The 71,358-nt window shown below is 46.8% G+C and overlaps 4 protein-coding genes across 5 annotated transcripts; 3 read left to right on the top strand and 1 right to left on the bottom strand.

The window, feature by feature from the left end:
- Positions 1-1,572: 1,572 nt before the first annotated feature.
- Positions 1,573-9,070, bottom strand: LOC136356614 (uncharacterized). The gene is made up of 3 exons (XM_066310861.1): positions 8,240-9,070; positions 2,056-2,196; positions 1,573-1,620 (listed from the first exon to the last, which is right to left on the bottom strand). The coding sequence occupies exons 1-3, from the start codon at positions 9,068-9,070 to the stop codon at positions 1,573-1,575; spliced, it is 1,020 nt and encodes a 339-aa protein (XP_066166958.1).
- An 8,925-nt stretch (positions 9,071-17,995) lies between these two features.
- On the top strand, positions 17,996-21,546 carry LOC136356615 (uncharacterized). Its single transcript, XM_066310862.1, has 3 exons — positions 17,996-19,433; positions 19,986-20,095; positions 21,366-21,546. Exons 1-2 carry the CDS (start codon positions 17,996-17,998, stop codon positions 19,991-19,993), a joined length of 1,446 nt encoding a protein of 481 aa, XP_066166959.1. The 3' UTR covers positions 19,994-20,095; positions 21,366-21,546.
- A 3,636-nt stretch (positions 21,547-25,182) lies between these two features.
- On the top strand, positions 25,183-28,733 carry LOC136356616 (uncharacterized). Its single transcript, XM_066310863.1, has 3 exons — positions 25,183-26,620; positions 27,173-27,282; positions 28,553-28,733. Exons 1-2 carry the CDS (start codon positions 25,183-25,185, stop codon positions 27,178-27,180), a joined length of 1,446 nt encoding a protein of 481 aa, XP_066166960.1. The 3' UTR covers positions 27,181-27,282; positions 28,553-28,733.
- An 18,932-nt stretch (positions 28,734-47,665) lies between these two features.
- On the top strand, positions 47,666-58,789 carry LOC4338238 (probable LRR receptor-like serine/threonine-protein kinase At1g56140). Of its 2 annotated transcripts, none has more exons than XM_015785348.3 (24): positions 47,666-47,880; positions 48,205-48,391; positions 53,424-53,495; positions 53,682-53,753; positions 53,837-53,908; positions 54,236-54,307; positions 54,415-54,486; positions 54,571-54,642; positions 54,917-54,988; positions 55,086-55,157; positions 55,236-55,310; positions 55,415-55,486; positions 55,573-55,638; positions 55,733-55,798; positions 55,872-55,916; positions 56,011-56,075; positions 56,160-56,539; positions 56,608-56,806; positions 56,877-57,035; positions 57,118-57,236; positions 57,371-57,581; positions 57,720-57,951; positions 58,034-58,184; positions 58,275-58,789. In XM_015785348.3, exons 1-24 carry the CDS (start codon positions 47,754-47,756, stop codon positions 58,635-58,637), a joined length of 3,093 nt encoding a protein of 1,030 aa, XP_015640834.1. In that variant the 5' UTR covers positions 47,666-47,753; the 3' UTR covers positions 58,638-58,789. The 2 variants fall into 2 exon arrangements, with proteins under 2 accessions (XP_015640834.1, XP_066166585.1); XM_066310488.1 differs by having other exon boundaries at positions 58,389-58,789.
- Positions 58,790-71,358: the final 12,569 nt, after the last annotated feature.

Below are 71,358 nucleotides of genomic sequence, written 5' to 3' on the forward strand. Positions count from 1 at the left end.
CTGCCGAAACCATGCAACCAGTGAAGGATCAAGCCCGAGACGTCAAGTTCGTTGGGGCGAAGCCCCCACGGCAAAGACTATGAAGCGAAGACGGCGAAAGGCGGAGAATCGCGCTGGTACCTCGCAAGGATAAAGACATCTTGGGCAAAGACTATAAGGCGAAGAGTATATGATGAAGGAGGGTGACTTTGCCATAGCAAGTTCGGCTTCGGGGAGGCCCATGAGGCCTCTCAAGCCCGGTGGCCAGTGGGCCAACATCCGCCAAACGGCCCGTCAGAAGCCCATATATCTCAATTACACTGTATACCCATGTAGATGTCCCTTTCATAAGGGTAACTATGTAAATTCCCCTGTATAACCTAAACCCTAGTAGTGAGGACTTGTAATGGGGATATAAATAGCCCCATAGTACCATGTAATGGGGGGATTGAAAATTCTCAATTTAATACACTTTACTGTTTTCCAACCACTGTTGAGTAACCACGTCTTTCGACATATGCGGTTGTCGTTTCGACAACAAAATGCATTCTTTCATTTCTATTTTCAGGCTTATCAGTTAGGGCCCTTGCAAAATTGTACAGGAAGCTCAACAGAGCAAGACCATTCAATGAGTATTTTTATAAGCAGTAATCAAATTCTAGTTGTTGCTTTACTATACTATGCTCTCACGTTTTGGGATAAAAAAAAATTCATGCCATTAATTGTTAGTGCATTTAGGGCTGATGAAGAATCACCTAGAAACAAACACGTACGGGTCCCATACTCCCATATGTGTTACCGTTTCCAGTAATGGCAAAGATTCAGCATTTGGGACTTCTTAAAACATTTTTCACCGTGCTGTTATATATTAAACTATACGAATTTCTAAAGTAACTGAAGGCATGTGGTTTCACGAAACTGTACTGAGGAAAACGGCTCGATTAAACTCGAGGCGTTCTATCCTTGTTGTGGGTTCTTCATAGGTTTACCTCCAAAGATAATAATAAAGTTTTTTCAAAAGTGTTAATTATTAAAGCATCCAAACATAACGTAATACAATTTGTGAAAAATTATAAGCGAAAAGAAATTAAATACAAATCTAATTTCCAAGTTCCTAAATATAAAAAAATATTACAATATGAACGCATATGATTAAAAATAAAAAATGTTATAGTGATTTGGTGATTAAATAAAAATATAGTTTCCATAGATGAAATACTAACTAAATAGAATCACATAAATAATATTTTTATTGGGAAAATAAATCAAATAATACTTGGAAGGAAAAGTTAAAATAACTTCCAATATGATAAATATTATTGACATACAAGTGCCAAATTTATTAATTTCTCAACAGCATAGGTTAAGTGGTAAATTGATAGATCAAATTACAAACTATAAAATAAATATTACTCCCTCCATCCCATAATATAATGGATTTCGGAGGGATGTAACATATTCTAGTAGGATGTGTCATATCCCTTTAAAATTCCTAATATTTTTGGATGGAGGGTGTATCCTTTAAAGAATGAACAGATATATTTTCAATGAGATGTAGTTTTGAGGGAGATTTGAATTCAATAATTCACATGGTCAAATTGCCCAAATGCCCTTGGCCTTCCCCTTTTCTTTCTTTGGGACCTGAAATGAAATTACAACCGGACACTGTTGATCAAATGAGAGCCGCTTGACCGATAATACTGTTGGGGAATACGTTCATTTATAGTCCATGTATAGTCTGTTTCTGAACTCATAAAACAGTGTCAACCTTTATCCCAAGGTAGTACGGCTCCAGTTTCGTCCGACGTGGCGCTTTGGCTCTGGTCACCTGTGCCGAGTCAACGCTGGACCTACATGGGACCCACCTATCAACAACCAAGTCTCCTCGCCCACTCCCTTCTCAGCAGCGGTGCTGGCAGCGTGCCCACGAGTCGCGCGTGCCCCAAGGCATATGGCGAGCGGCGGCGACATTGCGGTGGCTACCGGCATCCGATGGATGGTGGGAAGAGAGGGTCGCGGCGGTCCGCCACCAGAGGCGGCTTGCGCAGGATGATGACGGAGTTGATGATTGATCACCTCGTCCTCCGGGTGGTGCACGCCAAAGCCGTCGTGCCAGATCTCCACCGGGTAGAGGAAGATGCGGGCACCCTGCGTGCTCCGCACCAATATGGTGACACCTGGCGCCATGTGCCTCCTAAGGTGCTCCACCATGTGTGCCTTCTCTTCAGTAGCGACACCGACAGGGAGCCCATGTCACGCCCAGAAATTCACGAACCAGAATTTCTAAGCTGAATGTGCATTAAATCCCTGTTCAGGACTGTCACGCCCAGAAATTCACGAACCAGAATTTCTAAGCTGAATGTGCATTAAACCCCTGTCCAGGACCAGCCAGGGTACACAAACGACAATTGTTGACATACAGATCCACGTCTTACAAAAATATAAAAGATTACAAATGCAGCGGAAAAAGATAAAAGCGAGCTAAGCCTGAAGACTTGACTCCTGCAGCGGGCGACTCCATTCCACAGGCATCCTTGACGGCAGCGACGAAACCAACCTCTTCGAGACATCTTCAACTGAGAAGGACTTCAACTCTGGTGTGGGGGAAAAGAGAGCAAGACTGAGTACTACCCACTGTACTCAGCAAGTCATACCGGAAGAGGAGGTATGATGCAAGATATATCCAAGGGAGGCTAAAGGTTCTTTTGCATAAAGCCGGCATTTCAAGCAGCAGTTGAAAGCAGTAAAACAGTTGTAGTAATTAAGCAATATTAACCAATCTCTGTCCAACGTTACACCACGTTGCAACAGGCCCAAACCACCACCTGAACTCACCAGTTCATTAAGCTTAACTAGGGGTGAAACTAATCACGGTGAATCTGGTCGACCGCCCATAACCGCGGGCACGGCTATTCGAATAGTTTTACTCTGATCAGAGGTGTACAACTGTACCCACAAGACACAGCCCCACGACACGTTCCCGTGCGCCGACATGCCACCACGACATACCGGAAAGAGGCCGTGACAGGACCCTTCGCATAACCCCCTCTAACCGATCGCACCACACCTTAGGGTTCGCCCCCGTCCCCAGCAGGCAACGGGCAGCCCCCTTTCGTGCCGCGGTGAATCCGGAAGCCGATCAACCGGACACCCCGGCCGACCCAACTCCATCACGCCCACCCTCGCCTGGGTACGTCGGCTAGAGAAAAGCTACACTACAAGCCCAGCCGTTGCCCACGCTGGCTTGTGGTAAGTACGATAAGTTCTTCCAGGGCATCCCGCGAACCGGTCCTTAATCGCCATGGGCACGTCTAGCAAAACCATGCACCCACAGCCCACCATGTAATGTACTTTAATTAACCAACACCATTACGGTGGCACTAAATCAAAGCTATTGCCAATAATCAAAGTCTATGCTTTAATGTGATCCCCTTTTGTGCACTAGTTGAACTAAGCATGGCTAAGCATCTCCTAAACCAACATCTAGTCATTTTAATACCCAAGTTATCAATGGCGTAAGGGAAACAACATAAAGCTGAGTAATAGGACCCGTCCCACATGATATTGTAAAACAATGCAATATTTAATAGAAATGCGGGACATTTGTAAATTGGGTACAATATGATCAATTGCAATGTATGACTTGCCTTGCTCTCGCACTGATGAGGCCACAGCAACGTCTTCGAGAAACTACGGATCGACGAAACGGCCGAAATCTACGCGACAAACAAAGCACACAAGCAAAACATGCTATAAGACTACTGAAACAGAGAACAAAACCATTTTTAATGGATTCTACACATTTTTATGAATTTACTGAGACTTGAATGGACTTAATCGGAGCTCGGATGAATTAGTTATGATTTTTAGAAGATTCTCTGTGTTTTTACTATTAAAGAAAAAGCCTTAATCGATTTATTGCGCAATATTGCCCCAGGGCTGACGTCAGCAAGGGGTGGGGCGGCGCCGACATGCGGGACCCACGGGTCAGTGACTCAAAGAGAGAGAGAGGCGGCTGGCAAGCGGGGCCCACCGGGCAGTGACACAAGGGGGAGAAGGATGGGGCGGCGGCGCCACGTGGCGGCCGGATCGACGGCCCCGATCTACCCAAGGGTAGATCGGACGGCGGCGGCGGCGGCAGCCCCCGGGCTCGGATCGGCATCAAAGCCGATCGGCCGACCCGGGCTAGCGGCGGCGGCGCGTGCGCGTCACGTCGCCGGCGACGGCATCCGGCGGCGGAGGCGACGCGAAAGCGGCGGCAGCGGACGGCGGCAACGACCCAAAGCGACGGCGAGCGCGGGCGGCGGCGACGCACGGGGAAGCGGGGAAGGAGGGGAGAGGAGGTGCCTCACCGAGGGTGGCCGGCGCGGAGGAAGATGATGGCGAACGGCGACGGCAAGCCACGGGAGGCGACGGCGACCGGCGGACGAGCTCCGGCGTGCCCTAAGGAAGGAGAAGAGAGGGGTTAGAGAGAGGGAGATAGACCACGGCGACCGGAATCCATGGCCGAAGGCGGCGGTAGAGGTTAAACCCACCGGAGCGCGAGGAGACGGGTGTTCCGGCGGCGAACCTCGACGGGGAAGGGGCGGCCGAGGTAGATCTTGACCCCGCGAACCCGACGGCGACGACGGCGCGGCGCGGCGGCGACCCTAGCGGCGGCTAGCGGCGGCCGAAGTAGCAAAAACGGCGGCGGCGGGTGGTTGCACGGCGCGGGAGCGATGGGGAGCACGGGAGAGTGCGGCGAAATGGGGAAAAAGCGAGAGAGGACGACGGCGATGCTTAAAAAGGGGGAGAGAGAGCCGGACGTGGCCGGGAACGGCGGGATTCGCCGGCCGACGCGGGGGAGTGGGGAGGAGAGAGAGGCGGGATTCGAATTTCGAATCCCGGCCATCTCGGGCGCGGGCGCAAGTGGGAGAGAGAGGGGAAAGGGCGCGGGAGACGCGGCGCACGCACGGGCGTGGACGACGTGGGCCGAGGAAGGCGGAGACGTGGGCGTGGCGTCGGTTGCGGTGGCGGCGGCGCGAGCGGGATCGGCGGGAGGAGGGAGACGGGACCGACAGGTGGGCCCCACCTGTCGGCGACCCCGGGAGGAGGGAGGCGGGCGGCCGGCTGTCGGGCTGGGCCTCGGCCTGCGGCCGGCCCAGCAAGGAGGAGGGGGAGGAAAGAGAGGGGAAATGGGCCGACGGCCCATTTAACCAAAATGAGGAAAAAGAGGGAAAAAGAAAAAGAAAAAGGAAAAAGGATTTTCCCTGGAATAAAAATTGCACTTGCTCAATTTTAATTGGTTAAAATTATTTCTAGAGCTCTGAAAATTCCACTAAAAATCCTGTTAATGAATTTCGACATGTAGAATTCAAGAAAAATTCCACATGTCAATTCCGATTATTATTTGCATTATTTTCTTAGGGTTTTCTCCTGATTTCACCTGCATTTTCTTGGGGTCATATGCAAATTACAATTTGGCTTGGGAGGAAAACTTCGGGGTGTGACAAACCTACCCCCCTTAAACGGAATCTCGGCCCCGAGATTCGGAGGAGCTGGTGAAGAGGTGCGGATGGGCGGCTTTCAACTCATCTTCCCTTTCCCAGGTTGCTTCCTCTTCCGAATGATGACTCCACTGAACTCGGCAAAACCTGGTGACCTTGTTTCTGGTTCTCCTTTCGCTGGTGTCAAGTATGCGAACCGGCTTCTCCACATAGGTCAGGTCCTCCTGGATATCGATGTGTTCCGAATCAGCCTGTTCCTCAGGTACCCTTAAGCACTTCTTTAGTTGGGAAACGTGGAACACGTCATGGATGCCGATCATGTTGGATGGAAGTTCTAGCTGATAAGCAACTTCTCCCCTTCGTTCCAAAATTTTGTATGGTCCCACGAAGCGTGGTGCCAGCTTGCCTTTCGTCTGAAAACGGTGTACTCCTCGGAGCGGAGTGACACGAAGGTACACATAATCCCCTGCTTCGAAAGTAAGCTCTCTTCGGCGGTTATCAGCATAACTCTTCTGCCGAGACTGGGCAATTCTTAGCCTTTCTCTGATGGTTCTGACTTTCTCCTCTGCTTCAGTTAATACTTCCGTCCCAAACAATTGGCGTTCTCCAGTTTGATCCCAGAAGAGCGGAGTGCGGCATTTCCGTCCGTACAACGCTTCAAACGGTGCCATTTGCAAACTGGCTTGATAACTGTTGTTGTAAGAGAATTCCGCATAAGGCAGACTTTTATCCCATGCTCCACCAAAATCGAGCGCACACGCTCGCAGCATATCTTCCAAGATCTGATTGACCCTTTCGGTCTGACCATCAGTTTGCGGATGATAAGCCGTGCTGAAATTCAAACGAGTCCCCAATTCTTCTTGCAGTTTCTGCCAAAATTTTGAAGTGAACTGACTCCCCCGATCAGATACTATCTTCTTAGGTACCCCATGCAGACACATGATCCTTGCTAAGTACAGCTCTGCCAACCTTTTCCCCGTATAGGTAGTGTGTACTGGAATGAAATGAGCAACTTTGGTGAGTCGATCCACGACCACCCAGATTGAATCGTGCCCCGACGATGTCCTGGGCAAACCTGTTATGAAATCCATTCCGATTTCTTCCCATTTCCATTCCGGGATCTGAAGGGGTTGTAGCAGTCCTGCGGGCCTCTGATGTTCTGCTTTGACTCGCTGACAAACATCGCAGAGTGCGACGAATTCGGCTATCTCTCTTCTCATGCTGACCCACCAGAATTTCTCTTTGAGGTCCTGGTACATTTTAGTACTGCCGGGATGAATTGAATACTGAGTTTGATGAGCTTCTGTTAGTATGAGATCCTTCAGTTCTTTGTCGTCAGGCACACACAATCTCTCTCCCAACCAGATTGTGCCATGCTCATCCTCATGGAAATCTCGAGCTTTTCCAACCCTCATATTCTTTTTCAGCTCAGCTATTTCAGGATCATTTACTTGAGCTGCTCTGACTTGATCCACGAGTGTAGGCCGTGCCTCTAGGGCAGCTACGAACCCGTGTTCCACGATGCCCAAATTTAGGTGCTCAAGATCTTGCTGCAATTTGTCACACATGCCTTCGGTACATACTGCATTGCAATAGCTCTTTCTGCTCAGAGCATCTGCTACCACATTTGCTTTGCCTGGATGATAGTGTATCCCCATGTCATAATCTTTAATCAACTCCAGCCATCTTCGTTGCCGGAGATTTAAGTCGGGCTGGGTGAAGATGTACTTCAGGCTCTTATGATCAGTGTAAACTTCACAGCGGTTGCCAATAAGATAGTGCCGCCAGATTTTCAGAGCATGAACCACTGCTGCCAACTCAAGGTCATGAGTGGGATAATTGGTCTCATGTGGACGCAACTGTCGCGAAGCATATGCGACCACTCTGCCTTCTTGCATCAACACACATCCCAATCCTTGGCGAGATGCATCACAGTATACCTGGAAGTCTTTTGTCTGATCTGGCAGAATTAGAACTGGTGCAGAGACTAACTTCTTCTTGAGTTCTTCAAAACTTTGGTTGCACTCAGCCGACCACTTGAATTTTTCATCTTTCTTTAGCAACTGTGTCATGGGCCTGGCAATCTTGGAGAAATTTTCGATGAACCGACGGTAATAGCCCGCAAGTCCAAGAAAACTCCGGATTTGAGAAACTGTCTTTGGTGGGGTCCACTTGGTAACTGATTCCACATTTGATGGATCCACTGCCACGCCTTGAGCAGAAATGACGTGACCCAGAAATTTGACCTCCGATAACCAGAAGTCACACTTGCTAAACTTGGCATATAACTGGTGCTCCTTCAATTTCTCGAGTACCAGACGAAGATGTTGCTCATGTTGTTTTTCAGACTTGGAATAGATAAGTATGTCGTCAATGAACACCACGACAAACTTGTCAAGAAACTCCATAAACACTTTGTTCATCAAGTTCATGAAGAAAGCCGGTGCATTGGTGAGTCCAAAGGACATAACCGTGCACTCAAACAACCCATACCGAGTGGTGAAGGCTGTCTTGGGAATATCCTCTTCCCGAATTCTCAACTGGTGATAGCCTGATCGCAGGTCTATCTTGGAGAACACCTTAGCTCCTTTTAGCTGATCAAACAGGTCATCAATTCTTGGCAACGGATATTTGTTCTTGATTGTGACCTCATTAAGGGCCCGATAATCAACGCACATCCTCTTAGTCTTGTCTTTCTTCTCCACAAAGATAACCGGAGCACCCCAAGGTGAAGTACTCGGTCGGATGTACCCTTTCTGCAGCTGTTCGTCAACCTGCTTCTTGACCTCTGCTAGCTCATTAGCTGCCATTCTGTACGGCCTCTTGTAAATTGGAGCAGTCCCGGGTGCCAAATCGATCCGGAACTCGATTTCTCTCTTCGGTGGCATTGTAGTGAGGTCTTCTGGGAACACCTCAGGATACTCTTGTACTATAGGAATATCCTCCAACTTCCTGGGACTTTTCTCCACTGTTTCTGTCTGACCCTCAATAGCAGCCTGATTCAGACTCGCTACGGACTTCTGCGACACTGGAGAACGGAAGGTGATCTTCTCCCCTTTGTCGTTGGTTAGGGTGATGGTGCGGCTTGCGCAGTCAATCACTCCCTTGTTTCTGGTCAACCAATCCATTCCGAGAATGACATCTAGGTCTTTAGATTCGAGAAGGATGAGGTTGGATAGAAACGGGGATCTTTTGATCTCTATAGTCACCGAGGGGCAGTAGTGTGCTGTCCTCATATCATTTCCAGGGGTATGAACCTGCATCGGTATTTTAAGTTCCACTACCGATAATCCATGCATCCCAGCAAATCTTTTGGAAATGAAAGAATGCGAGGCACCTGAATCAAAGAGAACTGTTGCTGGATATGAGTTCACTGGAAACGTGCCCAACACGACCTCTGGTGCTGCCTGTGCTTCCTCTGCAGACACATGATTGGCGCGGGCCTGGATGAACCTGGGTCTAGTGCGATTCAGCTTCGGACACTTACCAGCAAAGTGGCCGTGCTTGCCACAGTTGAAGCAGGGTCCTGGCTTTCCTACAGCCCCCTTCTTGGGTTGTTCTGACTGAACTGACACAGCTGGCGGATCTGACTGAGCTGGTGCCATTAGTGGGGGTGGAGTCGAGTTGTGGTTGTGCTGCTTACTGTTGTTGTGACTGCCACCGTTGTAGTCGTTGTTGAAGTTACTCGGGTGATAGGGACGGTGCTGACAGACGATCAGGGTGGAAGGCCCACCTAGCTGTCCCGTCATGAAGCGAGGCTTCTGATTGTTCCCCTGAGGAAAGCTGATCTGAGCTGCCTTTCTTTTTCGGTCCATTTTGTTGCGTTGCTCTTCCTGGCGGATAGCCTTGTCCACAAGCTTCTCAAAGTCCTCATAGACTCCGGAGATTAGCTGGTTGGTCAATTCATCGTCGAGCCCAAACAAAAACTTCTCCTGCTTCTCAGCATCGGTGCGCACGTCCTCAGGAGCGTAGCGCGCGAGGCGGTTGAACTCGTGCAGGTACTCTGTAACCGTTCTGGTTCCTTGTTGCAATGCACGGAACTCTCTCTTCTGTTGTGCCATAATCCCTTCAGGAATCTGTGCCTTCCTGAAGCTTTGACAAAACTCTGCCCAAGTAACCTCCGTTGCATCTAGACGGGTCGCCACGTAGTTATCCCACCAGGCAGAAGCGGGACCTTGCAACTGGTGTGTAGCAAAAGCAACTTTCTCTCGGTCGTTGCATTGCAATAGGTTCAGCTTCTTCTCAATAGCACGGAGCCAGTCATTGGCCTCCATTGGGTTGGTGGTGCTTGAGAAAGTGGGTGGCTGGATACGAAGAAAGTCTAACAGTTTGGACACGTGTGATGGTGGAGGACCAAACTGCTGGTTCTGTTGCGCCTGCTGCAACATCTGATGGTAATGTTGCTGCATCTGTTGCATCATCATTGTCATCATTTGAGTGACTGTTGGGTTTTCGGGCGGTGGAGATGATCTGCTGCCAGATGCACCACTGACATGAGCTCCATCGGTCTGCTCTTCGCTGCCACTGGCGTCGTTGGAGTCACGGGGATCATTCCTTGTCTTCATCATCTGGACGAGGATAGGTAGAAATAAGAGAAAGGAAGAAAACAGATGGCTTGGAAGCTAATCTTTCTTATAAAATTAAGTGCCATTATCTTAATCTTGATTAAAACACTGAAAAAAGAGGCACGCAACTCCTAATAAAAGCAGCCATACCACTGACACATGATATCGACCGCCGACTAACCCACAAGCAACAAACCTAAGCACAGAAACTAGCAAGCAAACAAAACTAAGAAGACGATAAAGCTATGGGTGGCGACTCTGAAGCTTGGAGCGGCGCTTGCGATCGAACAACAGGTCTGACATCTAAGGTAGGCAAGGGATAGGAATCAACGCATGCTCAAAACCAAATTAAATGAAGCCACAAATGACTCAAACAACTAGCCAAGCATGATGATTTTTATGCATAGAACATTTTTTTTTTATGAACCCGGATAAAGATACCCATGCAACAAACTAATCAATGAATCAATGCACAAAATAGATGCATAGCTATAATGATACGCATAAAATCTCCCCATCGTACCTAGACACGACTTAGCGCATATCACCTAATAAATTCCCGACTCACTATCAAATAAATTCCGGATAAAATTTTTCTAAAACCCTAGACCGAGCAAATTTTAAGGATCCGACCCGAATGAACGACCAAGATTTTTCCCACAAACCAAAGAGGCAAAACCCCAAATTTTTCCCGAAACAAATCCAAGTGCAAAAAGCATATGCAGATGAAAAGGTTTAAGAGAGCTCTTAGGTTTTCCAGTTGGCTTGTCCTACGGTCAAGGTCGGCTCTGATACCAACTTGTCACGCCCAGAAATTCACGAACCAGAATTTCTAAGCTGAATGTGCATTAAACCCCTGTCCAGGACCAGCCAGGGTACACAAACGACAATTGTTGACATACAGATCCACGTCTTACAAAAATATAAAAGATTACAAATGCAGCGGAAAAAGATAAAAGCGAGCTAAGCCTGAAGACTTGACTCCTGCAGCGGGCGACTCCATTCCACAGGCATCCTTGACGGCAGCGACGAAACCAACCTCTTCGAGACATCTTCAACTGAGAAGGACTTCAACTCTGGTGTGGGGGAAAAGAGAGCAAGACTGAGTACTACCCACTGTACTCAGCAAGTCATACCGGAAGAGGAGGTATGATGCAAGATATATCCAAGGGAGGCTAAAGGTTCTTTTGCATAAAGCCGGCATTTCAAGCAGCAGTTGAAAGCAGTAAAACAGTTGTAGTAATTAAGCAATATTAACCAATCTCTGTCCAACGTTACACCACGTTGCAACAGGCCCAAACCACCACCTGAACTCACCAGTTCATTAAGCTTAACTAGGGGTGAAACTAATCACGGTGAATCTGGTCGACCGCCCATAACCGCGGGCACGGCTATTCGAATAGTTTTACTCTGATCAGAGGTGTACAACTGTACCCACAAGACACAGCCCCACGACACGTTCCCGTGCGCCGACATGCCACCACGACATACCGGAAAGAGGCCGTGACAGGACCCTTCGCATAACCCCCTCTAACCGATCGCACCACACCTTAGGGTTCGCCCCCGTCCCCAGCAGGCAACGGGCAGCCCCCCTTTCGTGCCGCGGTGAATCCGGAAGCCGATCAACCGGACACCCCGGCCGACCCAACTCCATCACGCCCACCCTCGCCTGGGTACGTCGGCTAGAGAAAAGCTACACTACAAGCCCAGCCGTTGCCCACGCTGGCTTGTGGTAAGTACGATAAGTTCTTCCAGGGCATCCCGCGAACCGGTCCTTAATCGCCATGGGCACGTCTAGCAAAACCATGCACCCACAGCCCACCATGTAATGTACTTTAATTAACCAACACCATTACGGTGGCACTAAATCAAAGCTATTGCCAATAATCAAAGTCTATGCTTTAATGTGATCCCCTTTTGTGCACTAGTTGAACTAAGCATGGCTAAGCATCTCCTAAACCAACATCTAGTCATTTTAATACCCAAGTTATCAATGGCGTAAGGGAAACAACATAAAGCTGAGTAATAGGACCCGTCCCACATGATATTGTAAAACAATGCAATATTTAATAGAAATGCGGGACATTTGTAAATTGGGTACAATATGATCAATTGCAATGTATGACTTGCCTTGCTCTCGCACTGATGAGGCCACAGCAACGTCTTCGAGAAACTACGGATCGACGAAACGGCCGAAATCTACGCGACAAACAAAGCACACAAGCAAAACATGCTATAAGACTACTGAAACAGAGAACAAAACCATTTTTAATGGATTCTACACATTTTTATGAATTTACTGAGACTTGAATGGACTTAATCGGAGCTCGGATGAATTAGTTATGATTTTTAGAAGATTCTCTGTGTTTTTACTATTAAAGAAAAAGCCTTAATCGATTTATTGCGCAATATTGCCCCAGGGCTGACGTCAGCAAGGGGTGGGGCGGCGCCGACATGCGGGACCCACGGGTCAGTGACTCAAAGAGAGAGAGAGGCGGCTGGCAAGCGGGGCCCACCGGGCAGTGACACAAGGGGGAGAAGGATGGGGCGGCGGCGCCACGTGGCGGCCGGATCGACGGCCCCGATCTACCCAAGGGTAGATCGGACGGCGGCGGCGGCGGCAGCCCCCGGGCTCGGATCGGCATCAAAGCCGATCGGCCGACCCGGGCTAGCGGCGGCGGCGCGTGCGCGTCACGTCGCCGGCGACGGCATCCGGCGGCGGAGGCGACGCGAAAGCGGCGGCAGCGGACGGCGGCAACGACCCAAAGCGACGGCGAGCGCGGGCGGCGGCGACGCACGGGGAAGCGGGGAAGGAGGGGAGAGGAGGTGCCTCACCGAGGGTGGCCGGCGCGGAGGAAGATGATGGCGAACGGCGACGGCAAGCCACGGGAGGCGACGGCGACCGGCGGACGAGCTCCGGCGTGCCCTAAGGAAGGAGAAGAGAGGGGTTAGAGAGAGGGAGATAGACCACGGCGACCGGAATCCATGGCCGAAGGCGGCGGTAGAGGTTAAACCCACCGGAGCGCGAGGAGACGGGTGTTCCGGCGGCGAACCTCGACGGGGAAGGGGCGGCCGAGGTAGATCTTGACCCCGCGAACCCGACGGCGACGACGGCGCGGCGCGGCGGCGACCCTAGCGGCGGCTAGCGGCGGCCGAAGTAGCAAAAACGGCGGCGGCGGGTGGTTGCACGGCGCGGGAGCGATGGGGAGCACGGGAGAGTGCGGCGAAATGGGGAAAAAGCGAGAGAGGACGACGGCGATGCTTAAAAAGGGGGAGAGAGAGCCGGACGTGGCCGGGAACGGCGGGATTCGCCGGCCGACGCGGGGGAGTGGGGAGGAGAGAGAGGCGGGATTCGAATTTCGAATCCCGGCCATCTCGGGCGCGGGCGCAAGTGGGAGAGAGAGGGGAAAGGGCGCGGGAGACGCGGCGCACGCACGGGCGTGGACGACGTGGGCCGAGGAAGGCGGAGACGTGGGCGCGGCGTCGGTTGCGGTGGCGGCGGCGCGAGCGGGATCGGCGGGAGGAGGGAGACGGGACCGACAGGTGGGCCCCACCTGTCGGCGACCCCGGGAGGAGGGAGGCGGGCGGCCGGCTGTCGGGCTGGGCCTCGGCCTGCGGCCGGCCCAGCAAGGAGGAGGGGGAGGAAAGAGAGGGGAAATGGGCCGACGGCCCATTTAACCAAAATGAGGAAAAAGAGGGAAAAAGAAAAAGAAAAAGGAAAAAGGATTTTCCCTGGAATAAAAATTGCACTTGCTCAATTTTAATTGGTTAAAATTATTTCTAGAGCTCTGAAAATTCCACTAAAAATCCTGTTAATGAATTTCGACATGTAGAATTCAAGAAAAATTCCACATGTCAATTCCGATTATTATTTGCATTATTTTCTTAGGGTTTTCTCCTGATTTCACCTGCATTTTCTTGGGGTCATATGCAAATTACAATTTGGCTTGGGAGGAAAACTTCGGGGTGTGACAAGGACCAGCCAGGGTACACAAACGATAATTGTTGACATACAGATCCACGTCTTACAAAAATATAAAAGATTACAAATGCAGCGGAAAAGATAAAACGAACTAAACTTGGATTCTTGACTTCTGCAGCGGGCGACTCCACTCCACAGGCAATCCTTGACGGCATCGACGAAACCAACTTCAACAGAACAGCTCCCACTAGGAAGATCTTCAGCTCTGGTGTGGGGGAAAAGAAAGCAAGACTGAGTACTACCCACTGTACTCAGCAAGTCATACCGGATGAGAATGTATGATGCAGGATATAACCAAAGGAGGCTATGGGTTCATTTGCACAAAGCTAGCATTTAAAAGCAGCAGTTGAAAGCAGTAAAACAATTGTAGTAATTAAGCAATATTAACCAATCACTGTCCAACGCTATACCACGTTGCAACAGGCCCAACCAACCACCTGAACTACACCAGTTCATTAAGCTAAACTAGGGGTGAGACTAATCACGGTGAATCTGGTTGATCGCCCATAACCGCGGGCACGGCTATTCGAATAGTTTTTCTCTGGCCAGAGGTGTACAACTGTACCCACAAGACACGATTCCACACATGTCGCCATGCCCCAAAGTATCACCATGATACTGCAAAGGGGGAAATCGTGTCAAGACCCTCCGCATAACTCTCTCCTAACCATCCACACCACGCAAAGGTTTCACCCCCACCCCAACAGGCAATGGGCGGTCCCTCTTACGCCGCGGTGAATCCGGCAGCTGGACAACCAGACACCCCGGCCGACCCAACTCCATCACGCCCACCCTCGCCACCGGTGCCTAGGAAAGGGTCGAGCTATACTTCAGATCAAGCAGTTATCCACTCCCGCTTGTGGTAAGCACGGTAAGTCTCCTAGGGTTTCCTGTGAACCAGTCCTTAACTGCCATGGGTGCGACCAGCTAAACCATGCACCCACAGCCCACCATTCAGTGTATTTTAATTAACTAACACCATTACGGTGGCACCAATCCAAAGCTATGCTAATAGTCAAAGTCTATGTAATAATGTGATCCCCATTTGTGTAATAGTTGAACTAGGCATGGCTGAGCATTTCCTAAACCAACATCTAATCATTTTGATACCCAAATTATTAATGGCATAGGGTAAACAATAAATGGCTGAGTGGTAGGACCCATCCCACATGACATTGTAAAAGAATGCAACATTTGATAGAAATGCGGGATATTTGTAAATTGGGTACAATATGATCAATTATAATGCATGACTTGCCTTGCTCTCGCACTGATGAGACCTCAGCAAGGTCTTCGAGAAACCGCGGGTCGACGAAACGACCGAAATCTACGCGACAAACAAAGCACACAAGCAAAACATGCTATAAGACTACTGAAACATGAAACAAAACCATTTTTAATGGATTCTAGGGATTTGTATGAATTTACTGAGACTTGAATGGACTTAAACGGAGCTCGGATGAATTACTTATGAATTTTAGAAGATAAACTGTGTTTTTACTAATAAAGAAAAGTCCTTATTCGATTTATTGCGCAATAAATCCCCAGGGCGGACGTCACCCAAGGGGGGGGTTGCAGCGCCGACATGTGGGACCCACGGGCAGTGGCTCAAGGGGAGGGGAGAGGCACCGGTCCACTGTGGACCGGGACCACGCGGGTGGTCCACCGCTGGTCCACGGGACCAACTGTCCGGATCGGCCGGGAGGCCGATCGGATGGCGCGGGCGGCGGCGCGCGCATGCGCAGTCACCGGCGGTGACCGGCGGCGCGGGGAGACAGCGGCGACCGGCGCGAAGGCGGCGGCTGCGGCCGAAGACGACGGCGCACGCGCGGAGGGCGGCGGCGCTCGCGAGAGAGAGGAAAGGAAGGAGGAGAGGGGTTTCCTCACCGAGGCGATGACGACGACCGGCGCGGGAAGAGACGAGCGGCGGCGGCGCTTCCAACAACGGCGGACGGGGTCGGGCACAACCTGGGAAAGGCGATGACCAGGTTAGGAGGAGGGGAGGATGACCACGGCGACTAGAGCGGCCGGCCGGAGTTGGGCGGAAATGGAGAGCTCACCGGCGTGCGATGGAAACGGCGCTTCGGCGACGTTTGGCGGCAAGCGAGCGGCGGCCGAGGTAGCTCTAGCTGCGGCGGCGGTTGCGCGGCGCGGCGGCGAGCCTAGCAGCGACGGCGTGCGGCCGAAGGTCGGCAGCGGGCGGCGGAGGTCGGTGTGACGGCGCGGGCGTGGTAGGGGGCGCGGGAGAGGACGGCGAATGGGGGAAACGAGAGAGAGAGCTCGGGGAAGTGATTTTATGGGCTCGGGAGGGGCGGAAACGGCTGGGGTGGCCCCCTATTTGGCCAGCAACGTGGGGGTGGAGAGAGAGAGAGAGGAGGGGGATTCAAATTCGAATCCCGGCCTCTAAACGGGCGCGCGCGAGAGCGGGAGAGGTGGAGGAGGTGGGCGGCGACGTGGGCTCAAGGCACGGGAGAGACGCGGGAGGCGGGGAAGGTGGGCGGCGTGGGGAGCGGCGGTTGGCGCCGGGGCATGGGCGGCTGGAGGTAGGGGACGACCTGATAGGTGGGCCCCACCTATCAGCATCCCAGAGAGGAGAGAAGGCGGCTTGGGCTGGCCCAGCAAGAGGGAGGGCGCGGGAGAGAGATAGGTCGTCAAGAGAAAAAGGAAGGGAAAGAAAGAAGAAAAAGGAAAAGGATTTCCTGGGATTAAATATTGCGGTTAATGAATTTTAATTGGTTAAAATTATTTATAGGGCTCTGAAAATTCCACTAAAAATCCTGTTAATGCATTAGGGCATGGGGAACTCAAGAAAAATTCCACCACACTATTTCCGATTATTAATTGCATTTATTAATTAGGGATTCAACTCTAGGTTAATTAAACTATTTCTTCGGGCAATTTATTTAACCATTTTTTTTGAAGGCAAGAAAAAGGGGAAACTTCAGGGCGTGACAAGAAGCCTTCCATGAGGTGAGCTTGAGCGCTTGAGGCATCCGGCTGGCGACGGGGACAAAAGCGGCAGGTCGCCGGCATTCGGTGGGCGGTGGCCAATGCTGAGGGTAACTCAAGGTTTCCATAGCCCACCACCCTCTTGCCTCACCTTCCTCGGCTCCGGCCTACTCCGACTCAGCTCCCTCTTCCTCACCGCGCGCCATCTCCTTGCCGCCAACAGCTACGCCAGTCACCTCGTCTGCGTCGATGATCCTGTCCTCGTTGCCCACCGAATGAGGATGGCTTGGCACACGTGGCTCGTGGGCTAGCTGCTAGCGTGTCACGTCCTGATAAATTCATCCCGAAAATAAAAATCATCTTCTAAAAGGAATAATAGAATTAATTAAAATTCGAAAAGAAATTGGCAAACACTAAAATACGTACAAGAAAAATTCGAATGTGGCCCGGAGAATTTTTGTTAAATTCTCCTTGGTCTAAAATGAGCCCTCAAATTTTACTTGAATTTTCAGAGCACCGGAAATATTTATTAAGCCACAACAACAATTATCGAAGTTTATTAAAAAAGAAAATCTAAAAATAAGTCTCCCTCTCCTCCCTCTCTTTCTCTCCCTCTCCTTCTCTCCCTCCTCTTGGGCCTCCTCCCCTCTCGGCCCAGCTCCATTTCCCCCCCTCTCTCTCCCGGGCTTTTTTTTCCCCCCCCCCTCCTTCCTCCCGGCCTCCCTCGGCCCAAGCCGCTTCCCCTCCTCTCCTCCTGGGCCGGTCGCCCGGCCCAACCCTAGCCGCGCCCCCGCCCCGTGCCGCGCACGTGCGCGCGCGTGCGCGCGCTGACGCCGCCGCCCGACCGCGTGGGGCCCACGCGCCAGCGTCGTCTTCCTCCTCCCGCGCCGGCCGTCCTCCTCTCTCCCTCCCGAGCGAGCCCTAGCGCCATTCCTCCTCTAAATCCGCTCTATTCAAGCCGGCTCTTACCAAATTGATTGGGGGCAATTAATCCCCATTGATTCCTCTTCGATTTCCCCCGTTTTTCCCCTTGAATGGTGCTTTCAATCCTCGGGAACGGACGCGCCAAGTCCGGCCACCAACCATTGCCGCCGGCCGTGGTTCCCGCCGCCGTTCCCGCTCCTCCCGTGGCCGGCTCCCTCCCCCATCATATAAAATGCAACCCCCTCCGTGCGTTCTCTCGTTTTAGCCCCTTCCCGAGCTCCCCCACGGCCGCAGCACCTCTCCCCGCCGTCCTCCTCTCTCTCCCGTGCCGCCGGCCGCCTCCAGCCGCCTCTCCCGCCTCGCCCGAGCGCCGTCCGGTCGCGTCGTCGCCTCCTACAGCATCGCCGCCACCTCCTCCACGCCGGCCTGCCCTCCGTTTCGCGAGGAGACCCCCGGAACTACGTTCCCGCCGTCGCCCTCCCCTTTCCCTCGCGCCGGCCACCTCCAGCCGCCTTCCTCTCCTCGCCCGAACGCCGCCCGGCCGCGCCGTCTTCTCCCTCGGCCTCGCAGCTGCCCCCTCTCCCTCGGTCAGCCCTCCGTTTCGCGGGGAAATCACCGGAGACGCGCCCTCGCCGGCGTCCAGTGGCGTCGCCACCACTTCTCCGCCTCCGGCCGCCTCTGCCACGTCCCCGGAGCGCCGGCCGACGTCGCCACCACCTTCCTCGGCTCCACGACGCCGCTCTCATCCCCGGCATCACCTCCGCCTCGCCCGAACTTCGCCGGAACACCGTCGCCCGCGCCGGTTTCTCCTTCCTCCTCGGCGGCATCTCCTCCGGCTGCCCCGGTCGCCGCGCCAGAGCGTCGGCCGACGTCGCCGTCTCCTCCCTCGGCGTCGCCGCATCGCCCTCCACCCCGGCCTGCCCTCGGTTTCGCCGGAACGTCGCCGCGAACCTCTCCGTCCGCCTCACCGGAGTTGTTCGGCCGCCCGTCCCTCCTCGCCGTGCATCGGTCGGCCACCTCCACCACCATCTTCGGCATCGCAGCGGCAAGGTCGTCCTCGGCATCGTTTCCCCTCCATCCAAACCCCTCCGCGGTCCATCATCGTCGTCTCCGATCGTTCTCGTCGTCGACGTCCCGTTCATCCTCGCTCGGCTCGTCGTCTCGCGGCGCCGCCTCCGTCATCGTCATCGCTGCGGCGTGTTCCGCGTCGTCCCCGTCTCTGTGCAGCCACTGCCGGCTGCCCTCGTCGCCCCCTCGCCGGTCCCGGTCGTCGTCGTCGTCGTCGTCCTCTCGTCGTTCCCGGTCGTCGTGGCGTTCGCCCCTCCGTCAAGCCGTTCCCGTTCGTCGTCCTCGCTTCGTCAAGGTCGCTGCAGCCCCCGTCATCGTCTTCGTCCTCGCCTCCGCGTCGTCAAGCCTCGTGCCGGCCGCGTCTCGCCTTCGTCCAAGGATCGCCGCCGAAGCCGTCCCCTCGCCGTTCGTCTCCGTTGTGCCCGTCTGTCTCCGCCGCGCCCGTTCGTCGTTGTCGTTCCCGCGCCTCGTCGCGTGGTGGTAAGGATCCGTCCTCTCGCTTCCCCGCCCTCGTCCTTTCGGTGTCGCCCCGTACCCGTTGTGCGGTCGTCGACCCCGGTACCCGTGTACCGGTGTCGGTAGTCGTTCACGTGTGCGGGTGGTGACCGTGTAGTGTCCGTGTTAGTGTGCCCGCTCGGTAGCCGCGTGGTTTCCACGTGTGCAACCCGTGTGGTGTCTAGTGGAGTCCGTTTGTCGGCCACTCGCCTCGGTTGACACACGGGGTCCGCTTCCGTCGACCCGTGGACCGTCTCTGTGTACCCGGTCTACCGTGGTCCTTTAGGTTGACATGTGGGGTCCGCATGTCAACGGCGCAGCCTTCCTGTCTTTTCCAGGCTAGCGCTTACACCTGTTTTATAGTTGCAAAGCTTAATTATAATAATCCGCAAATCTCCATATAACAGCATTAAACTTCGGATGATCATATCTTGGTCATACGAACTCTGAATCGACCCGTTCAAAGTCTCCTAATGTTTGCTATAACCTAAAGAACCCTGTGCTTTCTTTTTATGTATTGTTATTGCTTCTTTATAGGCTTGTAGCTTTGCTTGTGTGCTTCGCGTAGCTTTCGTCGTTCCGGAGGTTCCCGAAGCGTGGTTCGTGGTCGTCGCCGAAGGTTCGGAAGGCCGTTCTCTCTGAGCAAGGCAAGTCACATCATCCTTGAGCATATTGAATCCCAGTTTATAAAATTATTTTGATTTAAATTAATGCATTATCGCTTTATTTAAATTCCCGCGTTATCACTGTTTTATTTAGCCAAGCCTATTTACCTTTGTTATGACATTATTATTGCTATTGTTATTATTATTACCTTGTTCACCCTAGATTAAACAAAACCTCAACTAGTGGGTACTCTATTCATGGTTCCACTAGTATAAATTTAGGTAGATGCTTCGCTGAATAATTAGGCAACATTAGGTGGTTTTATAACTTTAGACTTTGGGAGTTCTCATATCATTTGGACACTATGGAATTGTTGAATTATGGTGGAATTGGACACACACCTCTCTTCCTCTTTCAAAACCCCTAAAACCTGTTTTCGGTGGGGTTTGGGTGCATGCCAGTTGTGGGAAGTAGCACCCCGGCCACTATAAGGACTAAAGCTCGGGCCTCTGTTGCAAAGCACTACCGTACTTCCACATGTCTAATGGGTAAGGCTTAGTTTGTGGCTCAGTCTAGTCATAAACAAAAGTACACGGATTGGAGATGGATGAAGTCGGGGGTCGATGGACATTCTCCAGGACAAATGAAGGCTACACGAGCTGCGGCCCGGTAGTCGAGATGTCATACGGCGGAGGGTTGGTGCCCAATGCTAGGGGCTCAGTTCTGCCTGCCTGTCCCGGGTATCCCGGCCGTAGGTAGGATTGGGTCGGTACTCTTGTCTAAGGCTAGGATGGGTTGGAAACTATGTCACATCTTTACGACGGGTTCCAAGGCCATGGAATGCGGAGTAAAGATGTGTCTTGTGGGTAAAGATGTACACCTCTGATCAGAGTAAATCTATTCGAATAGCCGAGCCCTCGGATATGGGCAAGCCGAGCAATGTACCCAAGTCAGTGTTTTAATTCTTAAAACTTGCTCAACAACTAAAATATGGAATGGTTGGCCTGGGTTGGCTTGGGACGAGCTGGGACCCAGGTCGGGTTGCCAGTTCGGTCCGAATCATCGTAGGCCTTGGGTTAAGGCAGGTTCGTGAGGGTTCACGGCCTTGTTTAATAATACTGTGTAGCTCTAGGATCGTCTTTACAAAATGGCTTTGGGCAACTAAGTGACTTTTAAATGCTGTTTACCGCAAAACTTAATCCCTATATTATTATTCCCTTGTACCTCCCTTGCATTAATCATGCATCTGCCGGTGTGGCTTGCTGAGTACTGTGGTTGTACTCATTCTTGCTCTATCTTTTCCCCCTTCAGTAAGAGAAGCTTTGGAGAAGATGTCTTAGGTGAAGTCCTGGCTTATACCCCAGTTGAGCGCCTGTGAAGATGGAGCCGTAGGCCGCTAGTCCGCTGCTGTTTATTTTTGATTGTCAGGCCTTAAGTGCCTTTGTAATAATGTAAATATTATCGATATAATAAAGATGTGCCTTTTATATCATGTTTGTATGGTGTACCCCGGCTTTTCCTGGGACGGGGATTAATACACTAGCGTTCGGGAAAAGGCAATTTTCCCGGTCGCGACAAGCTGGTATCAGAGCCATCTCGACTGTAGGATAAGCCAAGTGGATAAAACCTAAGGACATATTTTATAAATAAAAATTATTTGCGAAAGTTCCTTTTTCTCCTTCCCCTAATGCTATTTGCAAAAGGTTTACTCCGTTCTTCCTTCTTCGGATTTTCAACTAGTACTAGATGGTCAGGTCAGTGAAGAAGAAGACATCGTCAGTTGTTTGCCGAAGCTCCGGAAGACTGCAGGATCCGCTAGCGAAATGGAGGAAGTAGTGAAGCCAGCTGTGAAGGAGGGAAGATCTTGGAGAACCCGTCGCAGAACCTAAGCCACCCTATAGGGTAGTGTTGTTAGTCGTGTGTTCCTTGCTTGTGTGTGTAGCGCGTGGTTTGCATCGGTGGGTTGTGATGTAACCATGCTAGGTTGTTTGCTTAATCAACTTGCAGAATAAGTGAAACAAACAACACATCAATAAGAAGAGTTAGTTCCTTTAAGGTCTTGTCCCTAGTTCTGGTCTATTCTTCCCTTGTATGCTTTCCCTCTCAACCTCTACCTTGTGACAGATGGATAGTACTGGTAACAAAGGCTATGGGAATGATGGATCCGATGACTCAAGAACCCAAGCCAATGGGAATGAGAAAAGCATCAACGAAACCTCACCAGAGCTAATCCAAGTTGTGGTTAACCAAACCAACATGTTGGCAACAGCCTTTCAACTATTACAGAATCGGAACAACCCAGCAGGGGCAACCGACGTTCAAGTACCTACAGTCCAGCAACAGTGCAAGTTATCAGAATTTCTCAAAACGGGGCCTCCAACCTTTGCCATGGCCGTCGATCCTATGGAAGCCAGTGATTGGTTGCGCACAGTCGAGAAGAAGCTAGGGTTGATTCAGTGCACCGACCAGGAGCGGGTTGGCTTCGCAACTCATCAGCTGGTTGGACCGGCTTCAGAGTGGTGGGATAGCTACGAAGCATCACGGCCAGAAGGACATACCATCACCTGGAACGAGTTTTCATCTGTATTCCGGAGATCACATGTTCCCGCCGGAATGATCACACTAAGAAAACGAGAGTTTCGCTACCTGAAGCAAGGAGATTTGACCGTCACAGAGTACCTGCATGAGTTCTATCGTTCGGCTCACTATGCACCAGAAGATGTGGAAACGGATGAAGACAAACAAGAGAAGTTCCTCCAGGGGTTAAAAGATGAGCTCGCAGTGCAACTACTTTTAGAGGATTATGAAGATTTTGAGAAACTTGTGGACAAAGCCATGCAACTCGAAAGTGAGCATAGTCGGATGACGAACTGCAAGAGAAGGATGGTTAACAACCCAGTATTTCCAGGTGGCAACCAAAGACAGCGCACTGAGCCACTTCAGATCACCGGATCTTCTGTTGTGTATCAAGAGTTCCTGCCCCAAGGAGATGAACGCAACGCAGACAACCACAATAGCAATACTAATGCTGATGATACCACCAACAACCATGGTTCTGGCCCCATTAGTGACCACTCGAATAAAGCGTGCAATGTCAGTAGCATTCACCAAGATGTCAACGATAGTATCAATGTTGGAACCCAGAATGACAACCTTAGCAATTTTGACTCTGAGAAAGACTCCAATGGTGATAGCAACTATGGTACCACTGATGCCAATGTTAGCAAGGATTTCCAACCGCCAATTCCAACTCCACGTCACAATGATCATCCCCAGATGGACAGCTCAGCAAAGAAGACGTTGATTTGTTACAACTGCAAAGAACCAGGTCATTTCTCTAGAGATTGTCCACAGCCGAAGCGTAACCTGCGCCATCACTCCGGCCATTATGCAAGAAGAAGACAGGTCACTCGCCTTGTGGTCACTGGAGCAAACGCCGTACCTGTGAGGCCTCATGTTAATTCTAACCCATAGTAGAAACAATGTACCGATGTTAAGCACCTTCCCTTTTTGTTTAAGACAGTGCCTTGTATTCATGTAATATGGGAGAAATTGGTAATAAAAACAAGTTCTAAGAGGATTCTTTCGGAAGATGCGGATATGTGATCATGTGTATAATTGTTTACTGACAAAGGAGACCTAGGGTCTCGTGCCAGAGGAACTATATTCTAACCTCGAGCTAATAACCAACCTGAGGATGGAAAAGAAAATCAAGTGATTAACCAAAGAGACATATGTTTGGACTAAGAGTTTCAGATGTGTTTTTTCCGGATCAAAGGCAATGACAGTCAGTGTAGCTTTTGGCGAAACACTTCAAGGTTTCACTGAAAGGTAGCAGACCAAAGGACCTCATCGCCACCAGAAGCATCCACAACTCTCGGAGTGAAGAGTACTTAGTGACCAAGGTCAAAAGATGACTGATAGAAGATATCGAAAAAGATGTTTATTACCAGGCAAAGAAGTAGGTCGAAAGGTGATTGATAAGAGAAATCTAAAAAGAATACGTCAGGGCTGAATGTGTAAAGGAATACTTTGAATGCTAAATGATGACAAGCATGGTATCTTAGTAATGACGAGCTGATCTCGACGCATGACATGAAGTGGGTAACTTGTATGAGGTTGACTCCAAAGATATGAACTATGCAAAGTTCTGGAACTGAAGCCCCATCTTCAAGTGCCGCAACCCAGTCGAAGTCAGCTAAAGGTTCAACCAGGGACAAGTCAGGTGAAGAGAAGATTCCATCTGCAACAGGAGATCGAGCCAAGCAGTCCAGAGTGAAGAAGTTTTGTTAGGCAAGTTTGTTATAGAAGACAGAGCGGAAGAAGTCGGACAAGAAGAGAAGACCGCCCAACCTATCTTCTTGCTAGCCTCCTCGAATCTCGGGGACGAGATTCTTGTAAGGGGGGTGGATTTGTCACGTCCTGATAAATTCATCCCGAAAATAAAAATCATCTTCTAAAAGGAATAATAGAATTAATTAAAATTCGAAAAGAAATTGGCAAACACTAAAATACGTACAAGAAAAATTCGAATGTGGCCCGGAGAATTTTTGTTAAATTCTCCTTGGTCTAAAATGAGCCCTCAAATTTTACTTGAATTTTCAGAGCACCGGAAATATTTATTAAGCCACAACAACAATTATCGAAGTTTATTAAAAAAGAAAATCTAAAAATAAGTCTCCCTCTCCTCCCTCTCTTTCTCTCCCTCTCCTTCTCTCCCTCCTCTTGGGCCTCCTCCCCTCTCGGCCCAGCTCCATTTCCCCCCCTCTCTCTCCCGGGCTTTTTTTCCCCCCCCCCCCTCCTTCCTCCCGGCCTCCCTCGGCCCAAGCCGCTTCCCCTCCTCTCCTCCTGGGCCGGTCGCCCGGCCCAACCCTAGCCGCGCCCCCGCCCCGTGCCGCGCACGTGCGCGCGCGTGCGCGCGCTGACGCCGCCGCCCGACCGCGTGGGGCCCACGCGCCAGCGTCGTCTTCCTCCTCCCGCGCCGGCCGTCCTCCTCTCTCCCTCCCGAGCGAGCCCTAGCGCCATTCCTCCTCTAAATCCGCTCTATTCAAGCCGGCTCTTACCAAATTGATTGGGGGCAATTAATCCCCATTGATTCCTCTTCGATTTCCCCCGTTTTTCCCCTTGAATGGTGCTTTCAATCCTCGGGAACGGACGCGCCAAGTCCGGCCACCAACCATTGCCGCCGGCCGTGGTTCCCGCCGCCGTTCCCGCTCCTCCCGTGGCCGGCTCCCTCCCCCATCATATAAAATGCAACCCCCTCCGTGCGTTCTCTCGTTTTAGCCCCTTCCCGAGCTCCCCCACGGCCGCAGCACCTCTCCCCGCCGTCCTCCTCTCTCTCCCGTGCCGCCGGCCGCCTCCAGCCGCCTCTCCCGCCTCGCCCGAGCGCCGTCCGGTCGCGTCGTCGCCTCCTACAGCATCGCCGCCACCTCCTCCACGCCGGCCTGCCCTCCGTTTCGCGAGGAGACCCCCGGAACTACGTTCCCGCCGTCGCCCTCCCCTTTCCCTCGCGCCGGCCACCTCCAGCCGCCTTCCTCTCCTCGCCCGAACGCCGCCCGGCCGCGCCGTCTTCTCCCTCGGCCTCGCAGCTGCCCCCTCTCCCTCGGTCAGCCCTCCGTTTCGCGGGGAAATCACCGGAGACGCGCCCTCGCCGGCGTCCAGTGGCGTCGCCACCACTTCTCCGCCTCCGGCCGCCTCTGCCACGTCCCCGGAGCGCCGGCCGACGTCGCCACCACCTTCCTCGGCTCCACGACGCCGCTCTCATCCCCGGCATCACCTCCGCCTCGCCCGAACTTCGCCGGAACACCGTCGCCCGCGCCGGTTTCTCCTTCCTCCTCGGCGGCATCTCCTCCGGCTGCCCCGGTCGCCGCGCCAGAGCGTCGGCCGACGTCGCCGTCTCCTCCCTCGGCGTCGCCGCATCGCCCTCCACCCCGGCCTGCCCTCGGTTTCGCCGGAACGTCGCCGCGAACCTCTCCGTCCGCCTCACCGGAGTTGTTCGGCCGCCCGTCCCTCCTCGCCGTGCATCGGTCGGCCACCTCCACCACCATCTTCGGCATCGCAGCGGCAAGGTCGTCCTCGGCATCGTTTCCCCTCCATCCAAACCCCTCCGCGGTCCATCATCGTCGTCTCCGATCGTTCTCGTCGTCGACGTCCCGTTCATCCTCGCTCGGCTCGTCGTCTCGCGGCGCCGCCTCCGTCATCGTCATCGCTGCGGCGTGTTCCGCGTCGTCCCCGTCTCTGTGCAGCCACTGCCGGCTGCCCTCGTCGCCCCCTCGCCGGTCCCGGTCGTCGTCGTCGTCGTCGTCCTCTCGTCGTTCCCGGTCGTCGTGGCGTTCGCCCCTCCGTCAAGCCGTTCCCGTTCGTCGTCCTCGCTTCGTCAAGGTCGCTGCAGCCCCCGTCATCGTCTTCGTCCTCGCCTCCGCGTCGTCAAGCCTCGTGCCGGCCGCGTCTCGCCTTCGTCCAAGGATCGCCGCCGAAGCCGTCCCCTCGCCGTTCGTCTCCGTTGTGCCCGTCTGTCTCCGCCGCGCCCGTTCGTCGTTGTCGTTCCCGCGCCTCGTCGCGTGGTGGTAAGGATCCGTCCTCTCGCTTCCCCGCCCTCGTCCTTTCGGTGTCGCCCCGTACCCGTTGTGCGGTCGTCGACCCCGGTACCCGTGTACCGGTGTCGGTAGTCGTTCACGTGTGCGGGTGGTGACCGTGTAGTGTCCGTGTTAGTGTGCCCGCTCGGTAGCCGCGTGGTTTCCACGTGTGCAACCCGTGTGGTGTCTAGTGGAGTCCGTTTGTCGGCCACTCGCCTCGGTTGACACACGGGGTCCGCTTCCGTCGACCCGTGGACCGTCTCTGTGTACCCGGTCTACCGTGGTCCTTTAGGTTGACATGTGGGGTCCGCATGTCAACGGCGCAGCCTTCCTGTCTTTTCCAGGCTAGCGCTTACACCTGTTTTATAGTTGCAAAGCTTAATTATAATAATCCGCAAATCTCCATATAACAGCATTAAACTTCGGATGATCATATCTTGGTCATACGAACTCTGAATCGACCCGTTCAAAGTCTCCTAATGTTTGCTATAACCTAAAGAACCCTGTGCTTTCTTTTTATGTATTGTTATTGCTTCTTTATAGGCTTGTAGCTTTGCTTGTGTGCTTCGCGTAGCTTTCGTCGTTCCGGAGGTTCCCGAAGCGTGGTTCGTGGTCGTCGCCGAAGGTTCGGAAGGCCGTTCTCTCTGAGCAAGGCAAGTCACATCATCCTTGAGCATATTGAATCCCAGTTTATAAAATTATTTTGATTTAAATTAATGCATTATCGCTTTATTTAAATTCCCGCGTTATCACTGTTTTATTTAGCCAAGCCTATTTACCTTTGTTATGACATTATTATTGCTATTGTTATTATTATTACCTTGTTCACCCTAGATTAAACAAAACCTCAACTAGTGGGTACTCTATTCATGGTTCCACTAGTATAAATTTAGGTAGATGCTTCGCTGAATAATTAGGCAACATTAGGTGGTTTTATAACTTTAGACTTTGGGAGTTCTCATATCATTTGGACACTATGGAATTGTTGAATTATGGTGGAATTGGACACACACCTCTCTTCCTCTTTCAAAACCCCTAAAACCTGTTTTCGGTGGGGTTTGGGTGCATGCCAGTTGTGGGAAGTAGCACCCCGGCCACTATAAGGACTAAAGCTCGGGCCTCTGTTGCAAAGCACTACCGTACTTCCACATGTCTAATGGGTAAGGCTTAGTTTGTGGCTCAGTCTAGTCATAAACAAAAGTACACGGATTGGAGATGGATGAAGTCGGGGGTCGATGGACATTCTCCAGGACAAATGAAGGCTACACGAGCTGCGGCCCGGTAGTCGAGATGTCATACGGCGGAGGGTTGGTGCCCAATGCTAGGGGCTCAGTTCTGCCTGCCTGTCCCGGGTATCCCGGCCGTAGGTAGGATTGGGTCGGTACTCTTGTCTAAGGCTAGGATGGGTTGGAAACTATGTCACATCTTTACGACGGGTTCCAAGGCCATGGAATGCGGAGTAAAGATGTGTCTTGTGGGTAAAGATGTACACCTCTGATCAGAGTAAATCTATTCGAATAGCCGAGCCCTCGGATATGGGCAAGCCGAGCAATGTACCCAAGTCAGTGTTTTAATTCTTAAAACTTGCTCAACAACTAAAATATGGAATGGTTGGCCTGGGTTGGCTTGGGACGAGCTGGGACCCAGGTCGGGTTGCCAGTTCGGTCCGAATCATCGTAGGCCTTGGGTTAAGGCAGGTTCGTGAGGGTTCACGGCCTTGTTTAATAATACTGTGTAGCTCTAGGATCGTCTTTACAAAATGGCTTTGGGCAACTAAGTGACTTTTAAATGCTGTTTACCGCAAAACTTAATCCCTATATTATTATTCCCTTGTACCTCCCTTGCATTAATCATGCATCTGCCGGTGTGGCTTGCTGAGTACTGTGGTTGTACTCATTCTTGCTCTATCTTTTCCCCCTTCAGTAAGAGAAGCTTTGGAGAAGATGTCTTAGGTGAAGTCCTGGCTTATACCCCAGTTGAGCGCCTGTGAAGATGGAGCCGTAGGCCGCTAGTCCGCTGCTGTTTATTTTTGATTGTCAGGCCTTAAGTGCCTTTGTAATAATGTAAATATTATCGATATAATAAAGATGTGCCTTTTATATCATGTTTGTATGGTGTACCCCGGCTTTTCCTGGGACGGGGATTAATACACTAGCGTTCGGGAAAAGGCAATTTTCCCGGTCGCGACATAGCGCCACTGTTGAGAGGGCAGATGGAGAGAGAAGGGGAGAAGGAGAGGAGTTGGCTGCTAACATGTAGGGCCCCGTGTAGCTACTATGCTGATTCAACATAGCTGACCGGAGTGAAAATGCCACGTTGGATGAAACTGGGAGCCATACTGCCTTAGGACGAAAGTTGAAACGGTTTTGCGAGTTCGGGACAAGCTATACGTGGTATTGTAGTCAGGGAAGAATTTTAGACTCGGTAACATATTGAGGCATCTAAAGTGAACTTATTCCTACCATTGGTAACATGCCAACAGTTCGGTGCAGGCTGAGCCCATCCAACTCTGTTCCCATCCTGGCCCCTGCCCTGCCAGACTGGCCTCTGGCCCTATGAGCCACGCCTAGCCACAAGCCCACAGTGCACGATCGGCAAAGAGCCGGGAGCCACGCCCATGATGGCGGCCAGCTCCGTAACAACTAACAAGGACATTGGCCAAGCAATAAGGACAGAATCGTTTGTGATAGCTCGAATAACGACGATGGTGATAAATTACCACCACAAGCTGTAGTTTAATTACATTTCAAAACTAATTTGAGCTGTGTAACTTGTATTTGAAATTGTAACACATGGCCCATGAAAATTTGAACACCAATCATCAGATATAGTACTGTATTTTAGTGTGACGTCGTCCCACTGTATTTTTAGGTTTACTTTTCCAAATTATTTACCAAATCGTTCAAACAGGATACTTGCCTGAAGAATAAATTTTATGTAAAAATCCTCTACCCGTACTGCTTACCTACTTAAGATACATGTTAACTTTATTTCTCATAATATTTAATTTATCAATATAATAAAGTAGATAACCCGCATCAACAATCCGTTCAATGATGTTTTAAATCAAGCCTAAGTAGTATTATGAAGATTATGCAACACTTTTGATGACTTTTTGCTGATTAGTTTTTTCGTCAGCAGGGACCGGAATATCTTTGGAAGAGCATATGTGTGAGCAGGATTATCTCTAACCTATCTTGTTCACCTGAACAATAACAACATCTCTTTTCTATTTCTTTCTGCTTTGAGACGAGCTGTGATCAGAGCTGCTTTAATTTTATCCTAGTTTTGTCAGCACGTGAACTGTGAAGAGGTCAAAACGTCATGCGTTTATGAACAGCTGGAGGCCTCTGCCATAATCACCGTGCACGGAAGAAAAAACACAGAGCAAGACGCAAGTATTGTGCTTTCTACCGAAAGTATTATACTACCAGTAGAACTAATCTGAACCATTTATTCTTGAGGGTACAATAGTAAAGTAGTAAGACAGATTAGGGGTAAATATTATATGACATCCCGGACGACGTCGGTTACGTCGTTGTGTTCGTCAGTGGCGGTGGGGGTGGAGACCATCTCGAGGGTGGAGCCGCCTGTGGTGAAGGCCTTCTTGCGGACGGCCTTGTACTCCGGCCACGTGACGGCGCGGTAGGCGGCGCTCCAGCCGGGCGGCACACGGCCTCCGGCAACCTTGACGTTCGGCTGGTAGGCCGAGGAAGTATCCGAGCGATATCCTATCGCGGTTGCGGTTGACAACGGCGCGGTGGTAGACGCTGTGGAAGCGGCCGTTGGTGAGCATGCATATGGATGAGGTCGCCGACGTTGAGGACGAAGGCGCCAGGAACGACCGCCGGCACTGCCACCCACCGGTCTGGTCCCCGCCGGAACAGCTGCAGCCCTGGCACGATGCTCTAGAGCAGAAGCCGGAGTCGCTGTGTGCACTGAGTCCCAGCGCTCGCCGCAGGTCCGGGCACCTCGGGTACCAGTGCATCGTCGCCGTCATCTTCTTCCACCTCGACTCCGGTGAGACCCAGTGCCCGCCCTGAGGAACAACTCCAGCAGCTCGTCGGCACCGTCGGATCTCCTTGTGGAACTCCTCCATCACGTCACTGCGTATATTATACGTGTATCAGTACACTTATACGTACAACTATAAATGTACACGCAGCTCGAGAGTGTGTGTGCATGGCGGCGACGGGTGTATGTGAGAATATCAGAAGAGGAGGTAGTCGTCGCCGGACTATCTATATCATATTTTATCTTAACTAATTAGAAAAGAAAAATCTGTAACCTTCCGTTCGTCACTTTTTTTTCTGCATTTTTGTCCGTCAACGTGCTAATTTGGTTGAATCAGACTTGACTTCGCCGGAGAGATAAAAACTAGGGTTCACTGGAGAGATAAACTCGAGTCTGAGCTCGATACGGAAGCAATTTTCATGGGATTGACTTCAATTTCCTGAGAGAAAAGATAGATCAAAAGCCCTCGACTAATTTGAGATTAACTCCACGGGTTTGGTTGAATCGGACGCGGGATTAGGGTGGCGTCAGGTGTAGGCCGGCGAATTTCCTAATTAGCGCAGACGCGCTAACTAGCCATCTAGCGCGCGTTTTAGGCCCATGTCCTCGTACGTGATTTCTCTTCCGGTCCACTTTTGTTTCTGTTTTTTTGCGCGAGGGATCGCTGGGAAGCGTGCGCAAGTGCGCCAGATTCGGAGAAAATAATCAAGATTAGATTAGTTGACGGAATTAGTTTCCGATAATTATGTTTCTTTAATTAATCTTTCCTTTTTTTCATGAGGTCCTATTTTTTTAACTAAAGATTTAAAAATCTATACGTGAAATTTGAAACTTTCTATAGATGAAAAATTAAAAGTCACAACTCAAAATTTAAACTTTCAATTTAAAATTTAAAAACTTTCAACTCAAAATTTAAACTTTTAAATCAATTTTGAAAACTTTCATCTCGAGTTTTGAAAACTTTCGACCCGAATTTGAAGACTTTCGACTCAAAATTTGAAAAGTTTCAAGTCAAATTTAAAAACTTTCAACCCAAATTTGAAAACTTTCAACCTAAGTTTGAAAACTTCCAACTCGAGTTTGAAAGCTTCCAACTCAAATTTAAAAACTGTCAACTCGAAATTGAAACTCTCAAGATTTTTTTTTGAAACTTTCAACTCAGATTTTGAAATTTTTCATCATATTTTCGAAACTTTCAACTTAACTATTTATGTATTATTTTGATAATAAAAACTATAACTAGATTAATCCATATGGCTAGCGCTGTTATTAGCGCTAATGACGCGTGGCCGTAGTGGACCCACGCGCTTAACCTCCCCGGACGCGGTGCGGAACAGGAAAAATATACAAAACGATGAAACAGGAGGAAGTTATGGAAGTGCGCGCTACAAAATTATCTAGCGCGTCTGTTCTAACCAGGAGCCCCCGTAGGCCGGGCTCGACTGGAACTTGAAGAAACTACTGTAGCAATAGGGACATAAATTAGACTTCTGTTAGGACTTATTTTACTAGACCCAATTGAGGAGGACGCAAGCAAGATTTACCGAAGAAAGGAAACATGCCAGAAACAGAGAAGAGACAAAACAAAAGGAGGGAATCTGGATTTTTTCATATTTGGCCCAAACCTGAAAGCGCGGATTTTGATTCATTTTTCTAATTAAATAATTGCTGAAATGATCTTTCATTTATTTTGCGTTCATGTTTCCGGGGCCCAGCTGTATGGCAGAAAGAAAATAGTTCGGTTTGCTGGCCGGTATAAGATCATGATTTGGATTAAATCTAATTATAAAAATATAGCTTATATTTGATAAATCTACATCATTATATCTAAACATTCATAAAATTTTTTTAGATCCACTATGATCAACGGTGTATATTTTTGTTTCAATTAATGTGTTGATTTCTAAGCCACAGATGTGAATAAATATTTCTTTATTTTTCGTTGCAACGCATGGCACTTTTTTTTCTATATCTAACTAAAAATTAAGTAAGACTTTTTTCATCCGTTATTAAAGCATCGGTAAAAATTAAGTAAGACTTCGGTTAATTTTTTCATCCGTTATTAAAGCATCGGTCCACTCGATATTATGCAGCTGATCCGCGAAGCGGAAGCGTGACCGCGATCTCTAATGCCCCGCAAATAAAAGAGAAGAAAACAAAAGAAAGCGAATTTTTTTGAGAATTAATATTATTTTTATGGAAAATCGCAAAAGTAGTGGTCAACCGGGGAAAATCGCGAAAGTAGGTCCCTGTCGAACGGGTGCAGTTCGATAGGGCGCCTATCGAACGGCCAGAGCGCGACTGGTGAGGAGATCGGAAGGCTGCCGTTCGATAGGACCTGTCGAACAGCCCCAGGCAGGGCTGTCGAACTGCCCCTGTTCGACAGGGGGCTGTCGAACTGCCCCTGTTCGACAGGATATCCGTCGAACTGGCGCGTTCGACAGGGTCGCGTTCTCCATTTATTTGTAATAAGTTATTTTTTTAATAATATGTAATTTATTTTAGTGTGTAAGAAAGGAAAATATTTTTGTAATGTTATATGTATATGATTTAGGGTTTTGATAATGTTTGGTCAGAAATTGTAGTATTTATTTGTTGGTTAAAATATTTGAATTATTTAGTTTCATTATTTGTATATTTGAATGATAATTTGTCATGATTCATTCGAAGGGTATGCTACTGAGTAATTATCCGAAGAAGTTTATGAAATAGTACTGATAGTACTAAGTTAATCGTAAAGTGTTTCTCAAATAGTACGGACAGAATAGAAATGACTAAAAGTTTAATACAAATAGATAAGTCAAGGACGATTAGTGCCCTTCGCACGCTTGCTAGGTCCTCCCTTCTTCCTACGCCTAATCTGCTCAGTGGGATATGTCAAATTATCAGGGGGGGTGCCTATCTCTAGCTGCCTGCTGTGGTGTCACGTCTGGCCCCTGACCGACCTCCGTCTCCTGCGTCGGCTGTGTGACCTGAGGTGCTGCGTGCCAGTAATCCATCCCTACTTCCCCCTGGGGAGGATCAGTGGAAAAGAAGTCCTCAATGAATGCTGTGCGAGGGGAGTAAGCAGGCATTCCGTGATGCGTCGACGCCGAACCGTACTCATCGTCTGTTTGCACAAGAGGGAGAAACCAAAAAATATGGCGTAGTTAGTAACGATACATATAATTAGAAACTAAAGCGTGTTATTGTTTAAAATGACTTACATGTGTGCTGTGTGTGGCCCTGCTCTGGCGCACGCGGAGTGATATGAAGTCCCCATGCTGGTGTGTTCAACACGTTGTCCCCCGTTGGCATGTAAGGGAAGTGTGCCGACCCAGATGCTCCCTGCGAGGGGTGAACATAAGGCGGAGTTTGGAATACCTGTGGACGTGGTGGTGCCGTGCTCGACGTGGGTACCCCTGATCCGGCTGACCCCCTAATGTACTCCGGTGCTGGGGTGTGCTGAAAGGAAGGACGACCGTGAGATGTGTGGGCCGCTTCGTACCCGCGACGTGAAGAGGATGGACCACTCCGATCCACGCTGGAACGTCGGGGTAGTGGTGGTGATGGCCGTCGGCCCGACGTCTGCACCACATCTGCTGCGCTCCGACAGGAGACACGACGTAGTAGTGCGGCAGCACGTGCACGGAAGTTGCGAAGGATGCTCGCCACGTCGTCAGGCCTGACGACCGGAGGTCTCGCCTCTAGTCTTTGCAGCATGGTGTCGGACTCCACGTGAACGTGCTCAACAAATTCCGCCTGTTCCACAAATAATCAAGGTAATTAAAATTATTTAACCAGTTGCACATTTATTAAGAGTATTTAACAAGATGCACATTTGTTAGAAATAATGAACCAGTTGCACATCATTTATAAATGCTGAACTAGTTCCACATTTATGTAAGAAAAGGAACTAGTTGAACCAATTGCACATTTATTAGACATACTGAACTACTTGCTAACTTTTTAAAAATATTGAACTAGTTGCTCAAATTCCACAAATAAACACGTACCATTGAGTTGTAAGCTGATCTAGGCTGAGGGGCAAACGTGTCAGTAATCGCTGCCTGGTGGGGGACGGTGCTATCTCCTTGTGGAGGAAAACACCTCCATCGTGTAACACTGCGGTACCAACGAAGGTAAGCTCCATAATAACTCCCATCGTCTGGAGGTGTCTGAAGTGCCAAGTTATCAGCTGCGTGCTCCCACTCTTGTACCGTCGGCTGAACCGTGGTCACAATAACTAGCTCGTAGGAAAGCCCGAGCCCCTTTCTGGAGTACCTGCACAACAACAAATTCACACATCAGAAAAAATGTTGTGCAGTGATTTATTTTAAAAAATGTAGGATTAGACAACTGTGATGTGAACTAACCTATGAAGACTATCAGCCAAAGGACGACCATCTCTCGGAGGGAAGTCCTGATACATGCCCAACTGTTTGAGAACCCTGTGGACATTGTGTGGCTCGACGTGCACGTCCACCACGAGGTAACAAGTCGTCATCCAGAGTTGCATATCTCGCGTGCAAAGATCCGCGAGACCGTGCGGTGCACGATCATTGACATCGTGCTGAGTGTAGGGAGTCCACCGAACACGGTCAGGCGTAAGCTGATCAAAGTCAGCTACAAACTGAGTGTAGACACGACGTGTCGTCCCGCTAACCCACTGCGGCTGTAACAAGTAGTAGTTTTCATTACTCATATAAGGAAAGTTTGTGAACTAGTATTCATAATGATAACATAAACGAATTTAACAAAAAATACCTCACGGTGTGTCCACAAGGATTCCATAGTGGGACGATCGTTGATGTCATCAACACCAGACCTGTACATCTCTCGCAAACCGTAGTTTGCGTACGAGTCAAGCTGAGGCCTCCCAATGTCGAAGCGCTCGTGCGCCCACAACATAAGTAGCAACGGGCATCCAGGGAGTGAACTTTGCTTGCTGTTCCTCACGCAAGCATCACACAGTCCGGCATATGTCGCCGCAAGTACTGCCGACCCCCAACTGTACTGTGGAATCTCCGCGATAGGTAACTCTGCAATCTGCTCCGCAAAGTGGATGAAGTGCTTGTCCACGGAGTCAGCGTGAGTTCCCGTGAACATCACCCATCCAAACAACCACAACAGGTAAGCGACTAAGTGCCGCTGCACGATCCACTCCTCCTGGTCATCAGGGAAGACATCCTGTCGAAACTGATTCAACCAACTTTTCGTAGGCCCATGCCCATCTGTGAGATCCTCCAGTGCAACAGGCAGCACACCACCAAAACTGGCCAGAAGGTCATCCGCCCATCCAGCATTCACCATTGTTGGGCCAACTACTGGCCCAGCTATCGGCAGCCCCAACAAATAAGACACATCCTGCAGAGTGGGCACCATCTCTCCAACTGTGAGGTGGAAAGTGTGGGTCTCAGGCCTCCATCTATCCACAAGAGCACTCAGAAGCGCCGCGTCAATGTGGATTCGTTCGGACCTTGCACGTGAAGGCTCGACCAACCGTGCAAACGTCAACAACCCAGCTGCTCTCAGCCTACAACATGACAGAGCGCAAGTTATTAATACATGAAAATATAAACACCTTGTATTAGTAAAAACAATATATTTTCACATACCTTGGAACCCAACGAGGATCAATACGCCAATATTGATCCGGTCCTCGCATCTTTAGCACATTGCAGAAAGTTCCTGTACTAAGACGTCGCGATCGATGGTTCCTATCGATCTCCTTGTCTATCAGCTGCCCATCATATTGATCAGCCATACCTGCAGATCGAAAACCACATTAGTACAATGCACGTATGGTAACAGTACAGTAAATGTATGCAACATAATTCAAGTAACAAATTTGCATGCCATTTCAATTTAAAATTACAGTACCAGCACACATAGATACAGATAAGAACAGTTCAGTACATTTCAATTTAAAATTACAAGCCCAGGACACATATATTATGATATTACAAGTGCAGTGCAGTTCGAAATTTAAATTACAATTCCAATACAAATACATGACGATATTAAAAGTGCAGTGCAGTTCAAAATGAAAATTACAAGGCTATTACAAATAGATTCGGGTAATAAAAGTGCAAGAAAGTTCAAATTAAAATTACAGACGCACTAAACATAAATTGAACGATAACGATCTTCAAAGTAGGGAGTCCACCAAGGATAATAGCGAACTAAGGATTATTTTTCTTCTTCGACTTCCCCTTTGAAACGCGACGAACATCAGCGCCTGTGGCATCTTGCCCTACATTGTACATGCTGCAATCTTTACGGGAATGGTTCTCCCCGCAAAGAATGCAAGCTTTCTTACGACGAGAACGATCTTTCACTTCAGCTTCATCCATAAGGTTCTTGATCCTGCGCGACTGGCGACGACCCTTAGTATCAACTAATAAATTTGAGTCAGGAACCCAATTGGCTTGCCCTGGAGGAGGACGAGTGAAATCGCACATGGCACGCCAAGTTGCCTCCCACGATTCCTTTCTAAAGTAGGGAGAAACAAAAATGTTTCCATCAACACCCCCTTTTGCGGAAGCAGCAAGAACATGGGAACATGGCCGATGTAACAGGTAAGGCTTGTTGCAATTGCATTTGCAAGCGTGATACTCTGGCCACAACGTGCATTCCAATGTGACGTCAGTAGTCCCAATGCCGACACCACTCTTGTCACGAAGTCGTATCTCAAATAACAACTCTCTATTCCCAGCAGGCCACACTCTGTGGATTCCTCCCTTCTTACTTTTCTCATCCATGTACTGTGTAATAGCGGGGCTATACTTAACACTAGGTTTGCTGAGGTTCAGACTAGCCATGGAATACCTTTTATAGAGATACTTCTGTGTACCCCTCGTGATGCCCTCCAGGATAGCAACAAGTGGTAGAGGTCGTGTATTCTTCATAACCCAGTTATACACTTCAGCAAGATTTGTTGTCATCACACCATACCTCGATCCGTCTGTATCGTACAACAACGACCATTTCTCCCTTGGCTCAAATTCTACCCACTCCGTGAAGCACTTCGTGGCCCTTCCACGCTTCCTGCGCCGAGTAATACTTGGTGCTTCATTAGGAATGGGTTCAAGTCCCTCCGGCTCCTCCTGTCTGGCAACTATAGGTTTTTTCCTAACCTCTTCCATGTGTGTAGTGGTCAAACGATCCAGTTGATCCCATATGGCATCAAACTTTCTTTGTTGATTCTGCTTGCATAACTTCTTGAACAGGTCCATCAATCTTTTACTCCTGAATTGTCTATAAAAATTAGCCCCAAAATGTCGCATGCACCATCTGCTATGTAAATCTGGCCATGGCACGGACTGTGTGACATCTTCTTGAAGCTTCTGTATCGCTGATAGCAAACACATTTGGTCTGTTTTCAACAACACACATTTTAATGTGCCGCAAAAACCATAGCCAGCTTGATGTGTTCTCGCTTTCAACAAATGCAAAAGCAACAGGAACGACATGGCTATCCGCGTCGACTCCGATCGCGGTTAGAATTGTTCCTCTGTACTTGCCTGTCATGAAAGTGCCATCAACACAGAGCAAAGGAATGCAATTTCTAAAGGCCTCTATCATGCACCCAAATGACCAGAAAACCCGACGAAGAACATTCTCCCCATATTCATTCACCTCATCGAGAATAGCCATGTGTGTGCCCGGGTTTCTTGCCTGCATCACCTCCAATAGTGGGGGAAGATTGTGATAAGAATCCTCATAAGTTCCAAACCTCATCTCCAATGCTTTCTGTTTTGCCCTCCAAGCCTTGTCGTACGATATCTCATATACGTACTCTTTCTCAACGTCATGCATTATGGTGAAAGGGGACAAAGATGTTTTTCTAACCACCTTTGAATATACCATTTGTGCCACAAATGCCGCTGTCAGGTTTCTGTGCACCAGACGGGTATTCTCCAACAAACACGTATGTTGCTCAACCCTCGAAGCTACCCATAAAGTGTCATGTTGTGGCTTGTAACCATGCACTCTCCAAGGACATCCACCCTGTATGCACTTCACGTCATACGTCGTCCTATTTGAAACCTTCACCCTGAACTCACGCTTCTGGACAAATGCCCACCTCTTCACCGCATCATGTAAGTGACCTTTGTCATGAAACATCTGTCCAACTTTCACCTGCTTACTATCATAACACCAATGGGCATCTAAACCATCGTTTACCTTCATACGACTCATTGATATGGTCGTCCAATCATCGGGTATGTTAGTTTCGTTGTCCCACAGTGTTGTATCTTCTCCTTCCACTACAAGCGCAAGGTATTCCTCGTTTTCCACTTCCATCTGATCCACTACCGCCTCATTCTCCTCCGCTGCATCAACACGCATAGGCGAATCCGGTTCTTCATCGTCCGAGTCGTTGGCCTCACGATTAGTACCACGAACAATGACCTTTCCTTGTGTATTACCCTCTACTACTTCTTCCCCTCGATCTTGCTCAGTCCGCCAAACATTTTCAGCTTGTCCACCTTCCAACGGAGTTTCTTCCACCACGACATGACTTGACTCCCCCGATCGATCGACACATGTTGTCTTCTGCACCACTATTGCCAGGCTATAGCCTTTCTCCCTTACTTTACTAACAAACTTCCTCCAACTCCCAGTTGACGCAACCTCCACTACTCTCCACTGCCATCCATGTTGACCCCTCACTGGCCACACGGTATTTATGACAAATTTATCGTGCACTGGATCTACCCCAAACATATTATACAACCACCCTAACACGTCGTTCAAACCCATATGCTCCGGTGCATTCAGACTAGTATCATGGAAGGCATATACAGTCAAATCTACCCCGCTATCACATATTTGTATAGGAGCATCGCCATAATACAGACGAATGGGCATATCACCTGACATCCTAATAAAACATGACAAATAGTCTGACGTTTAATCATTTAATCATTCGATAATTACCCTATTACAACTTATACTATATTGCCGTGTACTAATTTACAACTATTAGTAACAAACAACTAGTTTTGATAATCCAAATAAAATATAACACCTTTGTACCTATTTTAACACACAACATATCAATAATATGTACTAACTAAGAACTAATTTAACCGTACAATTACTTAAATACCTCTACCAACATTTAGCAATAACAAATATGTGCTAACCATACATACTAACATCGAACAATGCGAAACAATTAACAAGTCTTAAACCAATTTTTTATTAAACTTTCATATGCATTGTACTTAGGGATTACTAATGTATACCTTAACTTCACTGCTGGAGGGCGTCGCCAACCCTTTCCTCCCGGCCGGCGCCTCCTCGGCCTCCTCTCCGGCCTGCTATCCCCTCCCCTCGCTCCATCCGGCGCTCACGGCGATGATCTGGCGACTCTCGGCGGCAGCTGGCGATGTGGTCCTCAAAACAAATCGAACTCGCGGCCTGGGTGGACGGGGCTTTAAACCGGCCTGTCGAACGCCCATTGTTCGACAGGGTCGGTGGAGGGCCCTGTCGAACGCCCCCGGTTCGACAGGCCTCGCGGCGCCGGGTGGTGGGCCCTGTCGAACTCCCTCCGTTCGACAGGTGAGCGTGTCGAACGCCAGCCGTTCGACAGGGCTTTGTCGACTGCCCGTCGTTCGATAGGTGCCCTATCGAATTGCACCCGTTCGATAGGGACCTAGTTTCGCGATTTTCCCCGGTTGGCCACTACTTTTGCGATTTTCCATAAAAATAATATTAATTCTCAAAAAATTTCAAAGAAAGCTAGCAAGCGGCCCAAACAAAGCAGCAGCAGGCTGGCCCAACAGCCAGCCCATAGAGTTGAGAAGCAACGGCCCAGCACAGTACCGCGTAACACTGTATCGGTACTCCCTCTATCCAAAAAAACTCAACCTAATAAGGGATGTATGTGACCCTTCCTAGGACTATAAATCTGAACTACTCTTTTGTCCAAATTCGTTATCGTAGGAGGAGTCACGTCTTCTCTTAGATTGAGTTAACCTAGTTTTTTTGGACGGAGGAAGTAGGAATGCCTAAGACTGATAACACGAAATAAGGTTTGTGTTTACCCGAAACGCGAAGCAGGGATAGAAAAGAAGATGCAATTTTATTATGTAAAAAAATAAAAAAGAATCGTATATTTATAGTCCTAGGACTATAAATCTGAACTACTCTTTTGTCCAGATTCGTTGTCGTAGGAGGAGTCACGTCTCCTCCTAGATTGAGTTAACCTAGTTTTTTTTTTACGGAGGAAGTAGGAATGCCTAAGACTGATAACACGAAATAAGGTTTGTGCTTACGCGAAACGCGAAGCAGGGATAGAAAAGAATATGCAATTTTATTATGTAAAAAAATAAAAAACAATCACATGTCTTTCTTTTTTTTCATAAAACAAGTAATCACAAAAAAATGAATTATTCTTGTTGAAAAAAAATCACATACCTTTTTTAAAAAAAACATGTAATCAGTAACAAAATGAATTATTTTAGAAAAAAATAAAAAAGAATCGCATACTTTTTTTTAAAAAAAACACGTAATCACCAACAAAATGAATTGTGTTTACATCAAGAATTTTTTCCTCATCACATCACTTTTTTCTCATTCATGGTACGATTTCCTTATGATTTTTCTTAGAGTGAAAGTATTCTTTTTTTTTTTCATTCATTGCATGATTTCCTTCCGACTGTTTTTTAGTTAAAGCCATTCTGCGATTGGAGTGTAGTGAGTGTGATCAGATAGCTAGCCAAAATCATTTCTTCTACTGTGAGTACTCTTTACAGTATGACAAACTAGTGTTTATCAATATCAAGTAAAAAAAATCATGCATTGCAACCGACTCATAATTTCTTTCTAAGGTTTCGAAGTTTAGTCTGTAATACATAATTTCATTTTAAAGTGGGAATAATAGTTTTCTTATAATCATCCGCGCTAGTGGATTTAGAGCAATTAATAATTATGTCATGTTAGCGTTTTTGTTGCACCGGTGGCTTTATAATAACTTCAATTAATCTGGTGGCTTCATGCTCTCACACTCACTACTACTTATTTTGGCTTCACCCAGTGCAACGCATGAACATTTTACTAGTTGTTTTTATAATTTTTTGAAATTGAAAACTCTGGATACGGAAATGGTATCGAATTTCATCGAATACGGATATGAAACAAATACGGTAACTTACCAGAATATAAAACCCTGAGTAAATTGCACGTTAGGTCATCTGTTTTAACCAAATGTTTTAATTTAGACTACATAGGGATAAGACAACACCTTCACTTAGAATAAATTTCACGAAAACAATCCGTAACCGATTCTTTCCTGGAGTCTGCCTGTCTAACCGTCATGCAATCGAATACTGTCGCGTACAAAGACGGAGCAAATACAAAATGGAATGAATATGGTAACAAATATTTATCGGAATATAAAAACTCAAACTGAGATACCTGAATCAACAAAAAGATATGACTTGTTATTTTTCTAAAATAAAAGGTCAATATTTCTAAATTTTATATCATCAATTTCCCTAGGCGGTTACATGACTTTTTGTGAATTGATTTCCATAGTCCATCCCTTGAAAAATCTGCATGTGAAAATGAGTTTTCACTTCCTGGTGCCTTAATGGGATCCAAGATATCTTCCTCCACTCCACGTGTAGCTTACTAATTAATAATCTCATATATCAAGGTCTCGCTGTGTAGATTGATGATGCTATTCATTTTATTTTACCTCTCCGAAGCATGTAATGTTTTATGCACTCCTAATATTTTTAGATAAAATGGTCATAGACTAGAAAGTAGTAAATCCCATCGAGCTATACAACTTTGGTATAGAGCATGTCCCCATCAGAGATTGTTTGAATCATAGATTTATGATTTTACAATGAATATTTTGTCTCCTAAATGATCTCAAATGATAAAGGTGTCAGCAATAAAGTTGTAGATCTCATCAATCTCTACAATTCTGATATAAAGTTTATCTTCATCCGACTTTATATGATAAAGTTACGTACACATACGTGTTTTGTTTTTTTGAAAAGTTGATCCTCCATCTGACCGTTTCCGATATCCATCATATACTAGTCCCACCGTTTTCGTTTCCATTTCTGAAAATAAAACTATCCATATTCGTTTACCATCTAAAAATTATCTATCCAAGACTATTCGTTTACGAAAATGCGTCTGAAAATCGAAACTATCCGAACAGATTTCATTCCTAGTCTGGGCAACACAATGATTTGTGCTGCAATCCTGCGAGATCCAAAAGCAACGAATGTATGAAAACCAAACAAAACCTACATAGCACAAAACCTATATGTTCCTCTTATTTAATAATATTTAAAAATTGGAATGTCAGTTCTTCAATTCTTCTGATGCATGCAACTTCACCAAGTTGCTAGTATATACTGTACACCTCTTCTTATTTAATTATTTGAAAATTAATTGGAGTGCCAATTCTTCATTCTTCTCATCCAACTTCACCAAGTTGCTAGTTCTGTAACCTCTTGTGGAGAGTCTAAGATGTCCCTCTCGATGGTCATCATCTCATTTCAGGCTATTCCTTGCGCTGAGTCGTCTACGATGTCCCTGTCCTCCCTCTTGCTGATAAAAAACTGGGGTATGATAGCATCCGCGTCCCTACGTTTCTAGTATTATGTAGCTTTCTAGTTTCTAAATTCAAGCAATATTTATGTACAAATGAGTTCACCTTGTCATTGTCAAAAATCAAGTGTAGATTTGAATTAGCTGCTAGTCTTTCTGTAGAGATAAACATATATCAAGGAACAGTACGTCGAGGAATCTCAAATCAGGTAATGCGAAAATTAAATAATATATTGGTCCAGCAAATTAAATAATAATATCTGGACTATTATTTAATTTTCCTCGACGTATATGCCTTGATATAATGGACTAATCAAATTGGTTTGCCCATTATAGACTCAATTATGTATAGGTCCAGCAAACAAATGACCAATGCCATGTACCATGCATCGATCGAAGCCTCATGTGCCCCAACATAATTATTCAGTAAATTCCACTTGTAAAAAAATACACTTTTGTAGGTGCTTGATAACCCATTTACCACTATAAAAAATAAATTTCGCATATGAATCCCATATCACTGTGCAAACGGGTCAAATTTTTAGCTACACATGATAGCACAAGTGACAGCCTAAAGTCCTGGGTGGGGGTGCGATGGGCGTCCTCCTACGAACCGCTTAATTAAGGTCCGTCCCGCTCCGCCTGTGTATACATATGTGTTTTTTTTAAAACTAATTGCCTGCAGAAATCAAGGATTTGCGCAGGGAAATAGAGCCTCAAATCAAGGATTCATGAAAATGAATGTCCAGAACAAAAGCGTTTTACGATCTTCATGCAACTGACAACCTACAGAAATCATGGATTTATGCACATGGATTTCACAACCGCACCTGAAAATTATTTTATTTTTCTCAAAAATAGATTTCTTCTTTTTTATTTTTTAGGCACAACCACCACCCTCCCCCTCTCCCCCCAAAAATAAAAATTTTAGTAGTTATCTATATAGGGTAGCAGGTAGTGTAAAGTCAAAAATCACACGATTTTACACTCGTGTGTGGTATATATATAGGATTCAAACCTAGCACCTCTTACTCCACACTCCACGCGTAACGGTTTTACAATCTCACTCTAGTTTGTGAGCATGGTATGAATGCCCACTTTACCTCTCTAGAATTTGTACTCTCTAGCTTGTTTTCAATTGTAAGACGTTTAGTGTCTTTATCCCTTATCTATATTCACTAGCATTTCCCTCATCTATATTCACTAACATTCATATAAATTTAGACACATATACGAACTTATTTTACATGAATCTATTCAAAACATATCAAGTAACATATAGATCATGTTGAGGTCTACAACTTTGATATACAACATATCTCTATCTGAGGTTATAATTTTCTTCATGGCTCTTAAAATCATGATTTGAAGATGCAGTTTTCTTAAAAAAGATATCCTTGAAAATGAACCTATTTTACATAGGTAGTTTTCTTAAGACCCAAATGTAAAAAATGGATTTTTAACAGACAGTTTATGACATTGAAGTGGCATGAACCATCCTCTCAGCCGGTTTTCTTTTGAGGCCATCTATAAAAACGAAAGCCTAGAGTCTGCGCAAATAATTTTTTGTAGTGTTCAAATCAACCTTTTCCCCCTTAAATTTTTCTTGTTTATTGTGGATATTTTCTTTTTTATTCTTTTCATTTTTTGATTTTAACTTTTATTTCCTTTGTTATTATTATCATATGCCAGATATCAATGTACATTACTAGGTAAATAGAATTTAGGAAACCAAATGCTAAATTGAAAGCAAGATATACAGGGACTAATAAGGCTGCGTTCATTCGGACGAGAATGAAGAAATCTCTCGTTTTCCACGCACACGCTATCCAAACAGTTAAACAATGTATTTTTTAAAATATTATATAGGAAAATTTCTTTGTAAAATCATAATAATTCATTTTTATTTTTTTTAAAAAATAATACTCAATTAATCATATGCTAAAGTCTCACCTTATTATTTTAAAAATCTTATCGTTCTTCTCTTTTACCCTCCTATAGAACGGAGCCTAAAACAGAAAATTAATTAAAAATCAGTTGAACTGGACTGCCAAGTTGAATATGGAGTGCAAATAATAGAATAAGACGTAAGTAGAGATGGAACACATTGTGGATAGTCTTGCCACGTATGCAGCTTTCCTCGGAGAGTCTGTTATCCGCCCTATCGGGAAAACAACTAAGGAAAATGAGAGGTCGGTAGAAAATTCAGGCAGAGGATGCTGTCATGCATGACTATGGATAAAAACAATAAACTCCCTTCACGTGGGCCATTCGGACACTTGGATAAAATGTTTGTTTTGAACATGTCATGGTCAGCTTATACTCCCTGAAATTTGTTTTTGGGTCAATCATTTTAGCAAGCCAAATGGACCAACTAGGCTTGCAAATGGTTTCACACACCCAAACCGGTGAAAGAAAAATCATTGCAGATAGCTAGAATGTTCTATACTTTCTGCAATTTGTAAAAGGAAAAAGTCTAAATTACTACTTTGAACTATATAGCGATTGTACGAATTACCCCTGAATCACGAAACCAAACATTTTAAACCCCAAACTCTTTATACCGAATAAATTACACTCTATCTCGAACCAAATTAGTTATAGTCTTGATTGAGAATTAGGGGTACCACTACTAGAAAAAGCATTTTTACATGAGGACAAAACTAATTTTCCGAGGCGGGAGGGAGGTCCGCCTGCACCACAGCGACTGCGAAAATCATCGGGGCAACGTGGCCCGTCTGCGAAAATGGAATGAACAAACAAAAAAAAAAATCACCGGCCCGCTCCGTCATCGCCGCCGCCACCGCTCCACGCTGTTGTCGCTGCCGCCGGCCTCCCCCCTCCCTCCTCCGGCCAGATCTGTAAGGGAGGGGGGAGGGGAGCCGCCGCCGCCCTCCTCCCTCCTACCTCCGGCCAGATCTGGGAGTGAGGGGGGAGGGGAGCCGCCGCCGTTGTCACCGCCGCTCCACGCTGTCGCCGCCCCCGCCGGCCTCCCCCCTCCCTCCTCTGGCCAGATCTGGGAGTGAGGGGGGGGGAGCCGCCGCCGCCGTCCTCACCGCCGTGGCCGGAAGCCGCGCCACCTTGCCTCCTCGCCGATGTCGCCCTCCGCCGCCACCGCCTGCCGCCGCCGCTGCGCTCCCCGCAGCCCCCTCCGGCCAGATCTGGGAGGGACGGGCTGGGAGCCGCCGGCCGCCGCGCTCCCCCCGCCCCCCTCCGGCCAGATCTGGGAGGGAGGGGCCGGGCCGCGCTGCCCTCCTCCGTCGCCCTCCTCGGCTGCGCCGCCTCGCCTCGCCGCTGCAGCCCTCCGCCATCACCGCCCGCCGCCACCGCCGCCTCCGGCCGGCGGCCGGGTAGAGTAGAGGTGAGGGGAGGGGAGAGGCCGGTGAAGAGAGGTAAGGGGAGGGGAGAGGAGGAGAGGTGTGGAGGGGAGGAGAGGTGTGAGACTTAGAAAAAAATTAGCATCCGCAAGTCTATTTATATTCAAGTCTATTTTCGTAGGTGGACCACTTAAGCGGCGCCTGCAAAAATGAGCCCCCCCACGTCGGGAAAAATGCTTTTTCTAGTAGTATAATTCATCTAGTTTTAAGAGTTTAAGGTTTAAAATGTGTAGTTTTGTTGTTTAAGATATTTGTGAACTATCGCTATAGATAGGGGAGTAATTTGGATTTTTTTTTCTTCGTAAACCATCATGTTACCAATCTATAGCATTGACATACGTATGGTAGCACGACTCAACTACCGCAGCAGAGATCGATCGTTGTTCCTTCCGCAATTTGGTCGACGGCAGGTTTTTCCTTCGCACGGCTGTCAAAACAACAGTGCGGTTGCAGCTAGCGACGATGACAACTCTAGGTTGACAATGAGGGCCACTTGAAACTATTAAGACTATATATATGTATATATATGATTGGAGTATAAAACAAAAAATGAAGTACAAGATGATTATGAGAGGGAAGAAAATCGAAGGATATGTATATAAAAAAGATGATTAAAACGACACAATATTTGTAATTAAGAAAACAAATTTTTACACTTTGTTTTATATTTTAAGACAATTTAATTTTTTCAAGTCAAACTTATTTAAGTTTGACCATATGGTAACATGTACAACACCAAACTAGTTTCATTAAATATAGCATAAAATGTATTTTAATAATGTTTTTGTTTTGGGTTGAAAATGCTAATATGATTCATATAATGTATTAAAAAGTCATAAGCAAACATCTACATACTCCTCCGTTAAATAATATATCTCACGCTATAGTACCGTGTTTTTTTCTTTTTTTTTTTGCCTGCGATGTTGACACGTTCGTCCGGTGCATATATTCTAGTGCTGTACCTTTTTTTTCTAATTATATTTTTGCTGACAGATCTACTAATGTTTATTTTGACAAACGAAATCTTATTATATTTTATGCATGTACTTACTCCCATTTTTTTCTATTGTTTGAAGCGACATCTATGATCTATCTCTATATTTATTAACAAGCCAAGCAACTACCCAACGTCGTTGTTTCCACAGTGCGTATGAGCGAGCGAGCGAGCGATGAGAGAGATGCGGCGTTGGTGCAGCAGGATGAGCGGTCTCGTGTGGGTGGTGCTTGTGTGCTCATGGACATGGAGGATCGCAGCTGCTCAGGCTCCGCAACCACCAAAAACTGATCCACTCGAGGGTAAGTTGTACTACTACATCGATCTTACCAGATTTTTTGATGTATCATTTTTTTTTTGTTTTGTAATAAAGACTCTGTAAGTTTGTTTGGCTCAATTTCTACATATATACCAAAGGCTGAGTCAATATGGATCTGATTTGTCCGAAAGATCATCTCATACCATGTGCAAATCGTCGTCTTGATCTTGGTTTTCCTCCATCGATTGCAGGCCTCTAGCTTGCCTCAGAAAAAGAACTAGAGGGAACTTGATTCATTTTATAGTTCTGCATGGACATATATACATGAACACTAATTAAACAGTAACGCTGAGTTTAACCATGCCAGCGGCGGCCCTGAACACGATACTGGGAAGATGGGGCAAGAAGGCGTCGTCGGAGTGGAACATAAGCGGCGAGCCCTGCAGCGGTCTCGCCTCTGACAAAAGCGACTGGGATAACTACCCCAACATCAATCCATTCATCAAGTGCGACTGCACTTTCAGCAACAACACCCTCTGCCACATTACCAGACTGTAAGTATACGCTTCCACGTCTTCTCTCTTTGGTCAGGTGTGCTGTGCACTATGAGTTCAATGAAGTGCCCTTTGTAAAGAGTTCGTTTAAATATTTGATCTATATATTTGATGGTTCAAATATATGTGGTCAAGTGTCAGACTGTTAGTGACTGCTTGTTTTTTGATCTAGTGTCATCTAGTTCAGCTAATTAACTCTACATGTGTTGCTTGCAACTGCTTCCTACCATAAAATATGGTCCATTCCAACCACTGCTTTTGATCCAATTTGTTTATATTGTACTACTGTGTTTCCTCTATTTCTTTTTTCTTTAAACAACCCCGCACAAGATAGCACGACGTTTCTATTGATACAGCAGAAAAAAAAAATCACAAGTCCATAGTCCTGCGAGACAATAGTTAGGAAAAAGAAAAAGACAACCACACCACATATCTACATCTCCTAATGCTAAAATCGAAACAAGCACACAACAACCCTAAGGAATGTGTCTTCTAAATGACGCCTCCAAGGAGAAAACGACGCTAAGAGCGCCGCCACCGCCCATTCTAAAGAATCAGGACTTAGTTTTCACCAAAATAACCCATTGGGAGAGAAGAGGAAACATAGCAATGCCCCAAGGGAAAAGCGGGGTCCGTAGGCGTCGCCGTTGCCGGCCCGAAGGCTAGGCCTTCGCCCATAGTTCCTACTCTCCCGCACTAAAGAGTGCATATCAGATTCAGCAGAACCACCAACCAATCCCCTTCGACACATAGCAACTACGCCGGCACCTCGCTGCTGGCCGGTCATCAAAGAGAGTCTCAAACTCCGGCGCACTTCAACTGCATCCACGTGGTTGGGTTGGAGGAGAGAATGAGAGTGAAGAATGGATCATCTCTTCCCCGTACTAGCTTGTCCAGCATGGCCATCTTATGGCAGCAAGCCACCGCAGCAAAAGCACAAACGCCTGGAAAGATGCTTGCCGCAGGCTTCAACGTTCTTCTCATAGCACTACCATTGTCACCACCTCCACCAAGCTACCATTGTTTTCGCAATGGGCCGCTAGGTATCATCATCATTGCTTCCATCCTCTCACCACGGCAGCCACACCGCCACTGCACACCAGCCATGCCATGCTCGCACCATGACGCCGTTTGCACCGACCTTCCATAGCCCTTGGTGGCCTTTCACTGCCTCTGCTCTCGCCACGTTAGACTCCCACAGCCCCACCTCATCGGGTGCATCTCCTAGCGCCACCATGCCTACTAACTGCCACCACCGGACGCTCCCAGTAGGGTTCTCCTATCCCCGCCGCCATCTCCGCCTTCCTCCCACCGACGGTGTTGCACGGGTGAGCCCACCATCGATGGTGCAGCATCGCGCCTTTCCGCCTCCAAATGTCTGCCCCACCACCTCCGATGTCCACCACCTCCACACTGCCGCGCCCCACCGCCTCCCCGCCGCCACTAGCTCGAGGATCGGCTCCCTGCGCCTGGGAGGCTGGATCCGGGCTGAGGGGCTGGATCTAGTAGCCTCCTTGCCGCCTCCACGTCCACGCTGCCACCGACATCTACACTGCTGCCTCCACGCAGCCGTGCCTTGGCGCCTCGCCGCCACCACCGCCGGATCTAGACAGGAGGATGCCAGATCTGGCCAGCGGCATCGTGCCTCGCCGTCGTCACATTGCCCTGGATCTGGTCGGGGTCGTGGGCTTCGATGCCGCGACCTCGGGGGGAAGGGATGGCCCCGCCGCCGCCATCCTGGCGGCCACGTAGTTTCTGGTAGCCTGCTCGAGGGGCGGTGAGGTCGAGGAGGGAGATAGGCAGGGATGGTGGCGCACCGGCTGGGGGCGCCTCCCGTGTCGCCCCTGCCCTAGGAGTGACGTGGGGGCTTGCCTCTATTTCAAATTACTTGTGCTTCAAATGCACTAAGAATCCTCTCTTCACGACTGTCGATACCTAAACTTGTCGTCCGTGTCATTTTCCGATCTCTCAAAATATATTTTCAGGACTTCAAACTTGTCAAAGTGTGCCGTTGCGGTCCCACATTATCAATAGACGCTCATGTGAAATGCCACATGGGAGTTGACTCATTTTCTTTATCTTTTTTCTCCCCTTTTTCTTTTTCTTCTGTTCTTCCTTCCTTTTGGTGTGGAAAAAAGGAGAAGGGAAACACAAAGGGAAGGAAATAGAAGAAGAAAAAATTTTGGGACCGGAATATTAATGTGTTATGTCACATTAGTGTCCATGTGACATGCCACATAAGCGCCATGTAGGATCTCGGAGGGTCGTGGTAATTTGAGACCATAATGACACATTTTAATAAGTTCGAGGACCTAAAAATGAATTTTGACAGTTTAGGGACCTAGATGACATAGACGAACAAGTTTAAGGACGGGCAATACACTTTACTCTAAAAGTTATATCTGACATTGATTAGTGGACATTATAGTCGGAGTGAAGTATGCCGACAGTCCCTAAATTAGTGCGGGTGTATCATCTAGGTCTATAAACTATCAAAATGCATTCTCGGATCCCTGAACGTGTCGTGGGTGTCATATAGGTCCAAGCGGGCTCCAAGTCGCTCCGTGCGTTGACGTGGAATGCCACGGTGACATATACGTGTTAGTGTGACCCACATATTAGTCACATAGAAAAGTATATTTTCTCCTCCCTTTCTCCTTCTGGATCTTACATGAAATTAGAGGAAGATAGGGGGGAGAGAGAAGAAAAATATGTTTTTTTAATTTTAATATCTTCTATGTGAATGACATGTGGGTCCTGTTGACATGTAGGTGCCACCTTGGCATGTCACATCCACGCATGAAGTGGATTGGAGCCCATTTAGACCTTGATAACACCCATTAGAAGTTCGAGACCCAAAAATAAATTTTGGATGTTCAGGGACCTAGATGGCGCACTTACACTAGTTTAGAGATCACCTGTGTACTTCACTCAATTTTAAATCGCAAAAATTGTTTTTTTTTTGTTGGACCGAGGGAGTAGTACTTTCTATGTATATACAACAGTGAAATGATCATCTCTCCATAGTAATGGCCGCAGTATCGTTTTTTCGCATCACTGTCCTCTCTCATCTAAACCCTAGCCACTTGCTACCCCCCGCCTCCACCTCGCTGCTGCCTGAGCAGGCCACCGGAGGGCGAGCGATAGCTAGGATGGCTGCGGTGAGGTCTTCCTCGCCTCTTTTGGCGGTCTGAGCCAGAGATGAGGGACAGTGAGCAACACCAGAGTTTTTTTTTTTTGACTGAAAGTGAGCAACACCAGAGTTGAGGGACAATGAGCATGGCTTGAGCGGCATGAAGGGTGATGAGCTGATGATGCTGTCGTGGCCACACGCAGGAGTGCTAAAGGAACCCATGTGTTGGATGTAGTGCAACGGTCGGCTCATAATAGGGATAGTGAATCCCATGGGCTAGATTTGGCCGAATGGCAATGATGGATGGCAACCACATAATGCCTATCAGTGGCCAAGGTGGCACATGGGCATTGGGAGCCGTGCAGTGGTGCCGTTGGCAGGTGCGGCCTAGGTGGGCATTGGTATTCTCGAGCCTACAAGCCACGCCTAAGTTTCAGTTGTGCCGGTGTCGCGAGTGGTGGTGTCAGCGGTGGTTTAAAGCAAGGACATATTTTTTAAGATTTGAAGCTTAGTATTCTAGCTTTCTTTTCAGTCCTCTAGCATTTTTCTTGTTTTTTCTATACTAGAAAAGGTACCTGTGCGTTGCAACGGGTAGAGCCAATTTAATTTGTACATATGTGTCAGATAGAGAGGGGAAGACATATAGGTCCCACTATTATTTTGAAAAGTTTTTTCTGCCGACTTAGCATAAACCATTGTCTAAACCACTAATGGAGCTAATTTGCACCGGTTTTTTAAGTTGAGGGAAGCATTATACCCGGTTCTGGGTTGAGAGATGCCATTTGATCATAGGCAAAACAGGAGATAGGTAAAATAGACTTATTCCTTCCCCTCAAGTTTACAGCCCATATATGTTAGTTCAGCCAGCTTTCTACAACCCAATTAAATTTGAGAGGATCCATTATATGCCACTGACTTTGTCACATGTTTACGATTTGTCTCTGACTTTGTCATGTTCTATAATATGCCATCGATTTTTGCTTAACTTCTACAATTTACCATCACCGTCTGGTTAGCCTCTGTTAGCACTGTACATTTTTTTTCCAAATGACCAAAATACCCCTAGGACAAAAACTTCCAAAATTTGGATAAAATTATCAAAATATCATATTATAAACATAAGATTGTAAACATCCAAATTTTGGCCAAAAACATAAAATATGATATTTCAGAATTTTTATCCAAATTTTGAAAGTTTTGCCACAGGGATATTTTGGTCATTTTGACAAATTTGTACAGTACTAATAGAGACTAACCGGACGACGATGGTAAATCGTAGAAGTTAAGAAAAAGTCGATGGCATATTGTAGAACGTGATAAAGTCAGTGGCAAATCATAGATGTGCGACAAAATCAATGGCATATAATGGATTCTCTCATTAAATTTGCACTAATAAAGCATGAAAATAATCCTTTTCTTTACAGCTCGATTCAATCTTCATTGTCAGTCCGAGCGAGTGAACTTCGGCTGAATTGTGCCGAACTGAGCTGATACGACAATGGAAACAAATCGGACAACGCACAAAATTTTCAGGCAAAAACACCTTAAACTTTTATAATTGTAGAGATAGAGATAGAGATAGAGATTGTGAGGCGTGGGGTTTAAATACTCCCGATTGTAACTTTGGCTGCATACATCCAACTATGGACAAGCCCATCCAAATTTCACTTCTTTTGTTTTCCTCTGAAACCACACCAGTCCGTCCCAAATTTGGTATGCCGGATGAAAACCGGGTATTCTATTTTTTTTTGGGTGAATCGGCCTGATTTTGTACGTTCTTTGGGCAAACCAAATGATTTGGGAGTTAGGGTAAAAAGTGAATAGTTCTCAACAATCCAAGGGAAAAAATAGAATTATTTCATTTACTTATCAACATTGATTACTTTCTTGTTTTTGTAGGAGGGTAACAAATTTGAGCGTTGTTGGCGAAATACCTTTGGAGCTGCAGAATTTCACCTATATGCTGGACCTGTATGGTATCTATGCCTTATCATCTTAATCCTGATAATCAATGTTAATTTTGCAGGAAATATAAATTCAACTCCTTGTTTTGAATACTCAACTGTCGACATCCTGGTGAAAACCAGCAAATAGTAGTCGGGAATGCAAGATTTTTGTGTTAGCTAACTGACATGATGTTTCTTGGTGTTGTTGCAGGAACCTGGGCTATAATTACTTGACTGGTGCCGTGCCATCATTCTTTGGAAAGTTTACTTTCATGAAATATTTGTAGGAGCTATACGTCAATTTCTCAAATTCATGTAGCATCTATAGATTGGTGTTTTGTGTTAACTATTTTTCATCATTTAAAGGGCTTTTCCTTTCAATGCACTGTCTGGACCGCTTCCAAAGGAACTTGGAAACCTCACCAATCTCCTCTCGCTGTAAGGACTTGTTTTTCATGGCAGATCAATCTTCAAATATAATTTTGCGACTGCCTGAACTAAAATAATTATACTAGAAACGATTAATCACATTTTTTCTCGACAATAAATTTACTGTAAATTCAGAAGTCTATATGTTAGTCCTGTCGGCATATCTTAGCCTGTAAGTTTCAAGTTGTACTTCACATGTTCAAGGAAAATTGACCTGAGGAAGGCTTGAAAATTTATTATGTAGGTCAGATGGCTCATCAGGTTAAACTGAGCCCCTTTCCAGCTATTAGAGGAATATAGCTAATTTATTGTCATGAAATATTCGTTTTGATTCAGGGGCATTAGCTTTAACAATTTTAGCGGTCAACTTCCTAAAGAACTGGGCAATATGACCAATCTTCAGCAGATGTAAGATGCACCATTTCTAATATCCAATTGCTATTTATGAATAACTAAATTTTGTTATGGGCAGATATATTGTTGTACAGGATAACACTTCAATCTTTCAATAACAGGTACATCGATAGTTGTGGATTCAGTGGTCCGTTCCCTTCAACATTCTCAAAACTTCAGAACCTGAAGATCTTGTACGGTCAATACCATAGCCTTAGACATTATATATGTTCGTCATGTTTTCATGCTAAATGTCTAACATTTGGATGCGGATGCAGGAGGTCATCAGATAACGATTTTACAGGGAAAATACCTGATTATTTGGGGATCATGCCTAAGTTGGAAGATATGTAAGATTAATTATATAAACTTGTTGACATACCACTCAGTGTATCTTATTCAGAGACAAATGGAATTGTTCAACATAAAGTTTCTGCATGTGTTTTTCCATCTGAACTCAAACAATAGAATTTTTCACCTTCCAGTCTGCATGGAATTAGAGTAATCTGCATGCCATGTTGATACAAACAACTTTGACTTAAAAATGCTCATACATGGAGCTTACTTTTCTCTATTAGAATGAGCTTCGCATGTCTGTACTTTTCTGAAAGTGTGAGCTTGTAGGGCTTTCCAAGGAAATTCTTTTGAAGGACCGATCCCACCAAGTTTAGCTAATCTAACCAAGTTAACCAACTTGTAAGTACATTGTTTTGGGTATCATTGATTCGATGATGGCTGAGAGCCTGACAAGGTCAAGCTAGATAACTGATTTGTAAAATATACAAATGAGCAGACGGATTGGTGATATTGTAAATGGGAGCTCTTCATTGGCCTTTATCAGTAACCTCACATCTTTGAGCAACCTGTATGTGATGCTTTTACACATAGAGCTTATAGTATTCACAAAGTTTCAAGTTACTGAAATTTGATCTTTTTGTCACAGAATATTAAGGAACTGCAAGATATCTGGCAATCTTGCACCAGTAGATTTTTCGAAGTTTGGAGTTTTAACCCTGCTGTGAGTTTTCACTCTTAGCATTGCTACATGATTTATTGTGCTTTTAATCATTTCTTCAGATTGTGAAGCATCTCTTGATGTAAAAAATCTGTCATGAATCACAGGGACTTGAGTTTTAACAATATCACAGGCCAAATTCCTCAAACCATTCTGAATATGACAAATCTTGAATTTCTGTAAGAATGTTTTCATTGCCTTAATTAAGTTTACACAAATAAAAGCTGAGCTCATCATTATGTTCCATCATCTTGTACCATATCAGGTTTCTTGGGAACAACAGCTTTACAGGAAGTCTTCCAGATGCTATAAGCCCATCCTTGAAAGCGATGTATGTCAAAAAGACCAAAATAGCACCATAGGTCAAATTATTTTCATAATACAATGTACTAATTTCATATGTACTGACCGTGGACTGTTTGTAGCGATTTTTCCTACAACCAACTCACCGGAGGCTTGCCTTCTTGGGCTACCCAGAACAACTTCCAATTGTGAGTATGAAATTCTGAAGTTTGGATTGAAGAATAGTAGAATTAGATATTCTAATCTTTTATTTTGTACTAGAAATTTGGTGGCAAACAACTTTGAACTTGGTACCATAGGCCACAGGTACTTATGACATTTAGTTATAATTCTGCAAGAGGTTAACCATCAAAAGAATGTTACTCACAACTTTTATTTTTTTAATTAAAATTGTCCACAGCACTTTACCTTCAGGACTAAACTGCCTCCAGCAAGACACCCCTTGTTTCCGTGGATCTGCAGAATGTATATTTCTTTCTCTTCATCTACAGTAGTAGTTACCATGAGCATGGAAATTTGAATGATTGATTTTACAAATCTTAATTCCAGACTATTCCTTTGCGGTTGACTGCGGCAATAATAGAACGACTAGAGGCTTAGATGGAACTATTTACGAACCAGATGCTGCAAACCTTGGGGCTGCATCATATTATGTTACTAGTGACACAAGATGGGGTGTAAGCAATGTCGGGAACTACTTTCTGGCTACAGATGGAGTGAACATAATAAATAGTCCACAGAAAATTCAGAATGTCCTTGATTCAAGATTATTTGAAACTGCAAGGATGTCGGCGTCGTCGGTGAGGTATTATGGCCTTGGACTCGAGAATGGAAATTACACTGTTCTGCTTCAATTTGCCGAGTTTGCTTATCCAGACTCGCAGACGTGGCTAAGCTTAGGAAGGAGAGTTTTTGACATATATGTCCAGGTAAAAATTGACTGGCTTGTTTACTGAATTTTTTTATTCTTTATCTGAACCAGTTGCAATTTGCCTAGGGTGATCTAAAAGAAAAGAATTTTGATATAAGGAAGATGGCGGGTGGAAAATCTTTTACTGCAGTCAACAGAAGTTATACTGCAAGAGTGTCCAAAAATTTCCTTGAGATTCATCTCTTTTGGGCTGGTAAGGGAACTTGTTGTGTACCTACTCAAGGTTACTATGGGCCGATGATCTCAGCATTAAGTGTCACACCAAGTAAGCGCAACCATTATGTTATCTTCAACAAGGATTATATGGAATCTAATAAGATCATTTTTTTATACAGATTTTACTCCAACAGTTCGAAATGGTGTACCAAAAAGGAGAAGTAAAGCAGGTGCAATTGCTGGAATAACAATTGGTGCATTAGTGTTAGGAGTAGTATCCTTATTTGGAATATTTTTGTTGGTAAAGAAGAGAAGAACAATAGCAGAACAGCAAGAAGGTATTAATTATTTTTATAGTAATTCAGTCTAAAACTATTTAGATGATTTACTCTTTCTCATCTGACCATGAAAAACAAGCAGAACTGTACAACCTTGCTGGACAACCCGATGTCTTCAGTAACACTGAACTCAAGCTAGCTACCGACAATTTCAGTTATCAAAACATCATTGGGGAAGGCGGATATGGGCCAGTGTATAAGGTTTTCTATTATCTGTTACTAATAATGTGCAAAAAGAGACGAGTATTTATTTCATTTTCTATTAAGACCAGAATTTTGGTAATCTTTATGTGCATGTTCAAAATATACATGTAATAGGTTTCTTCATTTGGCAGGGTAAACTACCTGATGGAAGAGTTATAGCAGTGAAACAACTTTCTGAAACATCTCATCAAGGCAAAAGCCAATTTGTGACAGAGGTAGCAACAATCTCTGCTGTGCAACACCGGAATCTTGTTAAATTGCATGGGTGCTGCATTGATAGTAAAACACCCTTGTTAGTTTATGAGTACCTTGAAAATGGAAGCCTGGATCGAGCAATATTTGGTGAGTTCAATGATGCAAATTTCCAGCATATGACATTATGCTTGGTTGATTTCACTAATACAATTTTGCTTCACTAAGACAAGACAATTTGTTTTTTTTTGTATTTTGCCAACAACTGAGTTATTTCTGCTTGCACAGGACATAGTATCTTAAAACTAGATTGGGCAATGCGATTTGATATCATTTTAGGCATAGCAAGAGGCCTAACATATCTTCATGAGGAGTCAAGTGTCCGCATTGTGCATAGGGACATCAAAGCCAGCAATGTCCTACTTGACACTGACCTCACCCCAAAGATCTCTGACTTTGGACTTGCCAAACTATATGATGAGAAGAAAACTCATGTGAGCACAAGAATTGCGGGCACAATGTAAGAACATTTAACCATTTCTCTTCTTAAAACCGCAATATCAATATGATTGCTACTATTAATTTATCTTATCTTTGTCAAGGGGCTACCTAGCTCCTGAGTATGCAATGAGAGGTCATTTGTCAGAGAAGGCCGATGTTTTTGCATTTGGAGTACTTATGTTGGAGACTGTTGCTGGTCGATCGAATACAAACAACTCCCTTGAGGAAAGCAAGATATATCTCTTGGAGTGGGTAAGCTGATCAATGATCTTTCCATCCCAGAAAACATTAGTTCGTTCGTGTTTATTGTCTTCTGCTCACTGAACCTATGTTTGTATATAGGCCTGGGGTTTGTATGAAATGGGGCAAGCTCTGCGCGTAGTCGATCCATGTCTTAAGGAATTTGATGAGAAGGAAGCTTTCAGAGTCATCTGTATTGCTCTCCTTTGTACGCAGGGCTCACCGCACCAGCGGCCGCCAATGTCAAGGGTTGTGGCAATGCTCATCGGAGATGTTGATGTGGCTGAGGTGGTCACGAAGCCGAGCTATATCACCGAGTGGCAGCTCAGGGATGGTGGGAGCAGTAGCTACACCACTAGTAGCTATGCAGGATCTAGTAACCCTGAGTTTAGTAGGCAGAGGGAGACCAACCCTCTCGCACGGTCATCACCAACGATCACCAAAGCTAGTCTGGTGGGAAGGTGAGAATTGAAAGTTGAATTGCTGCAGGTGATTGACCCTTGGTTTGCAGTGACAATATTATACGTTGGTGTGAATTGGAGAAAATAACATAATTACTTACTCTGGTTTCTTGTCTGAAAATAAAAGCTTTCCTCCTATAATTTTTGAAAGGTGAATTAATGTGGCGTATTATTAGTATTCTGAGTGAATAAGTGTCAGCAACAGTTGTTGGGTACAGAATTACATCATGCTTGTCAAATGAATGTTTGATGAGGTGTACAATGAAAGGCCATATGGACATCAATCCAACAATGAGAAAATGGTTTATGGCAGAAAGAAATACTACTTCGATCCAAAAATATAAGAAGCTTTTGGGTTGAACACAGGTATTAAAAAGTAACTAAAATTAATTGGAGGAATATTGTGATTGGTTGATAAGAGAAAGTAGATGGAGAAATTAAGAGGTCGACGCATGCGATTGCTTGAGAAGAGAATAAGTTACATTTGGGACAAATTTTCAATTCTAGAAGTTATTTTATTTCGGGATGAAGGAGGTAAGAGATTTCCAGTATTCAGAAACTTCGATACGAATAAGTTCGATTCTTCATGGCCCAGCAACAATGGACAGGATACACAACTAGAACCTAATTCATGTAAAAGAACAGACTCGTCATAGTAACACAAACACTAGATCAAAACAATGACAAACGTGCAACTCAAACTAAAATCAAGACCGGAACTTGACACAACAATTCAACTTAAAATTCTGCTCAGTAGACTAATGGAACGATGCAACAACTCAAGTTGGCTTGGTAATGGATATAATCTTTTTATGGCTATTTTCTGGTTAGGTAGATAAATTACTACTCTCTCTGTTTAAAAATAGAGGGAAACTATTTTATGCCATTGCGAACAGGCTCTAGCTGAGTTGGTTAGGTGGCTCTAGTAACACTCGTCAGGTCCTAGGTTTGACTCTCAGTGGGAGTGAATTTTAGGCTGGGGTTAAAAAAAATCCCCTGTCCCATGCCAAAGCACAGGTCTAAGGCCCAGTACATGTCGTTGGTCATTCTCACACAAGTTACGGTGTCACTGTATGGGTGGGGTTGGGGTTCGGGGATTTTTTCGACTTGCATGAAAAGGTCTTCTTCTATACAAAATGCTTGTGGGTGTTGGCAACTATTTGTGACAAGTTGACAATGACGATCGCAGCACCTTAAGCCTTGCGGTGATCCTAGAGTCGCCAACCATAACTAAACCGGCTAGCGGAGCCGATTTCTAGATAATTACCCGTCTCGTGGGTAAAACGTTAGGTTTTCAGGACAAACCTACAAAGAGATGTCGCACTCTTGCAGCGGCGGCGAACGGTTTACGGCACAAACCGACAAAGATGGACAAACTAAGAGAAAACTAAAAGCAATATGAAAAACGATTCGATTGATTGATTGTAGATTGGTTTTTTTCAATGAACCAGCCATGTCCCTTATATAGGGGTTGGTCTTGCCCTCTACAGGCCCTCCTCCACGTCCAACTCGGGGTAGAAACTAAAGGAAACCCGAAACATGCCTTCCCGAGCAAGGAAACCTCGAGACCCGACGAAACACAGTCGGGCTCGGACCTGCCGGTCAGACCGGCCCTCAACTGGCGGTCTGACCGCCCAACACACGGCGGTCAGACCAGCCCACTCGGAGGAAACCGGTAGATTTCCAAATTCTGGCAATTTTTCCTATTTTAATTCTTGGTGCCAAATTTTGGTGTAAACACATGCCCCCCTGCCTTTTCGATGAACAACGTGAATCTAAAAGCATAGAACATGTTTTGGTCTTAGGACGATAATCCAATTACTGGCCATAGTATCTCCTAAGCGTCTTGCCAAACGCTCGGGAAGTAATTCTTCAAGTATTTCCCGTTGATTGCTCGCTGAAAACGCTCCCCTTGAAGTGTCTCCAAAAAATATGCGTTTCCTCGAACAATGCCGCATACTCGATAAGGACCCTCCCAACTAAGAGACCACTTACCGAACTCCTTGGATCGAGTACCCAAAGGCAAAATTGTCTGTCAAACCAAATCTCCAACTTGAAACAACTTTGCTTTCACCCTTATATTGTACGCCTTGGCCACCCTTTTCTTCTCATTCTCTATCTCTTTCAATGCCTTCAAGCGCTTGTCAATGACTTCATCAAGGTTATCTCCCATAAACGTCTTGTAATCTTCACTTGACAAATCATCTTGCTTGATATAATGAAGAGAACCAAGATTTACCTCCACCGGTAAAATGACTTCTCGACCATAAACCAACTCAAAAGGAGTCACTTTAGTGGCACCATGTTTAGATATCCTATGCGCCCATAATGCTTCGGAAAGCACCTCATGCCACCTCTTTGGGTGTTCCTCAATCTTCTTTTTCACTAACTTCAACAATGTCTTATTACTCGACTCGGCTTGTCCATTAGCCTGAGCGTAGTAAGGAGAAGAACTCAACAATTTAATACCATAAGATTCGGTAAAACTCTTCACTTCCTTAGACATAAAAGAAGCACCTTGGTCCATAGTTAATGTTTGCGAAATACCGAATCTATGAATAATATGCTTCAAAATAAAGTCAATTACCTCCGTATGAGTCATGTTCTTCAAAGGCACAGCTTCGGCCCACTTGGTGAAGTATTCCGTAGCAACTAGCACGGACCTATGCCCCTTTGATGACGAAGGACAAATTTGACCAATGAAATCCAAAGCCCTACATCGGAACGGCCATGGTTTCATTATAGGATTCAACACGGCGGCGGGCGCCAATTGAACATTGCCGAACCGTTGACAAGCTTCGCATCCCCTATAATATTTGAAGCAATCATCAATCATCCTCGGCCAATAGAACCCCACTCTCCTAAGCAACCAATTCATCTTGTGGGCCGATTGATGAGTTCCACAAATTCCTTCATGTACCTCTCCCATAGCCACTTTAGATTGATCTTCATCTAAGCACTTTAACAAGACACAATCTATATTTCAGCGATATAACTCTCCACCAAACAAAGTGTATTTGAACGTGTAACATCCTCAAATTTTAAACTAAAATTTGACTGCATCATGCTGGCTTTTGATTAAATTTGTTTGGTTCAAAAATCTATTTGATGTTTATTTAAAAATTGGTTCAAGTATTATTAGAACCCTTCCAATTTACTCTAACTTATTCCCTTTATTTTAAACCCTAGTGAATTTGAGCAAAATCTCTCAAATTCAAACCATAGATTATTTCTTTAGCCTATCCTATTATTAGTGGAGTTTTGCTATACTCTAAACCCTAGTGAAACCCTTCCAAACTCCTAGTTTGAATTCAAATCTTTTCTAGGGAAATATTCAAAAATTCTGGAAATTCACTGTTCATTGCACCCAAGGTGCTCGACAGAATGCCTAGCCCAATTAGAGCAACCCAACTTCTTCCAATCTTGCACAAAGTTTAGATTTGGTCCTAGGGGACCACAACCCACTCAAAACCGTGGCTTTCTTTGCCTCTTCCTCCCCTTCGCGCCGCCCGGGCATCCGACTTAGCCGCGCGCCATGTCGCCGCGCGTCGGCCTCGGAGCCGCCTGCGCATGCCCGACCGCCTTGGCGCGCCATCACCCGTCCGATGCCCTCAGCTCACCGCTGCTGCACCAATCTTGACGACGACAAAGCCGGGATGACCGCCGCTGCACGAAATCGTCGCTCGACGCCGTGCGCTCCCATCCAAGCCGCCGCCGAGTGCGATTTCGCTTCTACCCGGGGTGAATCGCGCCAATTCTTGCCGCACGGTTGGATTGGAGATAGACGGTGGTATCCCCTCTCACAATTCAAACCATTCACCCCAAGTCGGCCGTTTTCACCCTCGCCGCCGCCGCGCGTCGTGCTCGGATTGGCGTCAACACGTCGCCAGCCGATTCCAACCGCGGTCAAGTCAATCCTTCGCCGGTAAGTATTCGAACGTGGCCTCCCGCCACTCAAATCGATCTTGCCCGCCCTCTCTCAGCTTCTGCCACCTTTGCCTCATCCAAAACCCGAGTTCATCCATGGCGATGACGGTGCCCGAGCTCATCCGGTCCTCCTAGCCCTATAAATAGGACCCCAATCCCTTCCCTGTCCATCATCGATCATCAACAACCATAGCCCCACAACCCCAAAGCTCTGCTTCACCAATCCATCTAATCAACCACCCTCGCTCGTCGGTCGAACACCTTGTGCGCGATCGACTCAACCCCTCTCCATCCATCCTCCGCCCTAAATAACCCTTAGAACACCTATATCCTACCATGTTCTAGCATAATAAGCCCTAACCAAAGCTCTACGTCGAGTTTTACCTCGCCACACCAAGCCGAGCATTGCCGCCCCCACGCTGCTCTGTTCTTCGCCGCCGCGAAGTTTTTCCGGCCGCAATCCGTCGTTTCAACCAACCTCGGTGAGTTCTTCCGTTTCAACCATCTACATACTACCTAGATTCCATTTTAGCAATCCTTTTGCACAAACATGCCGCCCTCTGAGCTGCCGACGTGAGCACGGCCGCCGCCTATGGAGGCGCTCGTCGGCAACTATGTTTCGCACCTTGCCAAAGGTTGGCAAGCTGCCCCGGAATCCCTCTAAATACCTCATAGATGCTCTGGAACCCCTCCCCTAGCCATGTCTAACTCTTATCACCTTGATCGCCATCTCGGCCTAACCGTGCCACCGCCGCCCTAGCCGCTAAGCCGTCCATGCATCAAATTAACTCCTCCGCCGCCGCTCGCCGTCGCCGGAGATCCCTAGCTCCCTCCCCTCCTCGGCCGCAACCACTTTCTCCCTCTATTGCCGCCGCAATCCTAAACCCTAGTGCCGCCAGCCTGACTTGGGGAATGGCCGAAGGTAGAAGAAGAGAAGAGAGAGAGAGAGACTAACAGGTGGGACCCGCACACAGTGCCATTTCACATTTATTTGATTTTCAAACTTTAGAAGCCCATATCTTTTAAAATATAGATCCAATTTCAATGAAACTTGGACCAATATTCTTCTAAAATCATTCTCTATCTTTTGGACCCTTTTTGCTATTTTTACATTTTATTTTATTTTCTCTATTTTTCTTATTTTTAGATTTTATTTAAAACTCCTTTTTGAATTTGGATTTTATTTGTCTAACCCTAGGTCTTGAGGATTCCTCTGACACTCTAGATAATATCAATCAATCTCAGGACATCGAGCAAGGCAAGTAACCATATACCTGTTGATCATTTAAGCCTATATTTTACAAATTATTTATTTATAGCCTTCTATTCAATATTCTATTTTCTATGCATAAATTAATCATAGAAACCCAGATAATTTAGTATTGCTTATTTTGCTTACAATCTGGTTAAAATACCCTATACTTAGGTTGGAACAATACGTAAGATTTGGATGATTTCCGGGTGGCTAGTATTGTCTCAATCGATATAAGTTTTACAAGGTACTTATGTCGAACGAACGGGTACGACCGCAGTTTCTATAATGGGGACAGACCTAGTTATTAGGTTAATTGGCAATATGGCACCTCTGTATAGTGGTTCTTATTTTTAAGTCCTCGCGCAGGAGGCAACTATAGCCGCGAAGGGCAACTTTAACCATTACCATGTACAGGTAAATGGTTTGTGATACTCGAGTATAAACTATATGGTATATTTCTAAACCCTGATCGAGATGACGTGGTGTCATACGGTCAGTTCCCCTTAAATATCTCGGGAACGCCACAACTCCTCTTGCTGCTGTTAACATTACGTTCAGAGCATATGAGGATATAAGTTCATGGAACAGGTGCCATAATTGTTAATGACTTAATACTGGGCCATGACTAAAGTCGATGATTATCAGCAAGTCGTGGACTGCAGGTAAAGCGTACATCTGCTGCAGTAGAATATCTTTGAAACTATTCGAATAGCCGTACTCATGGAGTTGAGTACCGGGACTCATATGGTACCCTGGTTAGAAACCTAAAGTTTATATGTTTTATAAACTCTTGCTATGATTTTTCCAGATTGTCCAATACTGCTTTTTGCAAAGAACCCTATTATATGTCAATGCACAACATATTTCCGTGATAACTTACTGAGTATTGTGAATACTCATCCTTGCTCTTATAACCCCTTTTTCAGATCTAGGTCAAGAGGAGGACCCTTATGACTATTACTACGAAGACCCCGATAACTTAGAAAATCCCTAAAGGTTATACCTCACTAGTCAGAATGTATAGAAACTTCCGCTGTGTATTAATTAGATAGGTGAGTACCTATTATTGTAAAACCCATAGTATTGTAAGACTTTAACGTATGCAACGAAGAACCAGTTATATTGTATGTATCATTTTTTACTGATCCAGGGATTGATACATTAATCTTAGTCGGATCCAAGTTGTTAGTTTTGGGTCCCGATAGAACGCTTGCCGCCAAATTTTCCAATCAACCTTAAGTGTAGGATCTTTCAAATATCAAATCAAAGGAATTCTCCAATCTTCTTTCTCTTCCTGGGTACAAATGTCCAAATTTACAATTAATTCAACCTCTAAATTGATTGAAACGTGCCCCCCAGCGCTCTGCCCAGAACCGGTCAGACCGGCCACACAGGGCCGGTCAGACCGCTCGGGGATGCCGGTCAGACCGGCGGCATGTAGCCGGTCAGACCGCCCCTGGTCACCAGTCAAACCGGCCACGCAATGCCGGTTAGACCACCCCTGGTCCCCAGTTTTGCCAATTTCGCACAAAGGTTTAAAATCAAGCTCCGACTCTTCCAATACTAGAAATATTCTCTTCTTCACATTATAGCCAGATGCTTGTTGTGCCAAGTCATTTGCTCTAGAATTATCACGCCTAGCAATATGTCTAATAGCAAAATTATCAAAATTGGCAATAATATCCAAACATGAATCGAGGTACCTATTTAGTGATCCGTCCAAGCATTTATAAACTCCAGCGACTTGTTGCACCACCAATTCCGAATCACCAAAAGCCTCCACGTACTTAGCTCCAACCATCTCCATAACTTGTTAGCCGAATAATAAAGCATTATATTCGGCATGATTATTTGTACAATAATACTCCAAACGAACCAATGCTTCATAACACATGCCATTAGGTAAAAACAAAACTACCCCTATACCTTGACCTTCTTTGCAAGAAGAACCATCAAAATAAATCTTCCAAGGTATAACTTCAACTAAGAAAACCTCTCCCTCATAAGCGATATCTACATGATGATCCACCATAAAATCACATACAATTTGGCCTTTCATAGATTTCAATGGTTCATAAGCCAAATCATAATCTATCAAAACATATGCCCACTTGCCAATTCTCCCACTTAGAATTGGCCTTTGCAACATGTGTTTAATAACATCGGCTTGACAAGCAATTATGCATGTACTAGATAACAAATAATGCCTCAATTTGGTACAAGCATAATATAAGCATAGACAAAGTCTCTCTATAAAAACATACATCGTTTCGGCATCTAAAAGACGGCGGCTCAAATATGTAATGATATATTCCTTGCCATCTTCCTCTTGCGTTAAAACGGCACCAATGACTTTGTCTTCGGAGGCAATATATAACCGAAGAGGCTTTTCGGCTTTAGGCACTCACACAACGGGTGGAGTAGACAAATATCTCTTCAACTCTTCAAACGCCCCTTGTTGTTTTGCCCCCCCAAGTAAAATCGGCTTATTTTTTCAAGCGAAGTATAGGAACAAAAGCATCGATTTTACCCGCTAGGTTAGAAATAAACCTTCTCAAATAATTCACCTTACTTAGCAACTTTTGGACCTCCTTCTTGCATGTCGGCGCTTTGAAATCACGAATCTTTTCTATCTTATTAGGATCAATCTCAACTCCTCTCTCATGCACCATGAATCCTAAGAACTTTCCTGCCGACACATCAAAAGCACATTTAAGTGGGTTCATCTTTAAACCATACCGGCGCATCCTCTCAAAAGCTAACCTCAAATCAGCTATGTGTCCTTCCATACCATCCGATTTGACAACAATATCATCAATGTAGATCTCTAAGATAATACCTAGCAAATCATGAAAGATCAAATTCATTGCCCTTTGATATGTTGCACCGGCGTTCTTCAACCCAAAAGTCATGACAACCCACTCAAACAAACCAACAAATCCCGGGCACCTAAAAGCCGTTTTGTACATATCCTCTTCCGCCATAAAGATTTGATTGTAGCCGGCATTACCATCTAGAAAGCTAATCACCTTATGACCCGAGGCATCATTAATCATCATGTCGGCTATAGGCATAGGATACTCATCTTTTGGGGTGGCTTTATTTAAATCTCTAAAATCTATGCAAACTCTAATCTTACCACTCCCCTTCTTCTCCACCGGGACTATGCTAGAGACCCACTCCGCATAACCACCGGGATCAATCTTCTCTTTGACTCGGTCATATAGCAAAGGATTAAAATGACGAGGTGGTTGCTTATAAGGCCTAGAACCCGGTTTAATTGGAAGCCGATGCTCAATGAGCTCACGGCTAAGACCCGGCATCTCATGATATTCCCATGCAAAGCAATCAACATATTCTTTAAGTAGCTCGATTATCTTAACCTTATAATCGGCTCTCATATTTTTGTTTACAAAAGTCGGCCTTGGTTTCATTCCATCACCTATGTCTACTTCTTCCAAAGGATTGGCCGATGTAAACCATTTCCCTAGCTTCTCTACTTCATCAAAATCTTCAACGGTTTCACCAATATCGTTCTTTGTAGACCGATATTCTTGCACCCTCTTTTGTAACCACTCTAAATTAGCCTCGTTACTCATTATACAAATTTATATGGCTTAGCCGTGCTACACTAGCCGGCTTTACAGAGATAGGTACAAATTTGCCATCGGAGATACTAATAAAATCATAACTAGAAAGATCCCTCCCCGATAAGCATTGAATATTCCCATGACGCCACTCAAAAGTAGCATCGGCCATTGCAACCTCGGCCGATGTATCCGCTTGAACAATTTCAACATCATCACCGTCCCATTGAATTAAACATTGATGCAAGGTAGAAGGCACACAACAATTGGCATGGATCCAACAACGACCCAAAATAACATTGTAGTTACCTTGCACATCGACGATGAAGAAAGCGGTTGGTAGCGTCTTGTTTCCCACGGTGAGCTCCGCCGAAAAGATACCCTTTGCCTCCGTTGGTTCGCCATTGAAGCCATTGAGAATCATGTTAGTCTTCTTCAACTCATCATCCTCACGCCCCAACTTCTTGAATAATGAATACGGCATCAAGTTCATTGTCACGACCGGAAATAACCCAACGGGCGTTCCTTACGTGCGTGCATTAATCCTTGTCCCAGGAGGCAAGGTACACCAAAAGTTGATACAATTCAGAGTTTAACAAGCGGAAGCGTAAATAGTTAATTTATTACATGGGCAGCGAAGGCCCAGCACACACAGAGACAAACGAGAAACAGCGGAAGACTAGGGCGACGACCACAGGCACTTGACGGCAGGCACGAGCTAGACACCGAAGCCTTCATCCTCCAGGAACTCCTCTTCTGGGGTTGGGGAAAATTGAGCAAGACTGAGTACAACCACCGTACTCAACAAGACACACCCACAAATGCAGAATAAATGCAAGGGAGTACAAGGGAGTTATACTATAAAGGGTTAGGGTTGCAGTAAACAGCATTTAAAGACATTTAGTTGCTCAGGGCTATTTTGCAAACACGAATCTAATACTATACAATATTATTTATCAAGGCCGTGAACCCACACGAACCTGCCTTAACCCAAGGCCTACGATGATTCAGACCGAACTGGCAACCCGACCCTGGGTCCCAGCTCGTCCCAAGCCAACCCAGGCCAACCATTCCACATTTTAGTTGTTTAGCAGGTTTTAAGAATTTAAAACACTAACTTGGGTACATTGCTCGGCTTGCCCATAACCGAGGGCGCGGCTATTCGAATAGGTTGTACTCTGATCAGAGGTGTACATCTTTACCCACAAGACACATCTTCCTCACGTGTAACCACGTGCCACATACCACCACGATATACAGACGGAAGACGTGACATAGTTTCCAACCCATCCTAGCCATAGACAAGAGTACCGACCCAATCCCACCTACGGCCGGAACCCCCGGGACAGGCAGGTAGGACTGAGCCCCTAGCAGCAGGACACCGGCCCTGTGCCATGACATCTCGACTACCGGGCCACAGCTCGTGTAGCCTTCATTTGCCCTGGAGAATGTCCATCGACCCCCGACTTCATCCATCTCCATCCGTGTACTTTTGTTTATAACCAGACTGAGCCACAAACTAAGCCTTACCCACTAGACATGTGGAAGTACGGTAGTGCTTTGCAACAGAGGCCCGAAGACCGGTTCTTATATGGCCGAGGTGCTACTATCAAAACCATGCACCCCGAGCCCAGCCTAAAACCATTTTTGGGGATTTTGAATAGAGGGGGCGGTGTGAATCCAATTCCACAATAACCAAACCATTCCATGGTGTCCAGGTGATATGAATATTCCCAAAGTCTAGAGTTGTAAAACCACCTAATGTTACCTAATTAAAAAGCGAAGCATCTACCTATAATCATACTAGTGGTACCATGAGTAGAGTGTCCACTAGTTGGGGTTTTGTTTAATCTAGGGTGAACAAGGAAATAATAACAATAGCAATAATAATAAGGTCATAACAAAGGTAAATAGGCATGGCTAAATAAAACAGTGATAACGCGGGAATTTAAATAGAGCGATAATGCAATAATTTAAATCAACATAATTTTACAAACTGGGATTCAATATGTTCAAAGATGATGTGACTTGCCATGCTCGCTTTCCCAAACGTCGGCTTCAACTTCCACGAAGAGCGGATCTTCCGAAGCTGCAGCGTCTACACGACCAACGGAAAAGAAACGGGTTTTACTCTACTAAACTCCGTATAACAAGCAGAAACAAAGCACAAAAATGGGTTCTTGACTTCTTAAGGAGAAATTAGAGACTTAAACGGTCCAATTCCGAGTTCAAATGGTCAAGTTATGGCCATTTGAAGGTTATATGCTCTTTAAATGAATATTTGCGAATTTCTTCATTTAAATTTTAATTTAAAATCGGATTTATTGCGTCAGCCGAGGGGAGGGGCGCGCGGACCGGGTCCACGGGAGTGGGGCCCACGCGGCAGCCTCACGGTCCACGGTGGACCGGGTGCACGCGGCTTACGCCGGCCGGCGCCGTGGGTCCCACGCGTCAGCCGCACACGAGGGCGCGGGCGGCTGACGGCCGGGCCCCACATGGCAGCCGCGGGGCGCGCCCGAAGGCGGCCTCGCCGGCACAGCCGACGGGAGGCGACGCGCCCGCGCCCCGATGGTCGCCGGCGGCGACCACCAGCGCGGCGGAGCGGCGCCCGAGAGAGGGGAGGGAAGGGGGAAGTGAAACGGCGGTCCACGGCTCACCCCGGGTCGACGGCGACGACGGAAATGGCGACCGGAGCGGAGGAAGGCGGCGGCGCGGCTCGGGTCGACGAGGACGGCGGCGTTCCGGTGATCGGCGGGCGAAGCCGAAGGAGGCGATGCCGAAGCGGGAGGAGGTCCGGGGCGACGGCGGCGGCGAACCGGAGCTCGGCGGCGACGGCGGAGAAAGAGGGCGACGGCGCGAGCTCGATTCCGACGGGGAGAAAGAGCGGCGAGTGGCGGAAACGGAGGAGGGAGGCACGGGGAACGTTTAAATAGTGTTGGGAGGGGGAGAGAGCGGCCGGATGAGGGGGAATCGGCCGCGGAAGATCCGGCCGCCATTGATGCGCCGGCGAAGTTCGCGGGGGAGTTTCCAAACGAATCCGAGGGAGAGAGAGAGGGAAAAGTGGGGGGGAAGAGGGAGGGAATCAAGGGGAGTGATTTCCCCCTCTTTATTGCGCGCGGGGACGGCGGGATGCGGCGGAATCCGCGGCGGCGGCGGCGCTAGGGCACGGGCGAGGCGGCGGGTGCGGCGCGAGGTAGGGGATGACGGGTGGGCCCCACCCGTCAGCGAGGGTGGCGGGCGGGCCCGCCCGTCAGCGGCGCGCGCGCGGGGGAAGGCCGATGGGCCGCGGGGGAGAGGAGAGAGAGGGAGGGAGCTGGGCCGAGCCGGCCCAAGAGGGGGAAGGGGGGGGGAAAAGGACTTTTAGGGTTTTTCTTTTTATAAAACCATTTTAACTTTGTTTATTTCTTCTTAATTATTATTTGTGCTCTGAAAATTCCACTAAAATTTATTTACGCATTTTAGGCTTTTAGGAAATATACAAAAATCCTCCAAGCCTTATTTGACTTTTAAATTTGCACATTTTAATTGCTGGAGGCTTTCACATGGATTTTAATTATTCTATGCATAATTTTGAGGATGTATTTTAGAGTCGATTTGGGAAGCGACAAACCTACCCCCCTTAAACGGAATCTCGACCCCGAGATTCGGAAGGACTGGCGAAGAGATCGGGATGGGCTGCCTTCAGCTCGTCTTCACGCTCCCAAGTAGCTTCTTCTTCGGCGTGGTTGCTCCATTGGACCTTGCAAAAACGGATTACCCGGTTCCTGGTCCTGCGCTCCATGGTGTCCAGGATTTTTACTGGCCTTTCCACGTAGGTCAAGTCTTCGCGAACTTCAATTTGCTCTGAGTCGGCCTGCTCGGATGGCACTCGGAGACATTTCTTGAGTTGCGACACATGGAACACATCATGCACGTTGCCCAAGGAGGCGGGCAGCTCCAGCTGGTAAGCGACTTCT

This window comes from Oryza sativa, chromosome 5, assembly GCF_034140825.1.
Source record: "Oryza sativa Japonica Group chromosome 5, ASM3414082v1".
NCBI classification, from domain to species: domain Eukaryota; kingdom Viridiplantae; phylum Streptophyta; class Magnoliopsida; order Poales; family Poaceae; genus Oryza; species Oryza sativa.

Bases quoted from the DNA above. Each gene is read 5' to 3' on its own strand.
- LOC136356616 (XM_066310863.1), top strand. From the start codon at position 25,183: ATGGTGCTTTCAATCCTCGGGAACGGACGCGCCAAGTCCGGCCACCAA.
- LOC136356615 (XM_066310862.1), top strand. From the start codon at position 17,996: ATGGTGCTTTCAATCCTCGGGAACGGACGCGCCAAGTCCGGCCACCAA.
- LOC136356614 (XM_066310861.1), bottom strand. From the start codon at position 9,070: ATGGCACCAGCTCAGTCAGATCCGCCAGCTGTGTCAGTTCAGTCAGAA. The intron at 2,197-8,239 runs GTTGACGAACAG...ACTGAAGAGAAG, and splicing joins TAGCAGAGGTCAAGAAGCAG to GCACACATGGTGGAGCACCT. The intron at 1,621-2,055 runs GTGATCAATCAT...ATTTCATTTCAG, and splicing joins TGCACCACCCGGAGGACGAG to GTCCCAAAGAAAGAAAAGGG.
- LOC4338238 (XM_015785348.3), top strand. From the start codon at position 47,754: ATGAGAGAGATGCGGCGTTGGTGCAGCAGGATGAGCGGTCTCGTGTGG. The intron at 55,799-55,871 runs GTGAGTATGAAA...ATTTTGTACTAG, and splicing joins ACCCAGAACAACTTCCAATT to AAATTTGGTGGCAAACAACT. The intron at 57,582-57,719 runs GTGAGTTCAATG...CTGCTTGCACAG, and splicing joins CCTGGATCGAGCAATATTTG to GACATAGTATCTTAAAACTA.